Below are 72,089 nucleotides of genomic sequence, written 5' to 3'. Positions count from 1 at the left end.
TCCGTTCCTCCACCATCAATTGCAATACAAACAGGTGCAGCTGATCTCTGGGATTTATTTTTAATCTCAACTGGCTCAAACAGATGGGCTCTCTGTGGAACACAGTGAGTGTTTGGAGAGGCATCCCTCACTTCTCCCCAACTCTGATTAATTGAAAAGGTTTAACTTCAGCTACAGGAGCTTCTCCCACCCCCGTCAAAGCTTTGAGACTTAGGAGGCTCTTTAGTTCTACTTCTTCTTTGCTTGACAGAACCTCCAAGCTACTAGTACTTAAATGTTTTGTAAATTAGATCCTAAGAGTCTCATGTTTCATGGAGGTGGGGGAATTGATTCTTAATTATTGTGCCAAACATGAAAGAACACTTCGCTTTAAGCAATCAGACACTCACCCGTGTTGATTAGCTACCCAAGTGTTTGCTTTGATTATGCATCCAGCAGTGGGGGGAGGGGGAGGGTTCCAGCTTTAATGAAAATAAAATGTCTTCCTACAAATAAAGAGGACCACTTTGAATATGAGGACAGTGCCAGCTAGAAATGTGGCTCCCCCAAGGCAAGGGAAAGGCAATAAACAATGCCTCCACACCAGTCGCAGTGGTAGAAAGCCCTCCATTTTGTCCAGTGCCTAAAGAAAATGAAGCATCCCTGCTGTGAATTGGGGCATAAATATGCTAAGTCAAGGCATTAAGACATCATCAGGGAGGATTTGCTTGTGCTGTTTCTTTCCCCTTGCTCTGGGGACTTCTGCAAAGATGCTACTCGTTTCTTTGGCTAACAAATTAGATACGCAAGTATTTTCAATCCTTTTCCAGTGACAGCTGAGAGTCAGTCAACATGTTATCTTGACTATTGTTATTACGTTGCATTTACATCCTGCTTTTTCTTCTTGCATGGAATGACTGATAGCAAATAGCAATGACTATCAGTCATTGATAGTCATCCTACAAGTCCATTGCATGGCACAAACGATGTGTACAGTGTATGCCAGTAAACAGTCTGTTTAAGGAAGTCAGAGGAATTTTCAGTGAGTTCAAATGAATTTGGATTTCTGTGAATGCAACGGGCAGATTCTGCAGCAAATTGGCCTTCTTCGAGTCAGTGGGATTCTGTGAACTTTTCACCCTTTTTGGACAGTGGAAAGAGCCAGGTTGGATTTGCAGTAATGTGCATTCACACTCACATGCACTAATGCTAATAAGTATTTGCACTAATGTATATAAATGCACTTAGAATGAAATTCTGGTTACAGCATAGAGACAAATGATTCTAGCAGTAAGCGGAGGATTTAAAGTAAGATGCCTGACAATCTGTGAAAGATGATCAGATTGGTGTTAACGAAAGCATACATCTCTAGTCTGCATAGAGCAGCACCAATAAATATCTTTTCTGCCTAAACAGGGCAAGACCTTATTAGAGACAGGAGAAAATGGACTTCCTGCTTGAATTAGCACTGAAGAGGCATTGATCCATTCATTTGTCTGCTGTGTACAGTGGCACCTAGAATTGGTTCATTATTTCCAGCCCATTCATGTGAATCCACTTCATATATTTGTTAGAGGAGATTATTGTCTGAAAACACTTTGCTTTAAAGTGCCACAGCTTCCTTCTTTTGTCCCTGCTTTTCTTTTATGTCCTTCCTGGAAATCAAGGGGTAGGATGAGGAAGTGGCTTCCTGGCAGAGTGAGTACTTGGCATTCAGAAAGTTCTGAGTCCACCCCTGCCATTTCCAGAGCTGGTGGAGTTCTTTCTGCACAGATTGTGATGGCAGAAAGAGGGTACTTTTTGCTCAGAGTTCCAGTTCTGACATAACAGCAGATTTGGGTTCTGAGACTGTGACTAACCTATGACTATCTAGACCTTGTCTAGAGTACATAGAATTATGGTGACTTTTATACATTTTACAAAATAATTTTAAAATGTCCTGATGTGTCACCCAGCTTCTAACTTCTTCTGACTTGGAAAGAAGGTAAGGCAGTTTTCTGCAGCTGTCAGCATTCTTTTGCCAATGACGTTGACATTTTGCCATTTGATTGTAGGCAAATATTGGACTACAATCCCATGAGTGCTTACCTTGAATTCAGTAGGATTTGTTTCTGAGTAGACTTGCATAGGCTTGTGGAGTTAGCTATTTTTAGCTTCAACAGGATATGGTTTGGTTGTCTGCCCCTTAGTATCACCACTTCTAATCCTACTCACCTGAATGCATAGTGATAATAATAGCCATGTTTCTAGTCCATAAAGCTGTGGAGATTCATAGATTTTTAAAGTATGTAATGATCCTGTTATCTGGTTAAACTTCAGCATATGAATAGAAGTTGAGGGAAAGCGTCCCATGACTCCCATCATTCTTTCGTTCCTTCCTTCCTATGCCTAGCAAGCATAGAATGGATGCCAGTGCAGCAAATGTTAGACTCAGCTTTTTATCAGCAGGTGTCATTCAGGAGTAGTTATTTCTGTAGTAGCAGACCTTGCTACTGAGGCTGTCAGTGTGTCTGCAAAGAAGGAATATAATTCAGTTGTCCTGAGCTTATCAGAATCACTAACCATGTTGTTACATAATTTATCAATGGAAGTCATCAAAGAATCTGCTGGGATTCCTGAGTCAGTTCACAATACTAGAGCAGTTGTTGTCAAAGCTCTCCTCAGATTCCTGCAGATGCAGAATTAAATTTGCACTGCAGTTCAATACCTGCTTCCCTCACTGAATTGCATGGGACTTGCTTCTGAGTAGATAAATTTAAGTTTGTGCTATTGCACTTGATTTGAAACAAAGCCTGCTCGTTTGGAAATGAGCTCATTTGTGGCAGCATAAACTTTAATCCAAGGCTCCGTGCAAGGGTTGATGTTTCTAAGCTGCCAAATGCAGAGAGCAGTGCAGAGTGACAGGTACAATTACTTTGCCTGGCCCTTCTACTCTGCAGTTCAGTCATCTAGCTTCAGTGTTTCCAAGGAAGAAGCACAAAAGCTGGAGTTCTGCATCTTGGAAGCCCCAGACTCAGCAGCCCTGGTCCTTGCATGCTGACTGTGGGTACTGGGGTGAGGAATCAGAAGGCAGATTGCAAGCTCTCATGCCAGAGATCTGTTTCCAACCTTGAATCTGGGACCCTAAATGGCTTAGGGCCTGGTTACCTGACGGAGCATCTCCTTCCATACGTGTCTGTCTGCCCCTTAAGATCTGGGGCAGACGCCCTTCTCTGGGTGCCTTCCCTGAAGGAGATTAGGAGGGTGGCTACCCAGAGAAGGACCTTCTCTGTGGCAGCATTCCAATTGTGGGATTTACTCTCCAGAGATGTTCACCTGGCGCCATCATTTTATTCTTTTCAGTGCCAAGCTAAAAGCTCTTTATTTTCCCAAAGGTTTAAGAACTGATTCTTTTAATTGGGGTTTTATTGTCATCTGAATTTAGGATGCTGTGTTTTACTTTACATTTTGTATTATTAAATAGTCCCAAGACTTTACTAAGGGATGGTCTAGAACAGTGTTAAATGAATAAATAAATAAATCCTAAAGAATCCTATGGGCCCCTAGATATGGTGGAGGAATCCATAAGTTTGCTCCCTTAGTGACTAACCATTTTTTATGGAAGAAATTTTTGTGGACACTGTCCACATTGGGTGCAATTCATTCTAGTTATATAGAAGCATAGAAACAGAGCGAGTCAGAAGAGGCCTCCTGGGCCATCTAGTCTGACCCCCAGCTGGCTCCATGCCTATAAACAGCAAGTGTGCAGGGCATATATATTTTCTTCTCTGTATTTACTTTATAATAGTAATAATATTAATAATAATGGAAAACTGCAGAATATCTTGGGAGGAGATATCAAGTTGCATGCATGCATATTGGGCTGTGTTTATGCTGAACTACATGAATTAATTTTACAATTATGATTTTTCTTCACCGTCTTAGGCAGTTCAAGACATAAAAATCATAAGACATCATGGCCTTACAGATTCTGGCAAGGTAGGGACACGATGACAGCTGGTGGATTTTGCTGGTGGTTTTATATTTGTTCTTGCAATGTATAATTGGCCAGAGGGCAGATTTGGAACTAGTCACACTTGACTGATTGAAATGATCCCAAGTGCAGGACATGGATAACGAGCTCAAGTAAGGAAGCCAGTTTACGGCTAGATATCAGGAAAAGATTTCCTGACTGTTAGAGCAGTATGCCAATTACCTATGGAGGTTGTGGACTTTCCCACACTAGAGGCATTCAAGATCCAACTGGGCAGCCATTTGAGAGGATGCATTAACTTGGAGTCCTGCAGATTGGAGAAGCGGATTGGACCTAGTGGCCCTCTGCCCCCTTCCAGCTCTACTATTCTATGATTCTATGAAATCCTATCCGTTTCAGTGGTTTTCCAGTAAACATGTCCAATTCTAGACAGAAACCTAGCATTAGGATTTGCCGCTAATGTCATGAGTGGGGTTAAATTATTCTAAATACCTGTAGATTGGACTGTGTGATTTCTACGCAATGGGCCATCCAGGTGATTTTCAATCCTGTGCTGTTAGAGCAACAATACAACTGTTGCCAGTACATATGCATGCATGCATGTGCAAACGCACACGCACACACACCGTGACAGGCATGTGCACTTTTTCATTTTCATTTTGATTCCGTTTCATGTGCCATTATGATAACTGGAAGAAATGGAGTCGACTTCTGCTGGCCTTTGGGCCATCATCTAGGGAGGAGGGTCACGGTCCTAGCTGCACCACCATTTCCGCAACAACTCACTTTTGCACATTTCACAAGACAAGCACAATAATGGATGAACACACCACCACCAAGTTTAGTAGTCCCATATCCTAAACCAGTTGCAGAAAGCATCTGTGAACAATCCACTTGTATCGCAGTTTCAGATGAAGCAACATCAAAGGAAAGCTTCAGGTTTTTTCTTTTCTTTTGCTTAGGCAGAGGGAGCCCAAGCTGAAATAATGGATGGCTACTGACTTTCAAAAATGACAGTTTGCTTACAGTTTTGTATCAGCAAGGAGGCAGCCAATACTTTCTGACAGACCATTCTATTTGTCCATCACTTCCTGTCACTTTATTTGAAAACACTTTGAGCAAAGCACATCAGCATCAAAAACCTATTGTTTTTTTAATGCAATAAAACTAAATGCTCTTGCTTTAATCATCTTCATTATATTTATTACTTTTCAGCTTCCTATTGGCCACATTAAACTACTTGGCTTCTGACTGGAATCATTTGATAGAATTATATTTATCACTTATATCACAAATGGGCTGGCTGTTGAGATGGCTGTCAGATAAATATGTCATTAGCCTTAGAATCAGTTGTGCTGTGCAGCAAATTTATCTCTTTGTGATGGAATGATGCCAAATTTGTTGGAATGCCTTCTGTCCTTACTAAGCACTTGAATGTCTGTGCTACAGGTCTTTGGTTGATTATTACTAATGAAGGAAATTTGGTGCCTTTTAAATGATTGGTTGGTTCTTTTGGACCTAACTTTAGAGCCAAAGTTAGATGTCTATTCTGCAATAAAAAGTTTTATTGCAGAATAGAACCCTCCCGCCCCTTGAGATTGGCAACAGTTGCCCTTCTCCAGGAACCCTGGAGAATGAGATTAGGAGGGTGAGTACCTGAAGGAGGGCTTTCTCTGCGGTGGTGCCCCACCTATGGAATGCGCTCCCCAGAGAGGTCCGCCTGGTGCCGTCGTTATTTGTTTTTTTTGGTGCCAGGCTAAGACTTTTTTATTTAAAACTTATTTTAATTGCTAATTTATTATGTATTTATAGGATTTTAAATTTTTTGCCGAGATGTTACCGGGTTTTTTAATCTTTATTGTATTTAGAGTTATTTATATGTTTTTAATTATGTTGTGAGCCACCCCGAGGCATGACTGGATGTAACATCAAGGGGAAACCTTTACCTTTACTTTATGTATATCCATAGGGGCATAGGAAGCTGCTTAATACTGAGTTAGATCATTGGTTCATCCAGCCCAATATTGTCAACTCTGGTTGGAAGTATCTTGCCAGGGTTTCAGGCAGGACTGTTTCTAGCTGTCCCTGAAGATGCCAAGGATGTAATCTGGGACTTTCCATATAGAAAGCAGGTTCTCTTCCACTGAGGAGTTACTATATTAGCATGCTGCTATTTGGGCCTATTTGTGGTGCTTATTTAATATCCTGTACTCCCCCATCATAAAGTATAGAGCTGTGTAATAACTTCCAGGCAATGTATTTTAGTTTCTAATATCCTTTTGCCACTTCTCTTGCCCCATTTCCCCATGAGATGTATTGTTCAGGCAAGGCTGGGCACCACTGCATAAGAAAGATGCAGACAAGGCAGAAAAGGTTCAGAGGATGGCGACAAGGAGGATCCAAGGACTGGAAACCAAACCCTATGAGGAGAGATTGAAAGAGCTGGTCATGTTTAGCCTTCAGAGGAGAAGAATGAGAGGACATATGATAGCACTTGAATGGCTGTCACAAAGAGGAAGGTCAGGACCTTTTCTTGATCATCCCAGACCATAGGACACAGAATAATGGACTCCAGTTAAGGAAGCCAGGTTCTGGCTGAACATCAGGAAAAACTTCCAAACTGTTAGAGCAGTATGAGAATGGAACTAATTACCTAGGGGGGTTTTGGGCTCTCCCACACTAGAGGCATTCAAAACACAACTGGCCAGCCATCTGAGAGGGATGATTTAATTTGAAGTCCTGTGCTGAGCAGGGGGTTGGACCTGATGGCCTCCTTGGCCCCCTAATTCTACTATTCTACGGTTCTATGACGTGTTGTCAAAAGGAATTAAAAGTTCAATTTATCATTTGTATCTTCAGATAATGACATAGCTGAAAAAGATACTGAGGGAATGTAACCTTGGCAGAAATTTAAAAAAAACACAAAATAACAAAATCAACTTTTAATAAGTCATTGAGATTCAGCAGCGGTACTGAAGTCATTATATGCATGATAAACAAAATGATTATTTCTCATTGCAATATTTTAAAATAATTTTATAGTAATTATGTGAAGGTTATAAGGAAATACATTGTGATGTAGTGATGTAGAACTTCTTTCAGCGTGTGGGCAATTTCTACACTGAGAAGATCTTGGATTCCCCACCCCCCAAAAAAGGAAAGGAAAGTGCTCAAGAGAACCAGAGAACCCAGAACACTAACTGAGGCACCATTTCTTCTGTCCTTAATTCAGAAATCCAAAATCACACTACTTTACTACTATGTTTGCCCCTTTGATTTGGACTAAATTATTGTAAACACAGTTAGTTTCGGTTTAACTGATTCACAGGTGTGCTCATAATACAAACCTATAGTACTTGGGGATAGAAATACAATTTTCCTATGCATTTTAGATTTTTGTTAATGAAATTTCATTTTCCAAGGCCCTCCACATTTTTATACTATTATTTAAAACCATCTTGTTAGTAACCTGTCTTATTGCAAGAAGGCTTTTCTACATAATGCACACAATCTGGTGCTTTATTGAGTCTTCTGTGGTTTTCTTTGCAGGGGAATGAATGAATCCTTCAAGCAAAATTCCCTCCCTTGGGGCTTTCATCTCTGCCATTGTATATGTTCTTATATGCTCCATTACATAACACAAGGTAGCCCTGAGCTATAGAAAAGACTTGGAAAATTGCAAAAGACGGCATGCTTCTATAATGATAATTCCACACTTCCTTCAAACAGCCAGAACTAATAGCTGGGAAACTAGGAAGGGGCCCAAGGGATGGGGACATAATGAAAGGCCTCCATGAGTGAGGGATTACAAATGCACAATAAATGTCTCATGTAGAGCAGCTCTCAATCAGTGTTTAGGTTATACAGGACAGTATATAAATAAATATCAGAGGTGGCATATTAATCCATCAATCATAAATAATCTCATATGTGAACAATTCACAGAGTGCAAATCAGTATAACTGAAACCAATAGGACTTTCACTACTGACTTCTCTCAGGTGTGGATTATGCCACAGATTACTTAAATGAAATCAAGTATCAATTATTTCAATGGCTCTGCTTTTAAATATGATCAGGCATGGATAATACCCACCATCTTCTGCCTGAATGAAATGGTACCTCATTGCAGCTCATGCTAATGGAAAAAGAAGTCATTCTTGTCACATTAAACTTAATTGTTTTTAATGAAAATCTGCATCCTTGAAGGCTAAAGCTTTCATTAAAGTTTATTATAGAGCAACCATGCTCATCAGGCTGATGACTAATTCAGACACATTCTAGAATATGAAGGCACTAATGTTTCATAGAATTTCTAACAAACACATAAACATAGATAACTGGCAACAAATGTTTTCTTGTGCAAAAATGGATGCATAAATTGACAACAGTAAAACACTAAGGGTGATCACTGCCATTTGGGGGCCGAGCGGGGGCTGGGCTGGCCAGGGGCTCTGGCCATGGCTTAGTTGGGTTTTAGATTGTTTTTAATTGGTTTTTAATTGGTGCATTCTCGTGCTTATTAGGATGTTGCCTGGGGAGTGCGGGGCCGCCGCCATTGGGGTGGTGATGGGCAATGGGAGTTATGGCGTTGGGGGTCTAACGGGTCTGCATAGAAGAAGGAGGGACAGATGGTTAACACCTGTCCCTCTTTCTGGTTATTCCCCCAGCTGGAGGGTTCAAGGTAGACTTGTCAACTGCCCCCTGGGCCTGTTGGTGCTGTTGCTTAATGCCAGGTCAGTCCAAAATAAGGTAACACTCATCCATGACTTGATCATGGATGAGAGGGCCGACCTGGCTTGCAAAACAGAGACTTGGGCAGGTGAGGAGGGGATGTCTCCCTCTCACAATTGTGCCCTCCCGGGTACCTGGTCCAGCGCCGACCACGCCTGGAGGGGAGGGGAGGGGGGTCACTCTGGTCTAGCAAGCTTCTATTTCCCTTGTGGGGCTTCCTGTCTTCTTGAGACCGGAGCTGGAGTGCCTCCACTTGGTGTTGGGCGACCGAGACAGATTGGGGATTCTGTTGGTGTACCGTGCACCCTTCTGCTCAACAGACTCCCTATCTGAGCTGACAGAGATCGTCTCGGACCTGGTGCTGAAGACTCCCAGGATGTTGGTCCTGGGGGACTTCAATTTCCATGCCGAGACGGTTCTAACCGGGGCGGCTCAGGACTTCATGGCATCCATGATGGCCATGGGGCTGTCTCAACACATCACGGGCCCGACCCATGAACGTGGACACACTCTGGACCTGGTTTTCTCGACGGGGCAGAAAAGGGTGATCTGAGGGTGAGGAATTTAAGTATGATGCCCTTGTTATGGTCAGAACACTTCCTCATAAGGTTTGAGCTCGAGAGCAGCCTTTCCCTCTGTAAGGGTGTGGACTCGATTGTATTGGTCCGCCCCCGGAGCCAGATGGATCCTGATGGATTCCTGGAAGCTCTGGGGGATTTTCCGGTTGACAAGGCTGGTGATCCTGTTGATGCCCTGGTTGAACTGTGGAATGAGAAGATGACCAGGGCTATAGACATGATCGCTCCCAAGCGTCCACTCCCACCTGGCAGAGCCCGTTCCTCTCCTTGGTATACGCCTGAATTACGGGCGATGAAGCAGGTTGGGAGATGTCTAGAACGTAGGTGGAGGAGATCACGGGGTGATTCTGATTGAACACACTTGAGAACCCATTATTGGGCCTATGCTGTGGCGGTGAGGATGGCGAAGAAGAAATTCTTCTCCATTTCCACTGCCTCCTCACAATGCCGTCTGGCGGAGCTCTTTCGGGTGGTGCAGGGGCTGTTACATCCGGGCCCGAAGAGAGATCTGGTGCCACCCTTGAAGGTCCGCTGTGACGACTTTGCCAAGCATTTTAGGGAGAAAATCACTCAGATTCGCCATGAGCTTGACTCTGCTATTGAATCAGATTTCACTGGGGAGTTGCCATCGACACCGTCGAGTCCACAATTAATGGATGAATTTCAGCTGTTGTGGCCTGATGATGTGGACAAGGTGCTTGGACAAGTACGTCCTACCACTTGCTTACTAGGTCCATGCCCATCTTGGCTAATTAAGAAAACCAAGGACGGGATTGGGACCTGGATCCTGGAGGTGGTCAACGCCTCTTTAAGAGACGGCCAGGTACCTCCCCCTTTAAAGGAGGCAGTAGTCCAGCCAGCCCTAAAGAAGGCATCCCTGGATCCAGAGGTGGCCGCCAATTATAGACCAGTGGCCGACATCCCATTCTTGGGCAAGGTACTAGAGCGGGAGGTGGTGGGACAACTCCAAGCACTCTTGGATGAAACTGATTATCTGGACCCATTTCAGTCCGGCTTCAGACCCGGGTATGGCACTGAATCTGCCTTGGTCGCCCTGTATGATGACCTGTGCAGGGAGAGAGACAGGGGGAGTGTGTCTCTGTTACTTCTCCTGGACCTCTCAGCAGCTTTCGATACCATCGACCATGGTATCCTTCTGAATAGGCTAGCGGGATTGGGAGTTGGAGGCACCGCGTGGCGGTGGTTCCACTCCTACCTCAATGGCCGATTCCAGAATGTGGTGCTGGGGGACTATGGCTCTGTGCCATGGCAGTTATGCCATGGAGTTCCGCAGCAGTCCATTTTGTCCCCTTTGCTTTTTAACATCTACATGAAACCGCTGGGAGAGGTCATCAGGAGGTGTGGGCTGCGGAATCATCAGTACGCTGATGATACCCAGCTCTACCTCTCATTTTCTACCAATCCAGGTGAGGCAGTGGCTGTGCTGAACTGGTGCCTGGCCGAGGTAATGGGCTGGATGAGGGCCAATAAACTGAAGCTCAATCCAGACAAGACGGAGGTCCTGTTGGTGGGTGGCTCGGACCTTGGGATGGGGGACTTGGGCCTTGTCCTAAATGGGGTTGCACTCCTTCTGAGGGACAGGGTTCACAGCTTAGGAGTGCTCCTCGACCTGGAGCTGTCTCTGGAAGCCCAGGTGACGGCGGTGGCAAGGAGTGCCTTCCTTCAGCTTCGGCTGATCCATCAGCTGCGTCCCTTCCTAGAGAATGACTGCCTGGCGACAGTGACACATGCACTGGTAACTTCCCAATTAGATTTTTGTAACATGCTCTACGTGGGGCTACCCTTGAAGACGGTCCAGATACTTCAATTGGTGCAGAATAGAGCTGACAGGCTGCTGACAGGGACTGGGCATTGTTCTCATATAACCCCAGTTCTCCGTCAGCTCCCGATTGAAGTCCGGGCCCAATTCACGGTGTTGGTTATGACCTATAAAGCCCTAAATGGCTTGGGACCTGGATGCTTCAAGGAACGCTTGCTCCCATATATGCCCTCCCGCCCCTTGAGGTCAGCAGCAGATGCCCTTCTCCGGGAACCATCTGTGAATGACATCAGGAGGGTGAGTACCCGGAGGAGGGCTTTCTCTGCGGTGGCACCCCATTTATGGAATGCGCTCCCCAGAGAGGTCCACCTGGCATCATCGTTGTTTTTCGGCGCCAGGCTAAGACCTTTTAATTTAAAACTTATTTTAATTAAAACTTACTTTAATTGTTTATTTATTTAACTAGGTTTTTTTTTAAATTTTTTAGCCGAGAATGCACTGAGGTTTTATTGAGGTTTTATGGCACTGGGGTTTTATTGTATTGGGGTTTTATTATATGGTTTATTTATTGATGTTGTGAGCCGCCCCGAGGCTTATTGTGATGGGGTGGCATAGAAATGTTTTAAATAAATAAAGAGATACATGTGTTTTCTTGAAATGTTTTCTTTCCACATTATGTACTATTTATCTATATATATCTCAGAATCTTTATGACTGTCTCTTGTTAATGTCATCTATGTAGGAAGTAGGACTTTAAAAATAACCTATCTGAGGCTTTCTTATCAAGCAGATGTGGGAATAATCATGAAAAAACAATGCCGTGATAGCTTTCCCCCTTGTAGTCAGAATTTAGAAGGAAAAAGAAAAGTGGCTTGTACTGAATCTATATAATTAATATATATCCAATATATCCAGCATTAACTAAACAGTTCTCTATTATAGGAGATGATGCCATCATAGATGATAAGACTAACAGTAATTCCTGATAGTTTGGATGGCTATGTATTACCAGAGCTTCTCCAAAGTGGAATTTAGTCCATGGACTGAAAATGCTTTTCCACCAATGGTGTACATTCTGTGGTGTAGAAGAAACCATGCTAGATCATCGGCAACCTCTTATGTTCATATGAATATGCATACTACTGCAGCCTTAGGGAAGGCTGGAATATGCTGTCTCTTGCAATTCTGACCAAGTAGTGCATAACTTTAACTGACTCCACATTACCGTTCTAATAATTTTCATTCTGCAGCTAAGATGAATGGATGGAAGTGCTACATTTCATAGAATCATCTCAAGGAATTTTTTAAAAGATTGATTCATTTGATTGCTTCTTAATAAAAGCAGTGATGATATTCTTGTTTCAAAGGATAACGTTTTGACACCAATGAGCATCTGTGTGTCTTGCCTCCGGAGCAAGAATATTGTTGGGTAATGCAACTCCTGCTTAAGGTGCAGAGGAAGAATTCAGGATTGTATCTCTTCTTCTGACAACTTTGTTATGACACACGTGCGGCAACAGAATAAGATGAGAGCAAAGAAGCACAATATTCCATTACCGTCCTTTCAAATTTCAGATTTTAAAATTAATGGTCAGCCGCAAATTCAGATTTGAGAGAGCTGTAGGCTGGCTGATGGGAGTGGCGACAACCATGCTTAAAGTTCAAAGGCAGACATGAGGTCTGAGCCAGAATGAACGAAACACTACATTTTGGGACCACTGGTTGCCTGTTTTTCAACTGCTATGGCCATTTACTGGTTCACAGACATTGTCCTTTCTTGCTCCCCAGTGAATCATCAATGGTTCCATTATGGGTCCCAATCTAACTACTGTGCCGTGCTGTGAGCTGCATGCATCTGCTATATGATCTTCTTCAACTTGTCCAAAGGAGCTCTTTGGTTGGGGTAAATAACATTATCAGGTAATAGTTATATATTTGTAGCCAAATCAGGTTGGCTATTTAATGTGCTGACATTCTCTCAGTATGTGGTCCCCATTTTTCCTGCATTAATTCATCCAGACATTCTCTCCACCTACTTATCTGGGAGTAGGACCCACTGAACTCAGTGGGAATCGCTTCCAAGTAGATAGGTATAGAATTGCACTGTTATTATTTACATACCTTGTAGTTCTAAATAGAGGATATATAGTCCTTGGAAGTAAATATGTGTCTGATTACTTTTTGATTCAGCACTGTTAGAGGTTTAGATTCTCTTCTCTCTCTCTCTCTCTCTCTCTCTCTCTCTCTCTCTCTCTCTCTCTCTCATTCTTCTGACATGAATCAGGGCATCTTCAGATGGCTTTCAACATCAGAAAATTTATTTTTGTATAAACTTTTGTATTCTCACTTCTATGAACAATACATTCACATCACACCACTATAGCATGCTAGTAAGCAGATCATGACACTCTTTCTTGAGCTGTTTTCATACTGGGTATAGTATGGACTCCCAAGGATGTTGAACCTCTTTCAACCCAAAGGCTGAAGTTATGAGGGGGACACATTTCAAAGCTGGGTGGAGCCACAGTCACAATGGAGCAGGGCCAAAAGCAAAGGAGGTGGAGCCAAAATATCAAAGTTGCAAGTATATTATACCTTAGAGCTCTTAATGCCAATGAATAAGCCTTAGATTGAGGCACTTCCATCTTCTAGAATGGGGGGAACCACCAAGCAGTCTGAGATTAGGAAAAAGGCCAGGGCCAGGGCATGGGGAATGGAGAAGGGGGAAGAAGGAATCACTAGTTGATGACCCCTCAAGGTAGGCCAGCTTTGGCCTTGGGCTTAAAGTTCTGCAGCCCTGGTCTATAAGCACTCAGTTACCATTCCAAAGTATTTTCCATAGTACAGATATCAGAAGCACCCCATAAATCCTTTTCCAGATAACATGGTTTTACACCACTCCACCATGCATCATTACAGATATAGATAGAAAAATGTGAACAATAACATGAGTTCGTTCCGGGTGTATTAAAAATCTGTACACCTTAAAAAGCATGAACAGAAACACAAACACAAGAATCAGCATATCTTGAACAAGCTGAGAATTCTTTCTAACCTGTAAATATCACAGTGCTGCATCTATGAAAATGGCAGTCATAAATTAGGAACACTTTTTATATCGCATCACATCAGCCTGTGCAAAACCAAAGAGTCATGCATTCTGTCTGCTTGGGAACTACTTTTGCACATGCAGTGTGTTGTCTTGCTTACATAATGTAATTTTCTTCCCACTTATATTCAAAGCACACTCGAACAAAATCTTCACTGTGGAAAACATAGAAACGTCAACACATAGCAAATCTGTACCAGATGTAACATTTTTAAAATAACATGGTAGTTCATTCTGTTGGACTTGTTGATTATATTTATATACTAGTCGGTGCACATGCATGTTCTCAGAATGATATAGTGATTTAACTGCTAAAACCATTAAGGACCATTAGAATGTTTGGAACTGAACACAGAATGAATTAGTATTCTTATTTGAAGCCATTTGAAACCTGCTGTACCCAATCATTTTTTACAACAGCAACCTGATGGCGGGGGTCATTAGTCGCATGCACACATTCCCGGGTTCAATCCCCAGCATCGTCAGCTAGAAAAATCTCTGCCTGAAACCCTGGAGTGCCTCTGCCAGTCAGTGTTGACAGAACTGAACTAGACAGACCAAGGCAGCGTCTTCTGTTCCTACGGTTTGTTCCTAAAAGCAGAATGCTGGAAAACGGGAGATGGTGGTTGAAGGCTTGGCAGAAAGAAAAGGCAGGGAACTATATGGTCTGTTCTACAGAGGCATAGCCTCTATTTGGAGGGTGGCCAGAGACCGTCCTCTGTACTGAAGGCTTGCTCTGATTGAAGACTGTCTGGTCTGGTCCAAACCTCATTTAAAGAGAAAGAACCATCAACAGGAAGAGTTGAAACTAGAAGCCACCCTCAACAATACCCAGACAATAGACTGAGTGAGGGGCACTGGTCACATCATCATCTTCTACCCTGTGGTGAGATGCACTTTACTCATAAAATAATAATTAATTATGCATAGTAAAGTTATAGCATCATACTTTATAACAATACAATAATTGTTATGAATTATAATAATTCCAAGTGTTGCATCTCTCTATAAATTACCATATGTCAATTTTATACAAATCAGCATTCTCATTTGTTCTCTTTTCAAACTGCCCAGAGAGCTTCAGCAATGGGGTGGTATAGAAACGAAATTAATAATTTTGGTCAACCATAAACAACCACCTTAGGGCTTAAATTGCTGGTGGTAGGATTAGATTTTGGCTCAACATCAAATGAAATTTCTTGAGGCTTGAGAATGAACCAGTTACCCAGAGGTCTGATGGACTTTCCATCTCTGGGGGGTCTTCTAGTCAAAGCTATCCAATCATCAGTTGGGAATGCCTGGATTTCCTGAACAGGAGTTTGGATGAGATGGCCTATAAAGTCTCCTCCAACTTTATCATCCAAAGATGTCTTTCCATCACTTCCACATTATGAAATTTCAAAAACATATCTGTGTTTTCATATACTGTTAGTGTGATAAATAATCTGTTGGCTATGTACACAGCCAAATACCATAGCAGAGTACATGATGCCATTTCATTGTGAAGAAGTGTCTGCTGTCAAAGTGTAACATGCACCAGCCATGGATATTAATCCAGAAAAGTTGCAGATAGAGTTATTCTTTAACTTTGCTTTCCCTTGACAATTGTCATGGAATGCAAAGCTGGGAATGTTTTTTGCTCCAACAAAGGAGTAACCAGTTTATCACTCCCTTCACAGTGAGACCTTCTAAATTTCGTTTTGACTGGATCCGACTCTTCTTGGTGCCTTGTACTTTTTCCTTCTCTTCTTGAGACAGTAAGTGCTAAAAAGGTGGAAAAGTGTCAGCCACCCCCTTTATAGGAAATCTGAACATGGCAGCTGTCAAAACTCAAGCTTTCCGTTAAAACCGAGGTTTTGACAGGATGTGTATGTAGGTATGTGTGTTTGTCTGGACATGCTGACATGCATATACATGTATATTTGTACCTGTGCAAAACAAAATAAATGGCTCAAACAACAACGAATGCCAACAAAAGGAACTCTGTGCTTCTGTAAAAGAGGTAGCTGATAGTTTTCTACCTTTCTCAGCACTTACTATAGACAGACAAATGTACATACTTAATTGGACATTAAGTTAATAACAGACATACATCTTTAATCATATGCTTGTTTCTTGCTAATTATACCCAAGGTGATAGGAGATCCAGGATGCCTTGTACCATTCAATTTTAAAAGTTGCTCAGGGACACTCTGTGAAAATAGCTTAGGCCTATTGGGTTGAAACTCTTTCCCCACTCCAGCTGATTTACTTACTCTGATGAAATATCCACATTTTCTCACAATCGGATTTGGGGTTTATGTATTTTGTACCCAAAGCAAGAGTAGAGAAAAAGGTGGCAAAGCTGACAGGCTGGACCTATGGATCATGTGGGGAATGAGAGATCTTAGAGGCATGTGTAGCCTTGAGACTAGAAGACTGAGGGGAGAGATGATAGCACTCTTCAAATAGATGAAAAGCTGTAACTAAGAGGAAGGTCAGAATCTCTTCTCCATCACCCCAGAGTGCAGGACATGGAATAACAGGCTCAAATTACAGGAAGCCAGATTCCTGTAGAACATCAGGAAGAAACTCCTGGCTATTAGAGCAGTAAGACAGTGGGACCAATTAGCTAGGATAGTTGTAGTCTCTCCCACATGGGAAGCATTCAAGATGCAGCTGGACAGCCAACTACTATTCTATGCTTCTATGACCATACAACAACCCATAGGGGTTTTTTCCTTTTTGGAGAAAGACAAGTGAAAGACCTGTGTTCAGATGCATCACGAAATGACCCAGAAATGGAACATCCCTGGGTCCTTTCGTCTCTCCTGCTTGCAATATAAGTGATCCAGCAGGAGAGGAATGTAGGAAACTTATACTGAGCTAAATCATGTTGCTATCTAGTCCAGTGCAGCCAACTCTGATAGGCAGCTGGTCTCCAGGATTTAAGGCTGGAATGTTCCCAGACATACCTGGAGATCTTCAGGGACTGATCCTGGGACCTTCTGCAGGTAAAGTAGGTGCTCTACCACTGAACCTTGGCCCAGGTCAGGATCAGACAACAACAACAACACCCGGAGTGAGCAGTAGATATAAAGGCATTCTCCTGTTCACATGTTTCTGGGCTAGCTGGTGCCCACTTATGAACCTCCCTTGGACAACCTCCCAGAGAAAGGAAAACATGGTGGTTCAGGACTTGAATGGATCTACCCTGCAGTAGCCTGTCCTGCACTGCTGCCAAAGTGGCTCAGAACAGATAATTTATGAACAAGAATGATGCGGGAGTCTACCTGTTTCCCTGTGATGACATTTGTCCGCCTGCTTTCCTTTGATGGCATGGAGCCACTGGCATGTGACCACTCCAAGGTCACTGTCAGCCATATGGAATGAAGGCAAACGGGTGGGCTGGGTCTGCAGTCGCACAGAACTGCTGTCTGCTGTGGTGAGGTGCCTGTGATACAGAAGCAGCTAAGCTGCCAGCCTTGCCAATCTGATTCATGCCGTTCAAATGTGGGGGAAGGCATGCTGCAGTGCCACCAGGCAATTGCAGGGACCCAAGGTACAAATGCCTGGGGGACTTGCAGGAGGATATGCAACATGTGTGTCTGGCTTACAGCTCCCATGATCCTTCACAATTGGCTAGGCTGGCTATGAAGGATGGGAGTTATAGGACAAAGCATTTGGAGCACCACAAGCAGCCCAATCTTGGTGTAAACCATAAAATGGAGCCAGACAAGTAATTCTCATCTTTGATCTCCACTACTCTTTAATGGATTTATGGGAATACCACCCCAAAATGTACTATTTGGGCTACAGACCTAAAACTACTCAACACAAAATAATCCAGTAAAACTGAGCAGCTCTCTCTGTATAGTCCATGGTTTAGAAATTGTTAGAACACACAAATGAGAAAGTGTGTACTTTAGCCTTTTGCCTCTTTGTTTCCATAAAGCAAGCATGATTTAACAATATGAAGTATAGCCGTTTGAACAAATCCAGCCTTTGAAATACTGAGCTATAGCACATCATATATTATTTGAAGATAACCAGAGTGGTTCAGAACTGGGTAACTCTGCAACATGGAATGAAGTAAGAGAAGCAGAACAGAATAGGAGATGCATTTTCCTCCAGCTTCACATCACCTGAAATGAGAAATTGGAATATGAATCACTTTTACATGTCTGAGATGTATGAGCATGAAAAAGCAAGCTAAGGTACATCTATCCTGTCAATTCCTACTTCCAGACATAGTTTTAAAACAGAATTATTGAACTGATGCATTGCATTAACAAAGCTGCAGTTTCTGTTGCCACTGGATAAATTGCTGTTATAAGACAGCTATCATGTACTGTTATGCAGTGAATCCTTATAGACCATTCTTTTGAAATAATGGAGGCCAACAGGTCTGGAGAGGCTGCTGACATCCTGTTCTGACACTGTGATGTTGAACCCATGGGGCAGCCATGGGACTGCACATGACGATATCCCCCTGACCTGGAATGAGCAGGAATGTCTGTAAGGAGATTGAGAGCATATTGCAGTCCTTCCTACCATTGGAAACTACAATCACATGATGGGGACTACATAAAATGGAATTTTTCTCTTTCCTCTACCTAGAGAAAATATTTTTCCTTGGTTAGGAAAAAATCAATCATATTTATACCTCTAGGGTCATCTCTTTCCATCCATTGTTTACTCTCCTCTGACCTAGGAGGCCAAGGGATGGTCTGAAGGTTTATGATATAGCAACTTCCCTGAAGAGAAGCAGGCCTGAGTCAATTTCAGTATTTGGATGAGAGACAGCTTGGAGTTCTGTCATGACGAAACGTGGATTACAAATGTAATAAATACTTCTACAGATTAAGCTGCTGTCGAAGGTATGAAAGTACACTAGGCTATTTTTTTCCTGGTTGCCTTATCTACTTCTGTCCAGAAACTTTCATGGTTACATCCCTTTCAATGGTGCCATCAGGGTAGGCCTTTGGAGGAGAGGACTAAAGAATCACTCCACAAAAGGAACAGAATGCGCCTATGGAACTGAGCAACCCAACCACCATAAGACCCAGAAAGTAAAATTACCTAATGTTACCACTGATCTAAGGAACTTAAGATGAAATACACATATAGATTGTTTTTGTTCTGATTCTTACCTCAGAGGACACGCAGGCATCATCAAAAGATACCTTTGTGGATGACAGATAAGCTTCAGTGACAGTAGTGTCCTCTAGTTCAGTGTTGAAATGATCCATCTCCTTGATGACACTGTAGTTGAGGGTCATGCTGTAGTTGGTGGGTTTCTCTGACTGTTTCTGCTGGCATTTGCAGAGTTTTCTGAAGGCTGCTCTGAATTTCTGAGACATGAGGTTGTAAATGACAGGGTTGATGGCACTATTTAGGTAGATGCAAAGCCTGCAGAACAGCAGGAACCAATTTTCTTGGAAAGGGTGAGACAGAAAAGAATTGATGACCACCAGGGTCCTGTAAGGCATCCACAAAAATGCAAACAGGACCACCACCACAGCCAGCATCTTGGTAACCTACAGGAAACAAAAGTTACATTCTATGAACAACAGCAGAGGTGAGTGGGGTGAAGGACTGCAAAAATGTCCATCTTCAAAGGTCAAATGAAGGAATAGGAAAGTTGTGGCCCTCCAGATGTTTTAGACTACAGCTTTCATGCTTCCTGAGTATTGGCCATGCTGGCTGGAACTGGTGCAAACTAGAGTCTAACAACCTCTGAAGGGCCAAAAGTTATCCAGCCTGGATCTCATGCAAGGCATGTTGCCAGAAGGACTCAGCAAAGCATTCCTGTTATTCTTTACCCCTCCCTCCCTCCCTCCCTCCCTCCCTTTCTTTTTACCTTCCTGATTACACAGAGCATCATAACATTTTGCGAGATGACCTGGGAATTTTGCCTGAAGGGTGACATATATAAATCCTTAAAATAAAGTTGTATGCAGTTTTATAGAGAACAGTCCTCTATTTGAAAGGCTATCAAAAGCCCATCTAGCTTGGAGGCATCCTATACTTGAAGGGCTATCCTGTCCCATTCCAGTTAAAAGATGCAAAACCATAAACATTGACTCCCATCAATGATGGGCATCTGGGCAGCACATGGGTCACCTGGGCCCAGTCTTCTACCCCAGAGTGAGATGTCCTGTGTTTCTATTTGACTTATTATAAGCATTTCTAAATTTGCACCTATACATATAAATGAGCATATGCAAATATTATTCAACTCTGCCATCCCTTCTGGTAATATACGTATTTCTTGTTTTTTTGGTGATTCATGAGAGGCCACCCCAAGTGAAACTTCAGGAAAAATGGTTTATTATGGGGAATCAGATCAGCATTCAGAATCCTGCTTCCCACATTCATGAGTTTGATCAAAGGAAGTGACTTCTTATTCTCTCTCTCACACACACACAGAGACATATCAGTTTCTTACTCTATCATGTGTGTGATGAAATCTTGAAGATGAAAGCTTACCAGCCATGATAAACAGATAACCAAGCAAGGTTCTCCCCAGCTCCAGATTTCATAAGTGGACACAATGCTTTGGTGGCGGGGGAGGGATAAGTTTATATTAAAATAGGTGGAGAATGTCAACTCTCAGATAATTGGTGTTTGGTCAGCTGTTGAAGCTTCAACCCCCAACAGCTCAATCATGTGCACCATAATCAGAATGCAGAACAAATTACAAATCAGCCCTTAGATTACAGTATGTGTACCATCATCAGTTAGATTTTGTGTTCCAAAGTCAGAAGGCAGAGGAAATTACTTGTCCCGGGTGGAAAGTAAGACAACAAATATAGATTCCATTGATTTTTTCCCATTTCATATTGAACTTGTGGGGGCAGGTCACAAGAAACTATGAATCCTGGGCTCCCTAGCAGGAAATTACTAGTATTTACATATTTGCTACAGGTTATAGGAGAACAAAGTTTTTTTCTGGTTTACTGAGGCCTCCTCTGTGCCAGGTACCCTCTTTCATCTTTTAAGGATAAGGAGTCATTTTGCTTGGAAAACAGGCAGGAGCAACTGTCAAGGAAGGAGGGTGTGGAACATTCTCAAAAATCCTTAATTTATTTTTCAAGATTTCTTTGGGAAAACTAAAAACAAGCACTTGTTTTAAAATAATCTGAGATGCAGAAGGTTAAAGAATATGTTGATGATCCCTTTAAAAAGATTTCTGAAACATTCAAAAGGATGGCTGAATACATTTTCATCACATTCCTAAATCACATAGTGTGAAGAGGAATAGCAACAATCCATGCTTTCATAGCAACATGTTTAACATAATTCACCCCAAGGCTTTTGGCTAAAGCTATTTAGTTCAAAGTAAAGTACAAAAGCATTTGAACATAGAAACATAGAAACAGAGTGAGTCAGACGGGGTCTCCCGGGCCATCTAGTCTGACCCCCCGGCTCCAGCCGGCTCCCTCACGACATGCCCACCATGTGCATGTCCAGCCTATCCTTGAACACCCTCACCTGAACATTAAAGGTGCAATCCTATGCATAGCTAGATAATTTTTAAAAGTCCTACAAAATAGGATTGTGCCTGAAGCAATACAAGATTGGAATAGATGCATGGCTCTCCCAGCCCTATGAATATACTCCCCACCCAGCTGTGAATGTGGATGTTCCGAGATCAAGTCAATTCCAGTACTTTGGCAAATCAATGTCATTGCTGCTGCTACCATATCTATAATACTTAAGGTTAAAATAAAAGTGCCCCACAGTTTTTGAAGCATTCAAGTTGTTTTATTATCACTGTAATCCAGGCTGATGTCAGCTAGTGAACATGTTGCCATGACTGACACCTTCAAGGAAAAGGCAACTGCCTGTGTAAGAACTTCATGGGCACTAAAGGATCTTAGAGTTTTGCGTAGTCACAGGATGCTGGCCAGTCTGAAATTTAAAAGCACATATAACATAAAAAAACTCCACCCCTGTAACTGTTCCCTTAATTGTCTTTGTAATTTTAATACATCTTCCATAGAAGAACAGCCCAGAGGTTAAGTGAAATCATTTTAATCTGATGCAGCTGGAAGCCTGAACTCGATGTTCCTTCTGCACTAAATTAAGAGTGTACATTTTATCAGGAGCAGACAGCTGCCACTAACGCCAAAGCAAATGAGATTTGGGGATGAAACTATTACACGGTATAAAAACATGGGGGTGGGGGTGGGGGGGAATTGAGTACAGACCTGCTCTGTAGTCTACTGTGATCAAGGCAATGGCTTCTTCCCCCAAACACTTGCTACAGTAGACACCACAGCACAAAGGAAGCCAAGTAAAGTTAATGACATTCTGAAGCTAATGGCTGGCGAAGCATGTTTTCGATGGATTCCCAGAGGGGCTGAATGTATAAAAGCCATTCCCACTAAGGTGGGCATGTGTCCTCTTGCACGGATGACAGTGCTCTGTTTGAAGCACTGCCCAATCCAAGTTAATGACATTCTGAGGCTAAAGGCTACAGAAGCTGGGCATAAATATTCTGGAGACCGCAAGATGTGCAAAGTCACCATCCTCCACCCTGTGCTATCTATCAAATTACAGTGATTATCTTAAAATTTGAATTTATAGATATAAACTAGCAGATCCAAATTTCATGAAGACAGCTGTCCTTTTTTGTTTGTGATGCATGCCCTCCTCTTTGGACATTCAGAAGCTGCCACCCTGTTCCTCTCATGCTTTCTGAGTGTCTTGAAATAAAAATGGCAGGGTCTGGGTAGGATCCTCATCATGCTCATATTCAGTTTTCATCATCTTAAAAATTATTGCATGGTTCCCCACCCCCCACCCTGCATACAGCAAACAACACTGAAACACACAATAATCCAATGCAGTAATAAAAAGAGAGCCATTGTAGCATGGTCCTAAGAGTGACCTAGGAGTGATGGACTGGGATTTGGGGGAACTGTTTCTAGCCTCCACTTGGCCGTGAAGCTCACTGGGTAACTTTGGTCCGGCCCCTGAATCTCAACCAAACTTTCCCCACAAAAGCTGTTGTGAGGATAAAATGGGGAGGGGGGAGAAGAACATAGAAGTCACCTTGGAGGGGGAAAAGTGGGATATAAATGTAAGAATAAATCAGTGAATACTAAAAACACAAGAAGATAGCAACAGAACCATTCTAAAACCAGAAGATGCCAATGTAACATTCAACTGAGAGCAGACACTGGTGGCGACCTGGAACTATATATATTTAGAGCTCTCCTTGTCAGTGCTGGCTCCAGGTTTTCGGGAGCCCTTGGGAAGATGGCTGAAGAGAAATAACTTTCCATGTGTGTTTTCAAGAACGAAAGCTGAAAAATGTCAGCCCTGAAATAAACTCTTAAGGCTTGTAAAGTGACCACCGCTATTAACATCAAATTCAGGGTATGATCTAAAACTCTCTGGCTATGATACTGTGCCAGCACAACTATTAGCTCCTGTGCTTCCAAACTGAAAAGCTGGTGGCACCAAAGAGAGTGATCCCATACAGCTGCCCCAAATGCAGATGAAAAAGAGCTGGCCATACAGAAACTGATTAAGATGCATCTGTTACATTTGTAATCTTCCAATAATGTAGCACTGTCTTATTCTTCTACTGCCACCCTGGATTTCCAACTGGTTGTAAACTGACTCTCATGTTGCATGAAACAGCATAACGGCTTGGGACCTGGTTATCTAAAGGAACATCTGCGTCCATATATGGCCGCCCACCCCCTACGATCGGCAGTGGATGCCCTTCTCCAGGAACCCTCCGTGAAGGATATTAGGAGGGTGAGTACCTGGAGGAGGGCCTTTTATGCGGTGGTGCCCCACCGATGGAATGCACTCCCCAGAGAGGTCCACCTGGCACCGTCATTATTTGCTTTTCTGCCCCAGGTGAAGACCTTTTTATTTAAAAGTTATTTTAACTGTTAATTTATTATTATTGTATTTATAGATTTTAATACATAGCCAAGATGGTACCAGTTTTTAAATTATTGATTGTGGTATATTGTATTTTTATGGATGTTGTGAGCTGCCCCGAGGATTTGTTGCGATGGGGGCAGCATAGAAATGTTTTAAATAAATAAATAACCATTGAAATTCCTTCTCTATGGCGTACCGGTATTGCATATAAGTGTTTGTGTTTGCTTTTAGCGGCTACCACATTTATTTATTACTTCCCAATTCTGTCCTTCCTACAAGGATCTTGTCCTGTGTACATGGTCTCTCAAAACCATCTGATGAAGTAGATGGAATTTACACCTAATCAATACACCAGCTATTGGTTGCCTTCTGTGAAAATTACCTCTGAGTAAAATGCATAGAAATGCGCTGCACTTCCATTACTATCTTTAAATAAATTGAGAAATGAGGTGTTTGTGTTGGCATAGTAATGAGTGAGGGTTGCACCAAATAAAGGTGAAAGTTCTGACTTAATTAGTTCTTGGGAGTTTTAAAAGCAGCGATGAGGTGCAATGACAGTAGTTATTCAAGATGCATGGCTAATTGGCAGCTCTGGAGGCATCAAAAAGCACTGGCTGCAAACAAGGCTCGAAAGAGGTAGTGGTGGAATGTTGCCTAGCAGCCAGATGGAACTAACCCCCCCCCCCCGCCTTAAAAACCTGGCTTTGTTGTATTTAAAATCAGTAGCAAGTCCAATATGTTTTGTAGTAGCATTGGTTTGAAGCTCTTAGAAACCTGGCCTGATTTCCTTGGTTGCATTATGCTTCTGCCACCATAGGAAGTGCCAAGTCTATTCTCTTTCTGAATTCCGTCTGCTGCTTCTGGCTGCTTTTTCTATCAATGGCTATCAGTATGTCACGAGTCCCCATGCGTACTGGAAGGAGCTTAACAAATGGAGCACTGATGTTCCTCTGTGTTAGATTATATAGAGCATGGGACTGGGACTCAGGCGATCTGAGTTCTAGTCCCCGCTCAGCCATGGAGCCAACTGGGTGACTTTGGGCCAGTCACAGACTCTCACCCCAACCTACCTTACAGGGTTGTTGTTGTGGGGATCAGATGGAGGAGGAGAATGATGTAAGCTGCCATGAGCCCTTTGTAGGAAAAAGGCAGGCTGTAAATCCATAAATAAATAAATGGATGGATGGATGGATGGATGGATGCCTCCATGTGTCTAGGGAGTATTCCTAAGTTCTCTAAAGCTACAGAACAGACCTGCACAGCTTATGATCTGCCCCTATTCCACTCGTCGACTTTTCATAGCTGGCTCATTCACCACTGCAGGAAAAAGGATGCTGGATTAGGTAGGCCTTTTGGTTTGGTCCAACAGAGATTTTCTCCCTGTTTTATGTTAACCAAATAGCTAAATCTAGGACTCAAAAACTCTCTTTTCATTTCCTGACTTGAACTGAATGAAGCAAGAACTTGTCACGCGCCTGACAGCCCATAATAGAAGGCTAGCAAGGGGTGCATTTGATTTGCTGAGTGAATGACCTCTGTTTCCTTTGGATTTACATGGTATTAGAGCTATTTAATTAATTACTCACATGGGTCTCAATGCAGATAATTGTGTCCCTTCCCTTTGCTCCTCAAATGTGTGCGTGTGCATTTCTGATTTTACCACCCTTTATTTCCACGCTTGCAGGAATGGCAAAGTGATTCTATCTGAACAAGTCCCTGCACTCATTGAAAGCTCTCCAACATTCAATCATTTGGAGATTTTTTGTCTGGAAAACATTTTGCAAGTCCCTCATAAGAAGCCTCTTGATGTTTTAATTTAAGGCTGGCATTCTGAAGAGAATGGGAGGTTTTCCGTCCCCCCACCCCACCCTGACCCTCATTGTAGTATAAGTGCAGTTTTTCAAAATGTGAAAATAAGCACAATATTCCCAATGAATTGGGAGCTAAAACCGCAACTCCTCCCGCATTATGGCAGCTAAGAAAAGGTTTGCGCCTCGCTTGCTAATCAAACCGCTCTGCTTCAGACAAACGTTCCACTGTTTTCAGGATGCTGCTCTTGTCTGACATAGCAGTGCTAAAGACTTCACATTTGCCTGTCCATCACCAAGGAAAAGCTTTGCTAAAAGCCTTTTGAGAGGAGCACCCAGCACTCATAGCATATCACCAGAAGCTTCGAAGCATGTGCTATACTCAAAGGTGCTGAGGGAGGTCAAGCCTAATTGAAACCATGAGTGGAAAAACCTTTGCCTCCAAGGGTTGCGCACAGTAGTAGTTGGGCGGGAAGCACCTGCTGGTCGGTGTGGCTGGACTAAATGGCGGATAGGCCCAGGCCAGTGTCCACTTTAGCTCCCTCACATGGGGTCCTGCAACCTGCTGTCCCTTCATTGCCCCCCTCCTCTCTCTCTCATGCACACACAATCTGTCTTGCACACATCATCCTCACTCAAATTTGTGGCATGAAGGAGGGCGGGCTAGCCTGTTATTTGGGCAAGGAGGTGGAAGTGTAATCTCTACAGGGAGAATTGTGTGTGTGAGTGTGGGAATTGGGTGGTGCAGGCAAGTTGGGCCACACTGAAATTCTCTGCGGGCTGCACGTAACCTACAGGCCATGGGCCGCCCACATGTTCTTACATCCCTGATGTGAGTCAACCTATGATAGTGGCCATGCTATTGTTTGTTCTTGCTCCTGTTTGCTCTTTTCCACTTGTGAAATGCGTCCTTCTAGATGGATAAGTAGTTCATGAGCCTAACAGTGCACTCTAGATTATGGCCAAGGATCTATCTAAACAACGAGAAGATGCTCTCTCTACCATTTTTTGCCTCTGTGTTTTTTCTCCCTCTACCCTTTCAGTCTATTCCAGTCCATTCTTCCTCGCACTTAACTGCCAGTTTTCCCTCCCACAGTTGCTTAAAATTCTGTGCCACTGAGTTCCCATTACACTTATGGGATCTGGCCCACTTTTACGTTTTCTCCTCCCACAGATAGTTGGTATTGCACTTTTCCCCAAGGCTGCCTAGATCTCCCTCTTGAGCACGGGTACCGCAATTTCATCTACTTAACAATATCCACTCTTCTTCTAAAGTTCGCAAAATGAAATATATAAGATGATCGCTCCACTGCAAATCAGTCCAATCCATTTTGTTTAAATCTTTGAACAGTGGTGCCAAAATTAACGGCGGGTGGGCAGGGGTGGTAGGTGTGCCTTAAGGTAAAATTGGGCTAGCATGACAAAAAACCTGTTGTGGAATTCCTCCATGACATGCTTGGAAGAATTCCAATTTCCAAAAGTACAAATATTTCAGAAAGGAAAACCCTAATAGGGGAAACCTTCCAGTCCCATAAAAACAGCTCAGTGAGGAGAAAACATCCTTGGTGCCCATAGAATGCTGAGTGTCTATTTTGGGATACAGGGGGGAACAAACGACTGAAGCAGAGGAGAATGGAATATCCCGAAGGAGGTACAGGCAACTCCATGGAAATTTCAACAAGAGCACTCCATACTGTATGTTACATTGTTGGTCTTGCTTGTTTATTAATAACATGGAAGTTGGGGAGTGGAATATAGAGCAACGTACTTTTAGTACCAAAAAGAAATGACTATAGCCATTTCAGGTGAGCTTAAGGGCACCTGTGTTCTCTCCAGGCTGCATGGCCAATATGAGGCAAATTGCACGAATACATGATACGTGAGATGCAGCTAGGATGGCAGGTGCTGATGCTGAAGGATAGGATTCTGGTGGCTGGGTACTCTGGTCTTAAATGCCCTTTGGCATTTCATTCTTTTCCAACCTGAATTAATTTGCTAACTGTTAGCAAATGACAGTTTTGTTTCCTCTGTCCTTGAATGTTTGTATTTCATTATCTGTTTCTCCTAGAGCAGAAAATAAAGGTCGCATTTGTCACATCAAATAGCTGACTGGTGCTTGAAGGCCTTAATAAAAGCTTCAGCCACAACCTGGAGAAGTGCTGTAGAGGATTCCTGCATGTGGCAAAGCCTTTCTCTTTTTCCTGAAATAACAGCAGGCCCAAATTCATGCAGACCACATCGCAAGTGACAGTCCCTGCATTCACACCCACAAGTGGGGGAGGTGTCCAAAAATTCAGTTGTTGTGTTGATCTGTATCAACAAAACAGCTCAAGTGGTTTTCATCTTCATCAGGAGCAGGTTTTTGTAAAGCTATTTATGTATTTATTGAACCTATTTATATATTTGAAACAAATCTTGGAGTGGTTTACCATGAAGCTGGTGCAAGGATATCTCATGGCTGGAGACAACTGAAAGCCACCCAAAGCATTTTCAATATGCATGCAAAACCCATTGTCCTTGAGGCCTGGCATATGTCATGGGGGCAATCGTTCCATAGGGTGGAACCTCAGCAGAGCACCAAATGGAAGTCTGTAGGCCATGGCACAGACAACAGGACTTCCCTTGAAGATCGTAATGGCCTGGGAGGGTGGCACAGGGAGAGATGCTGCTTGACAGAACCTTGTCCTGAGTCATATAGGGCTTTATACCAACAGCTTAAACCTGTCTCAGAAGCAGACTGGTGGCCAATGTAGGTCCTTTAGAGTAGGAGTCATGTATGTATAGTAGGCATCCAAGACCCAATAATGGGTCTTCACCTCCTACTCAAGGCCAAATCACCTGAGAATACTGATCTTTACCGTAGGTGTCATCATGTTCTTCAAGATACAGTGAAGACTGTACCTAAGCTCAGAGGAGCAGGGACATCTGAGGGGCATGTATGGCAGATGAAATTGGCTGGCGCTGTGCCCTGGAAGCCCTGTTCCATTGAACTGAAAGGACTAACTTTGACTTCTTCCTTTTTCCTTTAAAGCATGCCTGCACATTTTAAAGCAGCTTGCAATACTCTTCTGAGGATGAAAAATGCCTCATTACATGGATTCTGTTTCTTGTGTGCATGGGGAGTTTGTTAGCATCTGAGCTTCTTCTTTCTGCTCCAGCAGTGAGGAAGCTTCTCTCAGCACAGAGGAAAGGGCTTATTTCTGACCTGGTGCAAATTGGAGATGAGTCCTTCCCCTGCTGAGTGCTTGCAGCATTCCCTCCCAGCACTAGGAAGGGAAATGCCTGCTTCCACTGGTCTGTAGGGATCAGCTGAAGAGGCGAGGCTGAGTCAGATGTTTGTGTCCATGAGTACCTATGTATGTGAACCAAGTTTGTATGGCATTTCCATGTATAAGTGTCTCTGTGTGTATAAGAAAAAAGTGGTTTTGGGGTGTGCACATGCCAAGAGTGCCTCCAACCTCTGAGTGGTTCCACCTATTGCTAGAATAGAGTCCTTGATATCCTGGCCCAGGTCAATTTGGCTCTCAAGATGAAAATGGTTCCCCACACCCACATTAGGCTATGACTATTATGTGCTATGTTTTATTTCCTAAAACCAGCTTTAAGAAAAACAATTTCAGTTGCAATTCTGGTAGAGGTTCCTTGCATGTGGAGCTTTGTTCTTCCAAGATTCTACACTGAGAGAGAGCTCTGTGCTGAAGGAAGAGGCCCCCATTGCAGAAGATTACTGAGAACACAAAGAGGATGGACACCAGTGTGGGAAGAAGACAAGGCATGTCCATCCTTGCTCTCCCTCTTACAAGTCATCCCTTCTTAGGGCTTTCATGGAAAACTGATTCTTGTGGCAGTGACTTTCCAGGATCTGACCAGGGCAGCACCCTGCACTATCACCCTCAGAAGAATCTGATGTCTTATCTTCAAAAGAGACTCTGGAATTGGTAGAAGACTCACCCACAGATAGGCATCATTGAAATTCTTTCTCTTCAGTCCCAGAGCATAGCGGAGCCCAGGATCTGAGGAGTTAGACCAAGAAGACACTTGCCTGCCATGACAACTCCCTTATCATTGAAGTCTGGGACTGATAAAATTTAAGGGTGAAAGTTTCAGTAAACCTTTACTGAGGTTTACTGAGGATATGGAGCTAGCCACTCTAAAGACAGATAACTTCCCATTTAAGCCTCATCCTTGCTCTGACCTTGTTGGAACAATGGGCAGACAATCCTGTTTGGCTTTTAGTTTCAGCACCATTGGGAGCTTCCTAGGGAACCTGACCCAGCCTAACTGTTCTGCATGATCTGATTCATTCAAGAACATGGACCATCACCAGAACCTAGGCTATGTGTGTCAAGCAGAGGCCTTTTCCTCCACTTGGAAGAGAATATGAAAGGTTGGACCTAGGACCTTTTTGCATGCTATTCATGTGCTCCTCTCCAACTTATGGTTCCTTTAGCTTCTAGGAATAGTGTCTGACTGATGGTGGCAATATCCTTGAGTATTAACAATCTTCACAGGAGCCTTGGTCGACTTTTCATCTTTCACAAAACTGCCTGGTGTAGCAATACATAAGAAAGCCTTGAGAAGCTCAGTGACAGCATTAAACCACCCCCTGCAACAATTCCTCTTATTTCTTCAGCCTTGGCCTGAATGATCACAGTACTGTGAAATCTGCTTGGACATAGAACTTGCATTGAACTTGGCTCCATGGGTTTCTGAACAAAGCACATGGGACTTTGATCTGCCAAGTTTCAAGAGACTACTAACCAGGACCCTGACCTTATCATCTGATGGATTTTCATCCTGGCTAGTGTGGCAATTTCAACTGTTAAATACCTTAAGTGCAACACGACTGAATAGGCCTAATCTGATAAAATAATGAGTATTGATTGCTGAAGTCAGAAGCACGCAATTAGGGAGGGGATGGAGAATCTCCTGTCACTGATACGCAGCTGGCACACGTGCACTTAGCAAAATGCACAAGAGGGCTCTACTCGCATCACCTGTCTCCGCTTCGGCAAGCTCAGAATCCCTCGCTGAAATCTTGCTGTGATCTCATCACTTTTCTTCTCAGAACGCCAGCTTCCTGTCATTTCCCCATGTCTAGTTAAAGCTCTTTGCCCATCCGTTGAAGATTCCCAGTTTGTCAGTTCACGTAGGAGGGTTCCTCATTGGGTCTCAGCAGTGCGTGAGCAGCTGACCACAGCCGGAGAAGCTGGGCTGGAGCAAGAGGTCCTCATTTCAGAGACATACAGGTGCTCTGATCACTTGCCAGCATGCTTTCTATTTTCACTGACATTACCCTGCCACCTTGATTCAAGAGTCCCTCTCAAATTGGAAGAAGTGGCCAAGCTGAAGCTGCGAAAGTTTTGTTGTTGTGGTTACATGCTGCCCAATTGTCTCCAAGTTAGGGCAACCCTATGAATGAAAGCTTTCCAAAACGCCCTATCCGTGACAGCCTGGTTCAGCTCTTGAAAATTCAGGGTGGTGGCTTCCTTTATGGAGTCCATCCATCCTCTTTTGCCTCTGCATCAATGCCCTGGAAGGCTGCAGAAGGGCCATTCCAATTATATATGTTTCCTTCATGGAGTCGATTCAAGGAGGCCATTTCCATGCAATCATGACAAATGTGGTCACTGTCCAGGCACCTAATCCAAAAGGATCCTGGTGAACTGGTCAGTGCAGAGCCTTGGCAAGAAAGATGCCTCGTGTGCTGAACAGATCAGTTGGTTTAGATACAGATGCTTTGAACTTCAGCTCCCGGTATTCTCAGCTATTAGCTCTGTTGGCAATGACTTCAGGGAGCTGAAGTTCAAAACATCTACCACCTGCCCACCCCTGACGTTGGCCACAGGGTAGTGGTGGAAGCAAAAGAGTAATAAAAAGAAATCCTAAAAATCTTTCAAACTTGATAGATTTATAGTAAATACTTAAGAAGAAAACAACCCAACATTTCAACTTTTTTTTAAAGTGGACTGAGTTAAAGCTGTGCATACCTCAGTAAGTAAGGAATTCTATAATCTGGGGCAACTACTGAAAAGGTCTTGTTCTATGGTAAGTCCAGCAGACTTAAAGCCTGTGCTTTGAAAATGCCTTCTAGGCAGCACTATGGTTCTCCTTAAACTTTCCAGTTGACCCTCTTGTCAATGGAAGACTACATAGTTCTAGTCCCGCCTTTCTCAACCTTGTGTTTTCACAAAGTTTGGACTTCATTTTCCAAGATACTTGAACCTTGGACTGTGCTGGCTGGGGCTTATGGGAGTAGAAGTCCAAAACTTCTGCAGGGCACCAGGCTGGGAAAGGCTACTTCAGAGCTTGTTCTTCTGGCTGAACAATCTGTGTCCTACATGAGGTGACTAAGCATCCTTTCCCTTTTTGGACATGAACCCTCATCAAGGTGGTTGAATGGGCAGTTGTATGTATAAAGAGACCAAATACTATTTAAGTAAAGCACCAATCTATTGCAAAATGCTGGTGCAAGGAGTGGAGGAAGGGGAAGAAAGAAGAAAGCATGGTCTTGCAAAAATGTTTTCCTCCAGATTGGTAATTGCTAACCCAGGGGAAATCCTGTTAAGGTGAGATAACAGAATTTAGTGCTAAAATCCCAGAACAGAGAACAATTTGGAGAAGAGGGAATGTGTGATTAAGTATTGGATGGACAAACTACTAGCAGCATAAACTGAAACAAAACTGTACACACTTGACTAATTTGTGAATATTCCAAGGCCAAACTAGACATGACATTAATTGTGTGATTGCGTTGGGCAGTTTGACATTGACTTCCTTAAGCACAGGGCAGAGTAGCCCAGAGGGAAGCTCAGCAAAAATGATTGAGGGAAAAAAACTCTACTGCTAGGATGTGAATAAATTGTTTTCATAGCTCATAGTTCTGCCAGGACTGCATGATGAAGCAAATGAATTAAAACAAATACAGATTCATCTCTGCTTCTGTAGTGCAAACTTAGGGCCAAACCAGACGTTACTTTAAATGTGTGTCTAGCAGCTAAGCCTCTTCCTTCTTTTAATTACACTATATTAGGCACTGGGGTCGGGACACAGGGATCAAGGCCTTAGCAGAGGGCAGGGGAATGTAAAAAAGCTGGATCATCCCCCACTCCCTTCATCTACTCTGGTCACCATTGTTAGGCATTTGATGGCATATGATGGGCTTTATAATTCATTATTTTGATCATCATTGAAATTTTATGACCTGCTGGTATTTTAGTTTTTAGCTGTTTTAAATGTTGCATTTAATTTTGTTGTAAGACACTTGAGTCTTTATGAAGGGAAACATCTGAGAGAGAAGAGGAGGAGATACTCTTGATTAAAAATTAAAAGAATATATAACTGTTTGACAAGCATTTAAAATTATATTTGTTTTGGACTTAGAATAAGGATATAAGCTTGCCATGCTGAAAGAACATAAGTGTTAGGCTTTAAAAGAACCTGGAAAAGTTTTCCTTCCACTTTTATGAAGACAACTGTTTTGTCTTTCTGTTTAAGCAAGAACAGGCATTATTAATAAAACAAGGAAAATTTGCATATTTTAATCAGGTTAAGAGTCATACATATGACTGGAAGTGTATGCTTGGCATTCTGAAGTGCCCATATAAATATAGAAAAGGTGAGTAATGAATCCAACCATCATCTCATCTGACCTAGTTTTTTCTGTTCCAACAGCAGCTCCTTTCAGATTGGGTTTTATTCCTCAGGCACTGGGACAGGATGGTGTGGTTTCAACTTGGGGCTTTCTACATATGGGGCTCTTCCTTTTAGGGAACATAATAAAGAGCATGTGGTAGGATTTATTTTTCATTTTGCTAGTCCTGCGGAAGGGTGAAAGAGCTCTGCAGGCCACTGGAAATCTCACCCATCCTGCTCACTGCTTCTGAGACTCAGGAGGCATTTTAAGTCCATCTTGGTAGCCATACAGTACACAAGCTCTTCCCCCTCCACCCCAAAATGCCCAGCTCCATACTTTCTTAATAGCACAGGTCAAGCCCATGGCTGCATTCATATGATTCACTAGATGGGACCACTCTGGAGGGGATCACTGCACCGTGGCTCACCACCTTTCCAAATTCCTTTGAGAGAACTGCAACAAGGTTCTATACATCTGTCACACTGATGTAATGCAGATAATTCCTAAGCTCAAAGAGCGAGTGCTTCCCGTAACCTGATTTTGAGCAGGCTCATGAATTTGCCAATGTGTCACCACCACTGCTGTATGGCTCAGATTTCCAGTTTACTTGGGATGCTGGGGAGCTATCCTATAGGGTGATCAAGGTGTTTAAGATTAAACAAGATGTGAGCGGGATCCATTGGAGGGCAGATATCCATCAGATTCCCTAGGTTCAGCTCCCCAGACTCTTGTCCACCGACACTGCCATAAGACCAAGTTTTTGGCAAGTGCACCAAGTGTTCACATGGTGTTCAGCAGCAGCCGGCAGCATCCCTCTCCTGTGCCATGTGCTGCAGCCCTTGTACAAGTGTTGCGGAAGAAGTTGTCAGTTGCACAACCTTTATTCCACAAACATATGTGGACTTCTTCTTGGATCAGCTGACTTCCCAAGAGATTCATAAGAGGAAGTCTACGAATGTCAGAATGGTCGATTCCATGGAAATTTGACACACATCCTATTCAAGATAGCAGGGAGCTGTCCTGCAAAGGCATTGCTGAAAGCCAGAAAGGTAAGGTGCAAGCGCTGGGCATGAACTGGGTGGCTTTGTAGCTGGTTCTGCAGCCCCACATGCTTTTCAGCATGGTCCCTGAAAGGAAGAGCTCCTTATAAAGAGGAAGGGCCCCATCTTAACCATCCCGATGAAGATGGTGATCAATCTACACCATCCCTGTCCCACAGTGCTGAGAAGAACAGCAGATTCATGAGGCTCTTATCTGAGCTGGTTTACTACAAGAATGATGGTGGCACCATGTCCTCTACTGATGGCAAGAGGCTATCTTAGGGAGCACAGACATGCTGCATAACATTCACAGCTTTTCCACTTCTGGACCTCATGGACCTTCCTGAGGAAGCCATATGCCCAACAGCAGGCCAGCCCTGAAGAAAGAAACCCCAGTGATACTGCATCTCTTGCTGATTAAAGGAAAGATGCAACTCCAGTCTTGTGAAAGGCAACAGGAACAATATAACTACTACATTAATTTGCAACTAGCATGTGCATTTCTTCATCTGCATTTGCAATTTTTTTATTTATACACTGTGCAAGTGACATTCAACAAATCCTCATTTTTCTGAGCAATGCACCATTGTTGTAGTCTTCTTACTTGCTATCTCTTCATATCTGTATCTCTTTGTGTTTCCACAAAGCTTAGAGCCCAGGAATCTGGGGTTGTTAGGCCCTAATCTTTGACAAAGTAGGGCCAGACACCAACACTCATCTATACAGATTCCAAGAAGAAAAGGATTCAATTTATCTTCATTGTATGTTAAATTTTAAAAATGTCTTGGGCTTTGAGTCACGAATATGAGGCTCCAGTTAAGAACCCTCTCTGACAAAACAGAGCTATACATTAGGAAGACATAATTGATTTCAAAGGCATTAATGAAATGATGTACCCTGTTAGCACCTCTTCTTCTGTCAGCCCAGACAACATGCTGTATAATAGAAGAATGCACTATAAAACACATTCATATGGGAGGTATGCAGTAATCATGTTTAAAGCAGAAAACCTGGTCCTGCAAGTGCAGCCTAAGGCTGTTTCAAACCTCAGAGCACTGTAGCAGCTGCAGCAGACTATTTTGTAAATTCTGTCCAGGTTCACATACGACAGCAGTCCAAGAGTATGGATTGACAATGGGTTGCCATTGAATCATGGGTTGTTTTATAACTGCAGGTTGTTGCTACATGCAAACTCTGTAGGATGGTTTAACTCAGAGTTGTTAACCACTAACAATCCATAATTGAACCTCTGTGCAGGGTTTACACACGACAGCAATCCATGATTCAACAGTAGTTCATGGTTCAATAGCAACCCATACTCAACCCATACTTTTGGTTGTCGTTTAAGTAATTTTGATCATCTTTTATAAGCAAAGGAGTTCAGCAGAAAGATAGAACCACATTTCTATCACTTGGCTGTAGAATCCTGGGGGTGGATTGCCCCCCACCAGACCTACCATGGGCCAGAGGACGCTGGTGTGCATAGCCACACTCACTGATGCCAGCAGGACACTCCCCGGCCATTCCATGTTATCTCCATATAGAGAGAGGCTTGTGATGTCTCAGTACAAAGAAAGGGATTCCGCCATTATTGAGAGAAGCAGCTGCTCCTCCTGCTGCTTTTGCACAATGCCACATATCCCTGTGGGGCTGACATACACCACAGGATGAAGCTTGGCTGTGGCTGGTATGACTGGTTGGTCTTCCCAGTGCTGATTGAGTGCCTGTTGTCCACACCTGTGCGTTATCCCCAATCTAAGACCAGAGACAGACTCTCCAGGCATCTCCATATCTGGAGATAACAGGACCAGCAGGGCCTGAAGGCAGCATAGTAGTTATGGCGTTGGACTGGGACTTGGGAGATCTGGCTGTAGTCGCCACTTGGCTGTGAAGCACACTGAGTGAACTAGTCTTGCCACTGATTCTCAGCTTAATCTACCTCACAGGGTCATTGTGGGGATGAAATACAAAAGAGGAGCAGACTTATGCATGCCAATTTTCAGAGGAAAGGCAGGATATAAATGTAACTGAGAAATAATAAAATAAAGTTAGTCCTCTCTGATACGTACCAGCCTGTGAGGTTGTCCATATGGCCCTCATGGAAATACTGGTGTCCTCCATGAATTTCATAAACCACTCTGAAATCCACCCAAGTCAATGGGCATCTCTGCATCTGATGGCAAGTGGTTTCCACAAACAAATAATAGGACGAATTTCATCAAATGAATCATGTATCAGATTTCACTGAATGACCGTGAGTTCTACTAATAGGAGAGGAATAACATGGTCCTCTGTTACTCTAATCAGTTGTGCAGTGGAATGTCAGATGTCTGACATAGCTGCACTTACTCAGTTACTTAAGGTATTGCTCATGATACATGCTCAAGATGGCAATGACAGCCAGAAAGCATGACAAGAAATACTTTGAATTTTTTCTTATTAATTTTACACCAGGCGAAGGTAAGACTTTGTAATACAAGTCACAGAATATCCAGCTGACATCAAACACCAACTGATGCTTTCATATATTTACCCAAGGTTTTTTGCTGTTGTTTTGCTTTGATAAGGCTATATCATTTACCTTCTAGTTTTTCCACTTCCTTAAATATTGTATCATAATTACTTTGCAACAAAAATGTTAAGGGCATATTGTAAAGTTTGTAAAATTGCCTAGTTTGAAATGGGTACTTCGCAGAAGTGTTAAATCATGATGACACTGTGATCTTCAAACAAGACCACGTTGATCGAATTCCAGAAATCCCAGCAAATGCTGACTAGCAGCAGAATCTCCTTGTTAAGAGAACGACAAAAGCACTGCTCGATCGGATTGATAGTCTCTCTAGCTGCTCATGGAGAACCCATAAGCAGGACATGAGTGCAACAAGAGCCCCCTACCCATGTTCCCCAGCAGCCTGGGCATGCTGCCTCTGATACTGGAGGTAACATATAGCCGCCAAAGGTACAAGCCATGGATAGTCTTCTCCTCTGTCAGCTCCCATGTTCTGAAGCAAGAAACCAGATTGCCACATCGTAAGAGAAAACTGAGTTGATCCCTTAGGCATTTCACTGAACAATCAAAATTTGCCCAATAAGTAGAGTCATTTCTTTCCTGGAGAGTTTATTTCTCTGCTTGCTTTATTGCCAACATTTGCTTGGCTTCCTAAGGGTTGTTTCACACATTATGGGGCAACAACACAGGTTTGTCACTCGGATACTCTGTAAGGAGCTGCCTGCAGCCCATCCAAGAGGTGCTTGAGACTAGCTGGGTCTATATCTGGGGGCAAACTGGCCATCCAGAACAGCAGTGCCATTAGGGGAGGACTTTGGGGCAGATGTCCAGGGTCCCATGCAGCAGAATGAGCAATCAGGACCCCAAACACCACAGCATGAAGTAAGGGAAACAATGCACAGTGACATCTAAAGAGTGCCTCCCCCTCCTTAGATCTGAAGTCCAAATTCTGAAATTACCTGACCGCATTAAAGCACAGACCTATGCAATTTGGATTTTTAAAAAGTCTTACAACTTCCAGCACTCACACCTGGGCAGAACCTATTCAAGAAGGCTTTAATCCTAGCCTTTGCACAAGCCCCCTGGTCTATGCTTTCTTGACAGACGGCAAGAAGAGATATCACAGGGAGGACCTTCTGATCTGATGAATACCTGAGGATTTTGCCCTCGTTCATACAATGCCTCTTTCCGTATTCCCTGTCCATCAGTATACTGATCTATTTGGGTGTGTGATGGGAGTATAAATGTGGGTTATACTCATAATTCTTTCCATACCTTCTGGATAAATAGCCATACATGAAGTCCAGACACTTACATCCCGTTCGAGTCAAGGGTGATTAAGCTGCTAAACTGTGAGGAATTGCAGCACAAATCATTCTTGAATGCTTTGCCTTGATTTTTAAGTAAGGTGCTCTCTTTTCCACTTGCCTTAGCAAAAATGCCAATACATCTTAGTTCCATACATACTTGGAACAAGACAAGAATGTTGTACAAGAAATGATGCTGAGTGTATTATTCACAGGTTGTTGCTTCAGCTTTCCTGCACCAGTTAGACCAACTTTCTGCAACCTGGCATTTTCAGATAGGTTGAACTATAGCTCCTAGCAGCCACGGCTAACTGGGGAATGCTGGGAGTTCTAGGCCAACCCATCTGAAGAGACCCAGGCTGGAGATTCTGTTTGAACAGGAATAATATGGCAATCCAATCCATACGCAACTCCTGGCTGCCACATGCCATAAGGGGGCATGGCTGAAAAGGTCCAGGTTGCATGCAAAAGGTACCTGACATACCCAGGTAGGATTAGGAAAGTTCCTGCTTAGAGAAAAGGCGGGCTACTTGTAGATCTCCAGATGTTTTAGCCTACAGCTCCCATCAGCTCCAGCAAGCATAGCTAATAGAGAGGGATTATGGGAAGTGTAAGCCAAACATCGTGATGGCTGACTTGCCCACCCTTGTCCTAGATATCCACTGCCAGCCAGTGTTGACAATACTGATCTCAATGGAGGAATATACTGATTTAGAATAAGACAATTTACTAGGTTGTCACCATATCCAACCTTGACTGCAGTTGCAGAAAAACCTGTGGGTGAGCACATGCATACGCAGATGATGGAATCGTTCGCAGGAAAATAAAAACTACTTTCATGGATTAGAACGGTGTCCATCTAGCCCAGAATTTCAACAATGGCGAAATGTCTCTGGAAAGTTCCCAAACAGGGCATGAGATCCGCAACACCCCTCGTTTGTCCCCAGCACTAGTACACAGAGGTAGAGTGCCCCTGACCTTGGAGGTCCCATTTCTTTCAAACCAGCAGGAAACTCCTAGTGCAGACACGACCTTAGTCTCCAAAAAAATAAAAATAAAATTGAGAGGCAGTTTTCCTACCTGCCTTCTAGAAGCCACGGCACCATTGATACTCTTGTTGGTTACTTTGGCCTTGTTTAAGGGAGCCGAATCATTCTTCCATGTAGCTGAGCTTTCTTTTGAGTCTGATGAGATGGGATTCAGGAAGAGTATCCTGGCAATCAGCCCGTACAGAACAGTAGCCAATATCATGGGCATGACATAAAATATCCCAAAGTCCATCATATAGATTGGCGAATAGTAGCTCCTGGGCACTTTATATCCACAGGTCACTACTGTGGTGTCCTTGTAGGTGACTCTGTTGAGATCTAATAAGAAAAACCAGAGCATGCAGTAGATGGAGGTGAATGCCCAGACAAAAATAATGATCTTCTTGGCTCTGGAGAAAGTGCATAAGAACTGGGCCTTAATGGGATGGCAAATGGCTATGTACCTCTCGATGGTGAATGCAGTAATAGAGCAAGAAGACGCATTGATGCCAAGATATTGGAGATAAGTAATGCAGAGGCATCCGATGTAGCCGTAGACCCAGGATCCATAGATGCTCTCTGTGATGTTGGGAAGGCCAGCAGCCACAAGGACCATGAGGTCAGCTACTGCAAGGCTCACCAGATAACAATTGGTGGGGGTCCTCATGTGCTTCGTCCTGAGCACCACCAGCACCACCATGATGTTGCCCACAATACCTAAACCGCAGATGAGGAGAACCAAGAAGATGGTGACCACTTGGTATTCTATGGCAACCACCTCCCGGTCTGGCAGGAATTCTGTTCTGTTCTGCCCGTCGCTTGTACTGTTCTCCATCTTCACCTGGCTGCTTCTGCCCGCCAGCTCCTGGTCAGCACATGCTTTCCTTGTTTCCCTAGGAAAAGTTCATCATGGTGAAGCAAGCATAAAATGGAGTGTCTTTGTGTGATTTTTATATCCCACAGACAGCTGTCCCTTTTTGTCCAGGAATTTGCTGGCCAGACACACAAAGAGACCTTCAAAGATATACACACACAGACCCACACAGCTACCACACAGGTAAGTCCGTCTCTGAATCTGTTTCATTGGCTCGATGTTGTTTTCAAAGCGCTTGTGCCAGGTGACAATACAGACACTGACAGCCGGGAAAGAAATCTGCCCCCCTCCCCGCCCAGCTGAGGAGCTTGCACCAGAAGGAGAGCAAAATGGGAAAAATCAGGGTTTTTCATCACACCAACAATTCTACAGTTGGCATGAGCACAGAAGAAAACTAAAGATTTTTTCCTAATGTTGTATCTTCTTGAGAAAACACCACATTAAGACCATAATAAAAATATGTGTGGTTCTGTCCTACCACCTCCAACTCTTTTAAACAATTTCCAGAGGAATGGCCAAGTTAACCTGTTCCAGCAAAAGCAGCCAAGAGTTACACGGCATCCTAATTCTGGTATAAAGAGGACTATAGCCCCCAAAATGCATCAGATGCTTCAGATGAAGTGCCCAAAAGCTTATACCAAAATAAATTTGATGGACTTGAATTTTCCACTTTGCTCTTTGTCATTTTATTACTCGTTAGAAGTCCGATCTGGGTATAGCTGAACGAAGGACTGTGTTGGGGAAGTGAAGTTGCACTGACTCAGTGCTTAGTGCAGCTTAAGTCATCTTTTGCAAGAGGCAACCCCTAAGGGTCAAACTGAGCAAGTGTGAAAGGGGTACAAAGAAAGGGGTGCATATCAAGGTAATTAGGGCTGCAATGCTTGCTCACTACTTATATTATCCCACCGGTAACCACTTCCACTGCCACAAACTGATCTACATTGGTCTAATTTCCCCCTCCTGTCCTCAAATAAAGATGACATATATTGCTTACCTTTGGTTTTATAGAGTTTTCACAGCTGCACATATTCAATCTGAATTGATGACAAAAGCAGTGTCCCAACTTTGCATGGCCAGGGAAAAGCAAGAGCAAAACCTGAGCATCGCAACTCACTCCACAGACATGCAGCAGATCACAGCAGCCGCTTGCCCAAAGCGTTGCGGTCACAGCATCCTCGAAGCCCTCCGAGGGATAAGACGGATCAGCTCAAAGCTACCATGCTGTCAAATCACCAACTGCCTAGTAATGAGAGTAAACGTGAAGTGTTCATTGATTCACGGCACTGGATCTTCCCGTGCAGGAAAAGAGATCGTCGTCGTTGGGAAACCCAGTTTAACTCAGGATGCCTATTTAAGTTGCAACAACTGCAAACCCGCACGAAGATGGACAAGGCAAGTAGCCCATGTCAGTCCTTTCAGGGGCAGAAATAGGGAATCTCAGCAATGATGTGTTATGGATTGAGCATCTCTCCCCAACATGTGCACATGTTAACAGTCTCTTTCTTTGCTCTGTAGCCTGCTGTGAATGTCCACACTTCAGCGAAAATGAGAAAGAGGGGCAAGGGCTAGCCCACACCTCCTCCCCTTCTGTCTGCCTCTCTCTCTCTCTCTTTCTTGTTTCTGTTAAAGAGCCACAGACACTTTTGTACATTATTGAGATATTACATTATTTTGGCTGCTTTTGATTTTGTCCATATGGGTACTCAAAAATAGCAGATGGAATTATTTTAGCAATCCAATTTTCTTTTTCATGACTAGGACATCTCCTTCGCTTCAGTAGCGGCAGTTCTGGAAACAAGAAGCTGTGTGAATAGAGGAAGGGGATTTTTGAACACAGTTTGAGCTGAAGACACTGTTGTTAAAAACAACGATGACAACAACAACATGTTAAACAGGGAATTGGGGGTGGGGAGAGGATAATAAGAAATTGTATAGCTTTTAAAAGAGCGCCCCAGCTACTGTATGGTGTAAAAATGAGTTAAATAAGTAAATAAATGAAACAAGAACATAAGTGAAGTACATGGAAAACATAAAGTGCTAATTTTCAGAACTATGTAGGCCTGCAACCAATAGGCATTAATACCCAAAGTCTGTTGAGTGCTCATGTGCAGCAAATCACCCAGACCCCTATCCAGGTACAGAGTTGAATCCAAACTAAACCAGCTGAATGTGGGCTCCGAACTAGTTGCACATGACATTCTGTTGATTTCAGAGTAGACAAACTTAGTCTGGAGTGAGCCTTTGCTCATGTGCTAAAAATGTGCATGGAGCAATATGGATGGAAATGCATGGCCCCACCCACACCATGGTGCCAAGAGGGATGACCTAAAACCAAGTGATCTAGTGCAGCTATGACTTTAAAGCAGTCAGCCACAACCTGGTGCCTTCCAGATAGTTCAGATATCATCTCCCATCATTACTGTCAATTTGTCTATACTGACTACGGTGGATGAGGTCTTAGTGCAGAACATCTGTGGAGTACCAGGTTAATGGAGACTGTGCTAAAAGATATTTAATGTATGTATGATTGTAAGTCCAGGAGGCAGTGCAAGAGAAGGCTGCTTAGATCTTCCCCTTCTGCTTTTTCCAGACTAAATTACTCCCTAGTGAACTAGTGACAACATGAGGTAGAAGACATCAACAATGATACAAGCTCTCCTCTCTCCACTTTCTGCTATAAGTCTAATATCAGCAAAGCTAGTAGCAGATGCCATGAGCTTGGGGGATATGTAACTTAGCAGAACTCAACTTGCCACAGTTCTCCAAATTCCACCTCAAAGCTCATTCCAATTTTGACTTGCATCAGAGTATAAGCTTCACATTTTTAATCTTTTCTTTTGCTGGAAAATCCAGATGTATTTTCGTGCATACTTTTTAAGTGTATACACAATACTGTGCATCTTTGAAATGCATGTATTTTCCCTTCGATTAAGATGTATTTTTGTGCAGTTTTCAAAGTATGCCTTTTTTTCATGCATGCTTTTCCACTGTACCCTTGCTATCGAACACATTCTTGTCAGTCCAGGAATCACCCTGCTTATGTTCAAATGCTCATGAACAGGATCAAGGAGAGTGAAACCCACATTCGTCATGATCCTTCAGTTGACACCTTCCCCTGCCCCAAGGCTTGGCCATGTACCTTGGTGCACAAGAAAGAGGCAGCTGGCATTAGACACTCCTTGGGTTCCTGCATGGAATGGGGGTTTCCAGTCTCATATGCCCTAGCAAGAAATTTAAGGTTCACAAGTGTTCAGTCTGAGTGCCCAGAAAGGCATTCCTTTACAGGGCAAATTCCTAACGGAGGAATAATTTCCACTGGGAAAAGGGCATAGGAGGAGTGGATTCCTGACCCTCTCCTGTCAATCACCACTTCAGTCAAAATACAAGACTCTTTGCATTAAGGTGGTTTGGAAATCAGCAGATCTGATCATGACTCTCCCACATTACATCCAGCTGTTAAATGCACTGTAGATCGGTGTCTCTGTAATGCATCAGGTTGAACATGCAGATCCTACCCAGGCAAATGATTTTGCAAATGTATGTAGGGATGAATGAAGAAGCTGCTCCTCTACTGAGCTGAAGATTTAGTGGCCACTCCTCCTGCACTGCCTACTTATGTTTGGACTCGGAATTTGTGCAGAAGCATTTATGTGTATTTGTGGAAATTTGTGTGTGTTGCTGCTGCTGCCTTGACTGAGGCCATGGCTGGACTCAAGGAAATACCCCCTGAACTAATGGCTAGGGATATTAGAGAACTCAGCAATGGACTATGAGTGCTGAATCTGACCTGCAGATTCCTCCGTGGAGTTGTTTTTCCCAAGTTGCGCAGATTCTGCAGACTTACAGAGCAGTGTCTGTCTGTCCATTCATTTGTTCATTCGCTTGTTATTTGGGTTGTCCTTTCTTCCTGTTTTGCATTCTCCAGAACTTTATTAACATTTTGTCATAGAAAATATAGAAACATAGAAAAAGAGCGAGTCAGAAGGGGCCTCCTGGGCCATCCCATCCGACCCCAGCTCCAGCCACCTCTGCTCATGACATGCCTACCATGTGCATGTCCAGCTTATGAAATATTAAAAAATAACCTGACTGAAAAGATAGATTTTCCTCCATAAACTAAAACATGAAAACATGCAATGTGGGGGATATACATATTTTCAGAACTGCAAATATGCACAACTGCACACAAACTCAAACTCAGGAAACAGAAAACAAAAAGCCTCCAATTCTCCCAGAGAGATTATGGTGGTCTACTCCCCAAAGAATTTTGGACACAAAAGATATTTTGATGGCCCTTGGGAATTTTCCTGCCACTCAAGCTGTTAGTCCTCTTGATCTCCTCAAGCAGGAAATGACCTAGGCAGCAGAATATTCCTGAATAATCTTTCCCTGCCCTTCAGGCTCAGCTAGTCCCTTGGTGATTGGAGAAATTGGCAGCAATGACAAAAAGCAACACAACAGTGGAGAGAGGCCCTGAATGAATCTGTTCAGGTGCAGGCTACCCCAGCCTGCTGCTTTCCTGATGTCTTGGTCATGCAAGGGTGAAGGATGGTGTAAACATAAACCAGCCCTTGCCAAATGCAGCCAGTGCTTGCCAAGACCATGCGGGAAAATGCCCTGGCAAACTTAAGTGATGCTGCACAAGTACTGACACTAGCACAGTGTCATTGCCAGTGGTGTGCAGGTTCCCCTGAATGTCCAGGGGTGTTCAGCTTCCTCACTGAAACAAAACGTCTTCTTATTTGTTTCCAGACCTGTGAAACAAGGTGAAGATCTTTTATGGCATTTTTGGGTTGCAACTGGGATAACAAGGACTGTTCTTTGTATGAACCTGCCTAGTTATTGAGAGTCTTAGTGGCAGTCTCAGAATGATGCTTCATTGGGACAAGGTCTTTTCAGTGGTAGCTCCCAAGAAGGTGAGGCTTGTTCTTTCACACTGCTTAATGCCTTTCCCCCCTTTATTTGGAAAGCTCTGAGGCCAAAAACAGTTGTTTTTCCAATCAATGGGTCTTTACTATTAGACACTGCATCATCAAACTCTGGGAGTTTTTTACAGTATGCATATTTTCATTCAGCTGTTTTAGAGTTTTACAGTTCTTTTTAGTAGATTATTGTTAACTGCTATGTTTTTGCTTCAACTTATATTTGCTTGCTGCCCTGAATACATTTAAAGAATGAATATAAATAGTTTAATTAACACATAAAAATAATTATACTCTGCCTCAAAGGATAAATGTTTATTTTCCTGAGAGCTGCTGAACTGCAGCAGTGAAGATAATAAGCAATGAGCTGGATAGAGTGTCTTCTCCTTTTCCCCCTTTCTTCCCCCCTTTCCCTCCCCATTCCCCTTTCTTTCCTTCTTTCTTGCTTGCTTTCTTTCTTATTTTTGCACCCACAGTGAAGCAAACAATGGCTGCATTTGAACACTCTTTCATGTCTGGGTCACTTGAAGAAACATTTCATTCTACAGAAATGAGCACATGCATTCTGATTTAAGGGAGTCCTTGCCATCAGTGACCTCTTGCAGCATCATTATGACATCAGCTATATATGTTATCTACCAGGAGAACATCTTACAGCCCAGATGGATTCCAGCCATTGTCTTCCCTCAGCTGAAAGTTTTCTTTATCTCCACCAGACTAATTATCTATCAGACTGAAAATGTGGGATATTAAAACAGCAACAATGCTTTCTTTTTCCATGTGGCCTTGTCCTTCAGGCAGTGCAATCCTATGGCTGCTCATTAGAGCCTAGATGGCCACAAGGGTTTTTGAAAAACCAGCCATGAGGTCAGAAAACTGTTCTGACCTTCTAGCAGAAGAAGGCACTCAGATCTCACTCCCTGACCCTTTGTGGCCAGTACAGGAAGCGCTGCAATGGCTGTATCTCCAGGGTTACTCTCAGGAAAGGAGATGGGGTTCAGAAGGTGTGGAGGGTGCAGGGAGGGGAGGAATACGGACTATCCTGGGAGCACCTCAACTGGCTTTCCTTGTTCTCCACACTGTGATACTTTGATGGCCAAGCCACTCATCTAAAAGCCTTGCGGGGTGTGAGGAGTGGAGAGCTGACCTTCACTTCTGTGCTTTTCCCACCCTGCACAGGGTGCTCAGAACCCTCTGAGCTTGGAAGACCACGAACATCTAGGCTGGGCTGCACCTGTAAGTCACAATGAGTGAATTTCTGACCTTGATATGTACATGCTGCCCAATTGATGAACAGGATAACATGAATGGTGATCCAAAGACCTGGATTCATATTATGGTTCAAGTGCGCTTTTCATTTCTTAATGAGAGCCTATTGACTTCCACAGTGCTATTCTGAGGTTTCTGAAGCAATACGGCGATTACAGTGTTAAAAGATCCCTTGTGCCAAAAGCAATTGACCCCCTCAGCACCGAATGGCTATAATGGCTTTAGCAGTAGCAGTAATAATTCGTCAGAGAGCACAAACCGCACTTTATCACTTTTAAAAAATAGACACAGTTAAAAGACAATCTTTTCAAGCTGCCTCTCTATGGCACCAAACTGGGCAACACTTCAGCTCTTCTCTCCAATCAGTGAGAGGGGGTAAGTATTTACAATTTCATTTAATTGATTCCTTCTTAATTTCTCTCTCTCTCATTCCATGGAAATGTTGCTCAGGTCAGCTAACAATGTAATACTGATTAGACATAAAATTCTCATTAAAACACAGCCCCAGAAGGTATATTAAAATACACCAATTAAAGAAATAGAATCCACTCAGCCAGTTAAAAGTCCCTTCTGCAACACACCAGCTTATATGCCAAAGGTCTGAAAAGAAAGCCTTTACATGCCAGAGGAAGAACACAAGGCCAACTTAGCTTCTTGTAATAGGGCATTCCAGAGCCTGGGAGCAGCCACCAAGAAGGCCCTGTCTCACATCCTCACTGAATGGACCTCTCACCCAAAGTTCTTAAAACCAAGGCAGGTTCAAATGGAGCTTTTCAGGTGACCTGATTCAAGCTTATAGGACTTTATCATTCATAATGAGCACACATAATAATAAGAGAATTTTATACCCTGAAGGGTTTACAAATGGGATGGCATGCCTATATGTGGTATGAAAAATGTAAGACACATGGTTACTTTTTAAGTCATTATGTTAGAAATTCACTGATGTCAGTCTGGGAAAAGCTGAAGACAAAGCTTTACACTCAGTTGCCGAAATGGCTTTCTCCGGTGGAAGCTCTTACATACCCAAATGCTTTGAATTTTAATAGGATTGTGAGATACAATGATATATTAGATAATGATAGAAAATTGAAGCCGAATCAAGAACTACAGGAACATGGCATTGATCTCTCTTGGTGGCATAAGATTCAAATACAATCGAGATATACTAAAGACTATAGAATGTATGGTTTTTATAAGGAATTAATAGCATTTGATCAAATGATTTTAAAATCAGATGAAAAAATGATTCAAAGGTTGTATAATTTTCTTTTCAATATGAAAATGGTAGATGAACAAGTTAAAGAAACTATGGTAACATGGGCACAAAACTTTGGATATAATATTGAGTTATAGAAATGGCAAAAGTTGTGGGAAAGAAATATTAAGATAATCTTAGCATCTTCATATAAAGAAAACCTTTATAGAATGTTTTACAGATAGTATCTATCACCAAATAGATTAGCAAAAATGTTTCCAAATATGTCAAACAGATGTTGGAAATGTAAACACAAACCTGGTAATTTTTATCATTTGTGGTGGACCTGTGTTAAGGCAAAAAAAAAAATATATTGGGTTAAAATGCACAAATGGGTTGAGGAAATGCTGCATAAACCATTAACATTTAAACCTGAAGTCTTTCTATTAGGTATTGTTCCTGATAATTTCGATAAACAAGCTATATATTTGACTTGATATATAACTACTGTGGCAAGGATTGCATTTGCCCAACATTAGAGAAGCAAATAGCCACCTACTGAAGAACTGATTTTTAAAAAGATTTTGCATTGCATGGAGATGGACAGATTGACTTTGTCTTTGAAGGAGAAGGAAAATATATACTTCTATCAAACTTGGAATATTTTCTGTCATTGGTTAGAGAAACGGGACTATGCGTAGAATTGAATATGGTTGTTGAATGTGAAAAAAAAAGCACGGTGTCAACTCAGTATATCTGATGTCCTGAATAATTGTTGTTTTTAGTTTTGGATTTATAGAGAAAATGATAAAACTTGTTTTAAAAAAATCATTCATAATGAGCACTTTGGGCCAAAGCAAAATTAATTTAAACTGGTATCTCTTAGTTTCATCTTATTCCATTTTTGTTCTTAGCTATATTTTATTCCATTTTTGTTCTGGAGTAGGCACAGGGATCCATCTGGATTGGAATAATAGACCAGTATACAAGTGAGGGTTAAGCACTTTTAGGTTCCAGCCTTTCACTGACCCTAGATCAAAAATGAAATAAACATAAACATTGATACAGGATTAAAGATATGTCTGTTTGACTCAATTGTGCCTGGAAACAGACCAGGGGCCAGTAAATCTGTAGGTGGTCCCTGGAACCAGCCTTCATCAATGGTCTGGCTAAATGCATAACTTTCTGGACTTATAACACGTTTCCCCATCTCAGTCCTACAATATGGCAGCCTTAATTAGTGATCAGAGAGAAGAGCTGGATAAAACTTTAGAGGAGCAGGACTTGGGAAAAATGGACAATGCTTCAGAGAAAGGCTGACAGACTGGGTTTGAAACCCACACAAGTTGAATCTGGTAAATGGGCCAGAGGTTTTCCATACTTGGGTTTGAGGATAGACTCCAAAATGGATCTATAAACTCCCAGATCTGACTCATGCATTCACACCTAACACTTTATAGGCCACAGCGAGCCATTTGTGGCACTTTTAACTGGCTACCATATGTATGATGCATTTCAGTGCATGATGGAAATTTGTCTTTCCTGACAAGCATGAGTATTTCATTCTATATTCTGCCCATGCCACTTTGATGCTGATTTGCAACTTCCTGCTAGATTGCAGCTTGAAAGCAAGGGGACATAAATCACACACATCATATGCAAGCTAACTGTGTGTTGTCTGGGGGCCCCCTGGGCTTCTAGAACTCATCAGCTCCTTGATCTGAATGCTAGGATTCTGGTCTGCCCTTTCAGGCATTTTGATTAATCCCGAATGCAGATAAACGAAACCATTTCCATTTCATATCATTGTCTGTAAAAAGGAGAACAGCCAAGCATGGATTTATATAGAAAAGCCTCTTTCTAGGCTAGAATGGTAACTTTATGAACAGAATTACATTGTGATTCTTTTCTGCTGCATCCATCATGTTTCTGAGTGTGGGTATCATTATAAAAGAAAGAATTTAAGGATACAATAATGTAATCGTAGAATTAATAATACCAGGAATGTATCAACGTGATCCTTCTTCCATCTTTTAGAAAGTCTGAACCACCACAAGCAACTTGCAGCTAAGGGTGCAATCTTTTGCAAAAAAAAATCCTGCAGCTCTTGGTATCCTCCATTCCCACCTGGGAGATTCTAGGAGTTGGTTCTGGCTATATATGCATAGGAATGTGAACTTCCCTTGCACACAGGAGACCCCCAGCTCAACCTCCAGCATCTGCAATATACCTGAATGAGAACCTTATCTGAATCACGCACATTGTGCAAGCAGTGCCGGTCTGCTGTGGCCGCCACTGCTTCCCGAATACGATCTACAGTTCTCGTTATCAAACCCTGAAACAGACGCTGCAGAATTGGAAAAGGAACGAAAAGGGGGATGGGCAGACTCCCATAAGCTTGTAATAGCCGGACTTTTCAGCTTAGAAAAGAGGAAGTAAGGGGAGACCTAACGGAGGTGTAAAAATATGCATGATGTGAAGAAAAGAGACCCTGTTCTCCTTTTCTCATTTTAGAATCTGGGGGCATCCTATGAAACTGATTGAAGGGAAAGTCAGGACAGATGAAAGACAGAACTTCTTCACTGAGTGAATATTGAAACTATGAAACTCATTTCTGCAAGATGTAGTAATGGCCACCAATTTAAAAGGGGGCATTTAAAAGGGGCTTGGACAAACTCGCGGAGAATAAAGCTATCAATGGTTACTAGTCCTGATTGCAGCATATTTCTTCCATTTTCTGAAGCCATGCACCATGTTCATTCATTCCCGAGATGATGAGCAGTTGCCCTCATACTGGCCTGGATGTGCCCTTGGTTGGATCCAGCATGACTCTTCTTATGCTCATATATCTATGAGTTATACACTCCAAATATAGCCCAGGAATTGTACATAGATTGCAGCTGAGTTATCTCTGGATTGCGTAAACCATAAACTACTCACAGTTTCTAGGTTCACATACCATAAGCCAACCCAGGAATGAGGCATTCCTGTAGTTAATTAAAAGAAGAAACAACAAGCACATGGTTCACATATGTCATTAATCCCTGCAATTCCTGGATTAAAGTGCCCCAGGATTGCCAGTGTGATACATCAGCTCTGAGCTCTTCACCAAAACTGAGGGAAGATGTTTCTGGCCTCCATTTTGCAGACAATTAATTAATACAATTAATTGGATGAACATCCACTGTTGTGTATGAATACTCAGAAGTAAATGCCATTATTTCAGTGGGACTTAATCCCAAGTAAGTGTGAATAGCATTGCTGAATTAATTGTCATTTAAGACTTTCTAGGCTGGTCACAGAAAACCTTGCAAAACTAGGGGGCAGCAGAAAGAACAACATTCACTGTTTGTAGAGCTTCATTCTATTCATGAAGCAAACACGTTCAACTGAAGATAAATATGCAGTGGGTGAAAAGTCAGGATCTCAAACCTTTATTCTAGTTCTAACTACGCTGGCTTGGATAGCATCGCCTTTCAATACAGAATTCTCCTTTTCTAAGATCAACATTAATATCATTCATAGCAGATGAGGCCGTCAAATTTGTCCCATTTAGAAGCAGAAACAAAGAACCAATCAAATTATTTCGTCTTTTCCTTTCAATAAAACCAAAATTAATTGTATATGATATTGCATCTACCCCTGCATTTCATTTAAAAGAAAAAAAAAAAGAAAAATCTGCTTAGAAAATAAATAAAAGGAAAATTCTGCTTAGGAAAATAATATTTTCTGATGGAAGGAATTTTATATTCAGAACCAACAATTGTTCAAGCTAGCGAAAACTACAATAATTTGGGATGTAGACTTACTTTAAGTGCCATTGAATTCAATTTTTCATAGTTCTTCTAAATAAACAAACACTGGAGTAGAGAGTTCCTCGAATCCATCAAAATTCTATTTGTTCCCTTCAGTGAAAAAAAAATTGACTAAGCTAGAATTAGAATTCACCAGAATTAATATCCAGATATAATTAATTAATATCTAGAATTAATGTCCAGATTTAAAAGTCCAGAAAAGTCCAATATTTTCTTACTAAACCAAAAAGAGATGTTATGTTTGCAGACCTGCTTTGTCCTCTGTTCAATTTACAAATTGCTTTATTTTTAGCATGAAGTGGGTAGTTTTGCTACTTTATAATTTCAACAATCCAGGAACACATACATCCTGCCTTCCAAAAGCTAAATTTTGAAGTGTCATTATAGCCTAGATTTTTAAGTACACCGGGATTTTTAAGACCTGGATATATTGAGCCAAATACTGTTTAGCCTTATGGCTGCCTGTGAGATCAAAGTTATTTCATTAGTATTATGGGGATCTGATTCAATATGCAAACAGACAAGTCTACATTCTAATTCTCTCAAGTAAATACTTCACAATTACCCCATGATCAATGACTGCCAAAAAAAAAAAAGTCTGATTCACACATGTATCTCTTCATTTCATTGGACTTATATGTATAAATAGATTCTTGTAAACAGCATTTAAAGAATTTTGAACTGTCACAGGCCATTCGTACAAGGTACATTGGGATGTTAGCACTTAACAAGCAATAAATATGCGTGGGTGGGCAAGCCACCGCGACTGTTAACTGAAGGCATAAACTGGACTCACATGAAACGCATCAGGTTCGTGAAGTATTGCTTAGTGGAACTGCAGTGGTGCTGAACAAAGGAGAGAAGATAGCAATTTTGGCAATACTTGCTTTCCCCCAGCTGCACTCTGTACCACCTGAAAAATCGGTTTTGGAAGGTCTCCCTCCAGAATATCATGGGAAGCCATGGGGGGCACTGCAGAGGAAAGGAGAAACGTACTGAATTCGACACCTGCCTTTTCTTCTCATGGGGATCCCCAGTGGTTCCCATCTCTCTCTATGCAGAAGCATGTCTTTGGTCAGCTTTTCTATATGAGGCATCCATTGAGTGCTTGTTATTCCATGCCTGTGGTTGCATGCGGGTTCTGACTCTCCAGTTTTGCTTCTATCTTTAGAGAACACTTTCTCAGTTTTCTTTTAGAGGTATCTTTTCTGAAAGTGAAAGAAAATGTATTTTCCCACTTGATTGTGATATTACACCAGACTAGGTAGCAAAAAAGCAGGAAAGGAATGCCCTTTGTGTAGAGCCAGAGTCTCAGTTCAGCAACGAAGCTGTAGTGGAAAGAGTAATTTACAGACTTGGCCTATAAACTCATTTTCTTCTGTACTGAAGGTGGGAGAAGTGAAAACAGGAGCTGTTTTTCAAGATATGTCTGTGAATTTTAATTGCAGGAACATTTCGAAAAATATCCAGGGCTGGTTTTTGAGGTACATCATTTAACACAGCTAAATAGCATACCTTGTTTTTGGGGAAAGAAGTTTTCAATGATGATTTTGGCTATCCACAGCCAAAATTTTAATATTTTAATAGGACAATTCATTAACTCTTTCATGAGCAGAAGAAAACACATGCTTTTTAGCACCCAATTATCAAATGGGGGGTTGGCTAATTATAAGCTATTTTGCTTTTGTTTTTAAATATTATAGGATGCTTCCAAACCAGCAAATTATCTCTAAGAAAGACTATGACTGGCCATTTGTGTAAATATATTATCTTACAAAAGTGCCCATGCTTAGAAGCCCCTAGCATGATCACCACCACCAAAATGTGTTATTTAAAATCATTTGGAGCCAGTCCTACCCCTGCAGAGCCGGAAGAAGTCCGATAACTCCCAGTATCCCCCAGCTAGAAGCCCACTTACTTGTACTCTATCAATCTAACAGGAAAAACCCTAGAACAATCTAATGTTGTACTTTTGTTCCACTGGGTAAATCAAAATTCAGCTCTCTTTTAAAATGTGTGCTTTTCTGGAATTTGTAGTGAGGTTTGCAAGTTGGAAAAATGCATCCACTTTATAAATAATATAGAGTTCTTTTTTAATTTTAAAATGTAAGGACTTCCCCAAATCTCTGAAAAAATTACATCTTTAACATGTATAAACTGGATGAGCTACTGGTGGTCATTTGTTTTTGCTGTGCTTTATTACTTTTGCATTTTACAGCCTCTGGAATAGCATGAGGTGCCCGTTTCCCTCTCAGCCCCAAGCAGCACAATATTGCTCTGCTGCATTCACCTGTCATGCACGGTGATTTTCGCCGAGGCATTTGTTGTGCATGTGCCATTCCCTCTTCACAGTTGTTTATGGCTCGTTAGATGATGATATGACCGTCTGGTTCTGTAAGCCCTTTTTAAAGCAGAGAAAATGAGGAATTAGTCCAGAGACTAGACAAAAGGGCAACTTCCTCTTGTGTGTTTGCATTATTCCACTAAACCATAGTGCCACCTAGAGGTTATGTTATAGAAAAAACAGGATGCATTTTGTAGTGCTCAGATCTCTCTTATGCAATAAAACTTAAAGTAGATGCAGCAGTTTAACAGACTCATGTAGAAAAGACCATTGTTAAACAGAGCTTATACCTACATTGCTTTCCCTTAGAATTAAATCCACAGAATTCAGTGGAATACATGCCCTCTTAGGCACAGCCTAAGGGATTTCACTATAATACAAAAGTATAAATCATGAGGGAAGAAAATTGTTTTATGGTAATCCTTAGTGAACCTCATATGATGTACAGTCTTCTTATCCTACTACCATTTTTATCACTGAGGTCTTAAACTGCGGATATTTAAGCTTTACTTGGAACTCCAGCTGGGGAAACTACTAAACTCATTATACACCTTGCATCTGGGAAACACAGATGACTCCATCCGTATTTTATCATGCTCCGAGTGCCCCAGAAAGCTCTGATCTTTTTAAAAAAGGGAAACTGAAAAGAACTCTACATCACTCAAACCCTCTTCCCTATTCTTTCTACCCTCCTACCCTGTTTAATTCGCTTTTCTACACAAGGCATTTGTGGTGTGCTAGTCATTCCTTACTTGTAGGGTTCTTTAGATAACATTGTGACCCTGCAATTTTGCTTCTGTTTGTAAAGAGTCCTTTCCATGAGTGTTTTGATTTTTTTTAAGGAGGAGGAAATGAAGTATTATTACTTACAGTGAAAGAAAAGTTTGATTTCCACTTGTATATTTCTGCTGTTCTGTTATGCCACAGTGCCACCTAGAGCTTATGTAATAGAAAAGCAGGAAAAGAAATGTTTCTCGTGCAGTGTTCAGATCTTAATTCCACAACAAAACTGAAAGTAGATGGCAGCAGATTAAGAACATTGTGTGGAAAAGCCCAAATAGATTGAGACAACTTTTACAGGGAGTAAGTAATTTATGCAGGGAAACAGAATGGGCTGATCTGCCCGTACTTGCAGTCAGGCAAAACCTATATTATTCCTTAACTTCTAAATGACTCCATCCTCTAAATTATGGTAATAAGTGGGAAGGATTGCATGTTTATTATGGTTTGGAATAATTTGTTTGCTTTTATAGGCTTTTCTGACCACCAAAACCATATTGGCAGTGTCTGCCTTATTTTACAGAAGTCTGTCCATTTTCAATTTTGAAAATGTCCTTTATTTGAAAGACTTTCTAGTCCAAATCCAATTTGAAGATGCATCAGAAGAACAGCTGGGCCTAGAAGGTTCCCATCCACAGCATCTGGACAGCAAATAAACAGGCAGGGATTCGTGATGTGTACCAGATACACAGATTGTACCCAACAGAACATGGAGTACATATATTGCATTTGATTTAACTGTCGTGTTGCCCCCTCCCCATTTTAAAGACTTTCAGTACATTTCCACATTTTGTCTGACCCTATTTCCAACTGCAATCTCCAAATTAACCTTGAATCTCCAAACTAACCTTGATCAAAAACTAGATTCCACCCAAACATTACAACCCACACTATTTTTATTCTGTTCCCTCTTTCTTTGCAGAAAAGGTTTCTCTGAGAGAAATTACTTTCACCTGATAATTTTATTTCTAAATTTGCTTCCAATAAAATTAGGGGAGAAAAGATGCGATAATGTTTACAACAAGCCAAGTACAGCTGTGCAAAACATTAACTTTGTCAATATCTATGTTAGCTGATGAAACAGAAAAAGTGGATCTATGCAGAATAAATGAAGGAATGCTATGGACTGTAAGATAATCCAATATAACTTTTGTGTTTTCCGTTTTAGAGGCATAAACTTTTATCTCTGTTCCTTCTGATCTCAAAAAATAGATGGGCTTTTTAAAAGGTTTGGGATTTGGGATTTTGTTGGTGTTAGGGATTATCCCACCCCCAACTTGAAGCAGTACTGTGGGAGGACAAGAGGGCCAGGAGAACTTCTGCCTCAGGTGTCTCAGTCTTACCCTAACATGCAGTCATCTTGCACAATGAAGAATAGTTCTTGACCAGACAGTATGAATACAGCGGTCTTCCTCTCTCATAGGATAAGAGTGTCTGTATGTCCTACTGTCCAGAGAATAATTCCCTGTCCTGTTTTCCTGCTTACCATCACTATACAACAGGCATATTAAAGGATCCCCAAATGCATATTTCTCTATGTTGTATTGTTTTATTGCCCAAAATGAGATGGATTGACTTCATGAAGGGACTGCAGTCCTGAACTTACAAGGACTGAGCAAGGGTGTCAGACAGGACTCTTTGGAAGCTCTCATTCTTGGGATTACCAAAAGTTGGAGATGACCTGATGGCACATAACAACAGTTTTCCAGTGTAGAGAATCACTCACCTTATTTAGACCAGGGGATAGCTAACATAAGAAGATAATTTCATTTTGTTCCATATACCATTTTAAGCAATGATCAGATAAATGCCATAAGGAAGCCACAAACTATGGACTTCTCATGTTGTTAGTCCCCAGCATCTGACATTGAAAACCATTTTGTTTATGAACCTTTTCCTAATAGCTATTGATGCAGTTAAACTCCATAGATTTTCCACCTCCTTTTTAGTAGGAATACAAGAGCCATGATATATTGGGCCATAGGAACACCTTCATTTTTGTTCAAAGACTCATCTGTTGTTTGCTATGACCACCATTCCTTCATTTTCTTCCCCCTCGCAAGTACATTTTCAAGTCACTTTAGAAAGGATTTGTCTCCTCTTGCAAAACGCAACACATAAGACAGTTTTTCTTTGTGTTTACAGACCCATTACAAAGTGGATATTATCCATTTCATTTTGTGAGGGCACTATCGTGTGTCCTTGCTGAGTTTCAAAGTGTCTGTGGCAGAACAAGTTCTCTGAAGATGGCACTGGTAACAATAATGAGGGTACAACAACAGAAAGGGGCTGGAAGGAGAAGGGTTAGCTGTTTTGTAGGACTAAAGTGATATTTTGTTTGCCAGTGTGAACACTCAACTTTCAGGGCAGGATAATAAGGGGTTATAATGAACATGGGGCAAGTTTTTCAATTCTGCGCAAGTCAAAGAGCATCAAAACACCTCTGAAGGTGCAGGGACATGCTCACTTATTTGAGAGTGAGCCCTGTTGAACTTGTTTGGATCCAACTCCTGAAGAGATACGCATGTAAGCCCATTTGATTTCAGTGGAAAAGATAGACTGTGAATTCCTGCACATGTCTGCTCAGTTGTAAGCTGCATCGTGCAAAGACTGGAAAAATATAACTCTTCCCCTTGGTATACACCTGAATTGCGGGCGATGAAGCGAGTTGGGAGACGGCTAGAGCGTAGGTGGAGGAAGTCACGGAACGAATCTGACCGAACACACTTGAGAGCCCACTATCGGGCCTATGCTGTGGCGGTGAAGGCGGCGAAAAAGAAGTTTTTTTCCGCTTCCATTGCCTCCTCACAATGCCGTCCGGGGGAGCTTTTTCGAGTGGTGCAAGGCCTGGTTCGCCCGGGTCCTAAGGAAGATCCGATGCCACCCTCAAAGGCCCGCTGTGACGACTTTGCCAGGCATTTCAGGGAGAAAATCGCTCAGATTCGTCACGAGCTGGACTCCACTAATGAATCAGAGGTCTCTGAGGAGTCACCAATGCTACCGTCTGGTCCAAAATTATTGGAAGAATTTCAATTATTGCGGCTCGATGATGTGGACAAGGTGCTTGGACGAGTACGTCCCACCACTTGCCTATTGGATCCTTGCCTGTCTTGGTTAATAAATAACTCCAAGCACGGGATTGGGACCTGGATCTTGGAAGTGGTTAACGCTTCTCTGAGGGAGGGTCGAGTGCCTGCCCCTTTAAAGGAGGCGGTAATACGACCGGTCCTGAAGAAAGCATCACTGGATCCAGAGAGGGCCACTAACTATAGACCTGTGGCCAACATCCCATTTCTGGGCAAGATGTTGGAGCGAGTGGTGGCAGGACAACTCCAAGCACTCTTGGATGAAACTGATTATCTGGATCCTTTTCAGTCCGGCTTCAGACCCGGGTACAGTACTGAATCTGCCTTGGTCGGCCTGTACGATGACCTGTGCAGGGAGAAGGACAGGGGGAGTACATCCCTGTTGGTTCTTCTGGACCTCTCGGCGGCTTTCGATACCATCGACCATGGTATCCTTCTGGATAGACTTGCGGGATTGGGGGTTGGAGGTACTGCTCTGCAGTGGTTCCGCTCCTATCTCAACGGTCGATTCCAGAAGGTAGTGCTGGGGGACCATGTCTCTACGTCATGGCAGCTATGCCATGGAGTACCACAGGGCTCCATTCTATCCCCTCTGCTATTTAACATCTATATGAAACCGCTGGGAGAGGTCATCAGGAGGTGTGGGCTGCGGAATCATCAATACGCTGATGATACCCAGCTTTACCTCTCGTTTTCCACTAATCCAGGTGAGGCAGTGGCTGTGCTGAACCGGTGCTTGGCCGAGGTAAGGGAATGGATGAGGGCAAATAAACTGAAACTCAACCCAGACAAGACGGAGGTCCTGTTGGTTGGCGGATCGGGTTTCGGAGAGGGTGGATTTGACCTGGTCCTGAATGGTGCAACACTCCCTCTTAGGGATAAGGTCCGCAGCCTAGGAGTACTCCTTGACCCAGAGCTTTCTTTGGAAGCTCAGGTGACAGAGGTGGCGAGGAACGCCTTCCTTCAGCTTCGGCTGATTAATCAGCTGCGCCCCTACCTGGAGTACGACTGCCTGGTGACGGTGACACACGCGCTGGTGACTTCCCGCCTAGACTTCTGTAACGCGCTTTACGTGGGGCTTCCCCTGAAGACAGTCCGAACACTTCAATTGGTGCAAAATAGAGCTGCCAGGTTGCTGATGGGGACGGGGCGTTATGCTCACATGACTCCAGTCCTCCGTCAGCTTCACTGGCTTCCCATTGAAGCCCGGGCCCAATTCAAGGTGTTGATTATGACCTATAAAGCCCTAAACGGCTTGGGTCCTGGCTACCTGAACGAGCGCTTACGTCCGTATATGCCCGACCGCCCTTTGAGATCTGCGGGAGAGTCCCTTCTCCAGGAACCCTCCATGAAAGAAATTAGGAGAGTAAGTACCCAGAGGAGGGCTTTCTCTGTGGTGGCGCCCAACCTATGGAATTCACTCCCCAAAGAGGTCCGCCTGGCACCGTCGTTACTGGTTTTTCGGCGCCAGGTAAAGACCTTTTTATTTAAACATCATTTGAATTGTTAAAACATATGATCTGGCCAGGGCAACTTCTTCTTCCTTCTCTTTCTCCTCCTATATTTTTATTTACTTAAGTTATACTGATAATTTTAATCTTATATTTGTAAACCAATGTATTTTTTGTATTTTGTATTTAATGGTAATTTATTATGTGCTATTGTATTTCATTGTATTTTATCGTGTTGTAAGCCGCCCTGAGGTTTCGGCAAGGGGCGGCATAGAAATGTTATAATAATAATAATAATAATAATAATAATTTAAATAACTTTCTGCAATAATTTGCTGCCATCCTATGCTGCTCATTTTCTCAGGACATCATAAAAGGAGGATAAAGAAGAGTTTCCTTATTTCCCCTTTTCTGTACAGACTGCTAGTCAAACGGGCAAAATCCTTTCACAGTCATCCAGTAATGATGAACTTACAGCTGGACGTCATTCATTCCATGCAGCTCTGTGGATGCTGTGAGGCAACTGCTGTTGCCCAGTTAGGAAACCTTTTTGAGAAACACTTCCTTTTCTGCAACATGTTTTGTGTGAAAGACACAAGATTCTGCAGTTGCAGACACAATTAAAGGATGGGGGAGGAGGAGGAGAGAGGGAAATGACGTGGTGCAGAAACAGGGAGATGCAGCATCAGCCCAGTTTGTTTGTTTGTTTTTATGCATGTATTTACAGGCTACCTATAACTTCTGAGGCTTTCCTAGTTAGAGCACCAGTCCTACCTGCCACTCAGCCCTCTGCAGAAAAAAGCAATATTCCTGGCCTCTGATCTGCAGCAGAATGTGGAAGATTTGCAAGGCAAAAGTATTGTGCATGGCTTCTGGTTGCAGGTGTGCGCATTGCAGGGTGTGTGTTTCTGTGTATGCGTGCCATGTTTGTTTAATCCTCACTCCACAGGGTGAGGAAGCATGACTCTCCAGGTGCTTTGGCCTATGTTTCCTCTGTATGCACAACTGACTTTCTCCTGCCCTAAATAAACAAAACACCCCCCTTGATATCAATGGAAAAGTATAATAAGCAGGACCAGAAGCAAATGTGCCAGTTTTCTACTCATGGGGAGTTTTGACATAGAAGAACTTAAAAACTACCCACTGAATTTCCTCCTGCTTGTCTGAAGTACTACACAGTCCATTCATTGTACCACAACATTTGGATTTAACTTCTGAGTAAATGGTTCCTATTTTGGACTGCATTAATAGACATATCACTTCCAAATCAGATGAATTACTAGTTCTTCTCTACTCAGCACTGGTTAGGCCTCATCTGAAGTACTGTGTCCAATTCTGGGCACCACAGTTTAAGAAAGATGCAAAAGCTGGAAAGCATTCAGAGGAGGGCAACAGGGATGATCAGGTAACTGGAAACAAAGACCTGTGAGGAGTTACTGAAAGAATTGTGCAGATAAGACTGAGGGGAGATATGATAGCACTCTTCAAGTACTTGAAAGAATATGATTACAAAGAGAAGATCCAGGATTTCTTCTTAATATTCCTGGAGTGCAGGAAGCCAAATTCCAGATGAACATCAGAAAAGACTCCCTAGCTGTTAAGTAGTAGGTCAATGGAACCAATTACCTAGGGAAGTCATGGGCTCTCCTACACTGGGAACATTCTAATAATAGGTCCAGCTGGACAGCCATCTGAAAGAAATCTTTAACATGGAGTACTACACTGAGTATGTGGTTGGACCTAATGGACTTGTTGGCCCATTCCAACTAAACTATTCTTTGATTCTAAACATGTATAAGATCAAGAAGCAATGCTCTTGATTTTCAATGTGAGCAATTCACAGTGAAATCCTGTACATGCCTGTTCAAAAATTCATTGCATGGTTGGCCAGGCCGTAATTCAGGATTGTGCACCTTTGGCCCTGCAGGTGTTTTAACCTGTAGTTTTCAGCATCCTTCATCATCGGACAAGGGCTGATGAGAATTATAGGCCAAAACATTGGAAAAACCATCAGTTGTCCATCCAGGCCATTATTCAAACAGAAAAGAGCAAGTGCATGAGCAAAGTTTCTTCTACTTGTTCCTTTGAGTACCTGGCTGATAGTAAATATCGTGACTCTGCAGTGCCTCAGACTTAAACTAGGTAAGTTTTGAGTCAGATGAGCATGTGGAATTAAGATGCAAGCACTCTTCAATCTTCTCTGGGGCTCTTGTGCATATTTCTTCACAGAACTTATCAGACACATAATAGGCGGCTAATTCAGTGAAGACTTAGCATGTGTCCTTGGTGCTTATCCCTCTCTTCAGAAAGGCAGAAAGATATTCTCAGTCTCCTTTCTTCAACAGCTCTGTGTCTTTGGTACTCCCAGTACTACTTGCTCTCATATTCTTACTTCCTAAGGGTGGCTAGGGAGAAGCCGCAAACTTTCCAGGCTCTGATCAATCCCTTAACTGACTTTATCATTTACTCTTGAGCAGAGGAAGGTGGCGATTCCCCTGTCAGTGAGGCTGCTTATCCATTACAGAGTATTCTTTTGTGCTTTTGAGCTTCCATTTGTGTTGTTTTCCATTGGAGTAAATCTATTTAGGAGAAATTCAGCACCATGGATAGCTTCTATGATATCCAGCTGCGATGAATGAGGAGCTCCATTGACACAGGAGGCACCAGCCTCCCTAGCAATCGAGAATAGGTTGCAGCTCCACTGAAGAAGCACACCAAGCTCCTTGACAGTGACCTATCTTGGGTTTCTCAAAATAGTAGCGCATTACCAGCCTCCATCACTTCTGCCCCTTATACCACTTCCCCCAATACAGCTTTATACCTAAGTTGCCAACACTTTTATCTAATGTAAAATTACTGGCTGCTTTCAAGGAATTTGTTTCTGTAAAATATCCCAGGATTTTAGAGAAGTAAAAATGTTCTGTAAACATTTATTTTGGGAGAATTGTATGCATTCCTCAGCATAAAGGCTTTTGGTGTAATTTACTAGATTATCTGGTGATGGCCATGAGTCTTCTGGAACAGAAAGGTTTGTTGTTGCCATGTGGAAATGAACTGCAGAACTTATGGGTGGATAACCAGGCAGCAGAAATGGGAAATGATTAGCATTGGTATTTATTGATTCTATTTGAATGATTGGAAATTTTAGACACTTTCTTCCCAGTATAAGAAGGGTAAGAAAATGTTTATCTGTTGCAGGGCTGGATGACCTCCCATTGTGCCCTTATGGGATGAATGACATCAAGGGCTGGGATTACCTGACCGAGTTTGGTCCCTGTTGGCTGAAGCTCCTCTAGAGAGCACTTTTGTTATCAGGGAGGGAGGATATAGGACAGACAGAACCAGCAGGGAAAATAATCTCCTTTGCTCCTCTCCCCACCAGCCTTCAGGGAAGAGTCCCTCTCAAAATCCTACAAAGTCCCAGAGACCAGACCAGTTGGACCAGACTGATAGGCCAAATTTGGGTGCAGACTGGAGATTCCCTATCCGCACACAGCAATCCAGATTGGAAGATCATCAAATGAAATCGACAGAGAGTAACACAATCATTTGAAGGACAATAACATCCAGTTCATGATGCTGTTCAGGCAGTGAGTGCAAAGGGAGTGGAAGTTAATAATTCACCTCATTGCTGAAATCACTGGGGATGGTGAGTGAATTAGTGATGGTGACGGCAAAGAAAAGCATCTGCAGTGGACTCCCGGCTGCTATGCAGGCCCACACACATGCATAGTTTCCTTGACGATAGAAGAGCAACTTACAAAAAAAATGTCAGACTAACCCTGCTTGGAATTTAGCACATCCTTCTAGCACTTCTAAAATTAAATCAGTGTGGAAGATCCATGCTATGAAGAATATCCAGTGTCTGGCATGCATTTTACAAAGGGCATTGTTTATTTTCCTTATACGCACTACTTCTCTGAAGCTGCTGCAAGACGGTTCTCTGGGACAAAGCTAGGAGAAGTCAGTGGACCAGCCAGATCTAAGCCAAATTACTGAAGTCATTGCCTCAGAGGTTCATCTGTGGGGAAACCGGGGTTGAAAAGTAACATTCTTTTTCAATCTTACACAGATTTCTCTGGTGTTTCACTGCACAAGGAAGCTCTTAAATGAAACACAAACCAAGAAAGAATTATAGGAAAATGTTACTTCATGGTGCCATTTCCTTATTTTTTTAGAAAAACAACAAAACAAAACCAATTTGACTTTGGAGTGGTATAGCTGCAACTCTCTTTTTTTCATTAAAAAGAAAAGAAAAGAAAAGAAAAGAAAAGAAAAGAAAAGAAAAGAAAAAAGAAAAAGAAACACCTAGGATAAGGATCTAAAGCTACAGGAACACAATGACTAAGACCACATATTGTGAGCCAGTTTCTCTTACTTGTAGTGTAGCCATAAACATTTTAGATGTTTTTTTTTTATCCTCAGTTTCTCTCTATGGTAAGGTGACATGCATCTGGGTCCAACCAACAGTGTTTTTGCAGTAATTACAAAGCTGAGGTATGTCAGGATGGGCAGAGTGATTTTTAGTAGATTGGCAAAGGTTTATAACACCTGAGACCAAACCGCTCATGAAGCAGGGCAAGGTGGACACCTCAGGCAGCTGATCTGAGTTTTATTAAAATGCAACAGTTTGTTGGCTGATTATATTACATTAATCATTGTTCTTGTTGCTCTTTTACTGTCAGGGAGGAGTAGAGGCACTGGTGGGATTTCTTAGGTCAGGTACCCCAGTAACTTGGCTGGCTTTGGATACGGGATGCCTGGACTTGTGGAAGTCACCTTTGCTGTTCCACCTCCGGCAGCAAAATATCTTAGAATCATAGAATACTAGAGTAGGGCTAAGAAAGCCATTGGGTTGAACCCTGTAGTTGATTCAGGATTCCTTCTTAGATGGCTGTCCGGCTGTATCTTGAATGCTTCTAGAATGGGGCTGCCTACAACCTCCCTAGGCAAACTTGGTCTAACCCTGGTTTAGCTGTTTAGCAACTGCTAAAAAGCTCCCCACTTCACCCCTTCCCCAAATCAGGTTGTTGAAAAGGAAAATTAGGAGCACTGTGAGTTTGTGGGGAGGATATGTCAGCCTTGTACTTTCTTCTGTTGTGATCACATCAGAAGACTTTCACAAAAGGAGGAGGAAGAAGAGGGAAATTCCAAATAAGCCTCTATCTCCCTAAATTAGGGATAGGGAACTTTATGGGGTGCAAGGACCATTTCCCCACCCCTGAACATGCCATCCAGGGGCCAACAGTGTAGGGAGCACCACAATTAAAAAGACCTGTTGCTTGCCACTGAAACTTGGTTGCAAGCCACAGGAGAATGCAACCTGTTTTAACTCCTTTAATTCTCCTCAGCAGCAACAGAGTGCTGCAATGGTCAAATTTACCTTACGAACAAACTAAATGCAACCCTCTTTATTCTCTATAAAGCTAAAACCTACCCCCCAGATGCTTTTCTTCACTGTTGCCAAATTTGGGTGGGGGGTGTATATGTGAGCAGGAGATGCAGCAATTGGTGGCAGGGACCAAAATGACTGAACTGCAGTGCAGCAACATAGACTGGACTCCTCTGAGAAGGGAGCTGCATTTTCCAAAGCAACAGGGTAGACGCGGTTAGCTAGTCTAACCAGGAAAGAGATACCAAATGAGGCTTTAACCCTGATGTGTGGTGTTCTGTGCTCTATCTCACAGCTAGTTTGCACCTCCTATTTGAAAGACCCAGGTTAGGAAGATTGGAAAAGACCTCATCACCATCACAACGTCCTTGAACACCAAAGAGGTTTGTGGCCAAGCAATGCAGAAAACATACTGATCTGCAATTTAGCATGAATGTGACTGATCCTGAGTCCCAGAATAACTTGCATGGTATGTCCCAATTGCAATGTATTCAGGGGTGTTAACTTCAGTTAATGACCCTTGATCTATTCATAGGAAAACATGGAATATTTAGTCAAGCCCATTAGGGAATTTATCAGCAAAATTTTATTTCATGTAAAAGAGAGGTGGGAGTGGGAGTGGGAGAACTATAAATGACATGGAACACTTAGGTTCCTGAAACACTGTTAAGAGAAATCTCTGTTGTCATAGTGATCATCATCACTTCTGGGGACCCAGTAAGTGGAGGTTATATTTATCAGATTTGGATTTACTGATAAACTGCAAAGAACTGTGAAAAACAAAGCCACAGACTAAGAAACTAATAGTAATAGCCACCCTTCTGGTCAGGAATTATATGATAAGATGCAGGTCATCCTTCCCTACCCTGGTAGCATTCACATGTTGTGGGCTTCTACTCCCAACAGCTTTCATCAACATGGTCAATAGTCAGAAGACCTGTGAACTGCAATCCAAAAGAAATCTGGAGGCCACCAGGTTGGAGAAGGCAGATGGACTTACTTAAAACGTGCAGTGAGGTTGGTAACATCGGGGAAATGCAGCTGGGTTACAGGTAAATCAAATACTTCAGATAGGTATTATAGAAAGTGTAAAAGTGATGACTTCACTCAAATCTTAGCAGCTTGCAACATTTATTATTACATTTATATTCAGCATTTTTTCCTCCTGCGAGATTCTCAAAGCAGCTTACATGATTCTCTCCTCTCCATTTCATCCTCAGAATAACCCTGTGAGGTAGGCTAGACTGAGAGTCAGTGGCTGACCCAAAATTAGCCAGCTTCATGGTCGAGTGGGGACTAGAGTCCAGATTTCCCAAGCCCCAGTCCAGCATTTTAACCATTACACCACACTAACTCTCAATATAATTACTAGGCAGGGGAGGGCTCATTTCCTTCACAAATGAGAGATGCAAATTGCTTTTCTAGGGACTTGTCTTCTGAAACTACAAAAGAGGTTGCTATCAGACACCATAAGGTATGGGTGCAGAGCTTCAGTCCTGTCCCACTTGAGGCTGCCTGGATGTCCATATCCCCTTCCTTTAGCTCCACTATGTTTCCTGTACTAATCAAGAGTTTGGTGGTTTCTCAGCTTTTGCGCAGTGTTTCTCTCCTTCGAAGAAGTTGAAATGTCTCTTCCATCACTTGGAATAAAATTCGATGTGCTAATCTCGGCCCCTGATTTCAGCTGTTCCCAGCTGGGGAAAGCATGTGCCATAACTTTTGGAATTTCTTCTGGGGAAAAGCAAAAGAAGAAGAAGAACAACAAGGCAACCTTTCTAAAAGAAAATGCAGTAGCAGATATTATCTGCTCCTCTAACTGTTCTCCATACCATGCCAGCCCCGTGGACAAGCCATCCCTTGTAAAACATTGACCATCAAGCAAAAATGTCCCATCTTGCTTAGATAGCATTTGCTAGGTAATCATTTCCATGGGATATTTCCTTTGGGAAGTGCAACCAATTATTAGGGAAAGCTGTAAGGAAGAAGAACTATTCCATATCTTGCTGTTCTTCAGTTAGCTGTTGGTATTGAATACAGAGCAGCTACATCCATCAATTTGTCAACTTTTGTTCCCTCTTTCTCAATCTCATAACAAATGTTTTAAAAGCAAATCACTGAAAGATCCATGTTTCAGTTTTGAACGATTGTAGTGAAAAAGGTGGCTTAGATCTGAACGAATCTAGTGCGAGTGGAAAAGAATTTCTGCCAGTGCAAGGCAACCCTTCCTAATTTTGTCACCCCTCCCTTCCACTGCAGTTCCCCAAGTACCACCTAGTGCCATATCATCAGTTTCCTCAACCCATAGAGTGGCATGCCTGTGTTTGGGGTGCATAGCACATGCGCAAGAAAATCCAGGATGCAGTGCATGTCCACTGAGCTGGCTGAAGGTGTCCTGTTACCTACAGAAACAATCTAACTCCACAAAGGTTCTAACTTAGGGACAGGGACCTTTTCAGCTGCTAGCAGAGAGGTGTCCCACCCATCTCGCAATGCCACCAAAGATGTGTCCTCTTTTGTCTTCGTCTCTTTCATGTTGGGGATCATGATAGGAGAAGGCCATTAAGGTCTTCCCATAACAATTTAGTTGGTCGCTGCAGTAAACAAGATGCTGGACTAGATACACTTTTGGCTTGGACCAACAGGACTCTTCTTACATGCTTAGGACAATGTTTGGTGGGAGCAGCATGGGAGTGTCTCACATAGCTCTAAGAGGGCAAGAGGCACTTTGTTATGCTTCGTGGCTCTTTCCTGGGTCTGTGGCAGTGTTCAAATAGCCTGTTCGCAAACAGGCTCCGAACCAAGAAATAACACTTTGTCGGAAGGATAAATATGGACTCTGTGGAGAACAATCCATACAGCTGGCACTTTATGTGAAAAAATTATTGAAGAGCACCCCCCCACACACACACACACACGCACACACAATATTCCTGACAACAGTGACTGGGTTCAGGGCTGATTACTGGCTGAGTGTGGGCTCTTGTTCAACCATGAGTTGCTGTTAGCATATGGGTCATTGTTTTGTCTGAACCCAGCTGTGCTAGCAAGTCATGGCTTGGTAACCATGAACAAGCCATGAAGGGAATCCAACTGTGGGTTGTTCACTATGGCTTGTAAAGTTGACTGGGTTTAGACAGCACAATAGCCCATGTTTCAATGTCAATCCATGGTTCAACAACAATTTACATTCAACCCTTGAATTTAAGTTATGTTGTCTGGACCCTTGAGTTTAAGTTATGTTGTCTGGACCCTTGGGTTTAGGTTATGTGTCATTATTACCTGAAATTCATCATACATGGAAAAACTTAGAAATAAGAAAACATAAGAAAGCGTAAAATCCTAGAAAAAGAAAACATGCACTTCAAAGAATACCTTTTAAAGAAAACATTTCATGCAGAAGTCTTCTTCCACCAGCTTCAAGAACATTAATTCTTTTCATCTTCTTCAATTTACTACTATCAGGATTAAATTTCCCCTTACTTATTAGTGATGTGCATGACATCTCCAGGAGTACTGCCTACCGCTTCCTTCATCCAACACTAATTTAATGATTTTAGCTAGCTTAATGTGGAAAAGCAGCACTGAGTTTGCTTTGCTTTGAGAATCATCAAAACAGAAAAAAATCTGGCCAGAACTGCTATTTCACCTCCTGATTCAGAAAGCCAGAGGTCTGAATTGCGCAGTAATACTCAGCAGTGCCTTTCAGCTCTTCTTCAGCAATCAGATACAGCAGCGCATGGGATAGCCGTCCCACAGCAATAAGAGACAGGAATCTTGGCACAAATGACCCAATGAGTGACAAGAAGTATAGGATTCCTTTGCGCTGTTTCTTCCTCACAGCTAGAAGCAGCATAAACTAACTTGCCATGGATGTAAGGTGCTTTGCAAATCTATCCGGGCCAGAACTTAACTGATTTGTATTCCACAGATTTTTCCTTCTTTTCTCAACCAGGTAACTGAAGGACTGGCTGCTTCTCTTCTTCCATGCTCAAACCCTTTGGACATCAGCTGAGCCTCTCCTTCCATTCCTTCTTTATCAAAGGTGAGGTGAGGGGCAGCCAAAGAGAGGGCCTTTCTTGTCGTGATGCCATTTGTGAAGCACCGTCAACAGAAGCTCACTAGGTGCCACCATAGTTTTCCTTCTGAAGGCTTCTAACATTCGAGTCATTTAAACTGTTTACTGATGGTTCTTTTGCTTTCCAGTTCTTTCATCTCATGTTTTTACTCTTCTGATATTTTGGTTGTGTGAACTGCTTGGAAGCATATTTTGGTGAAGGGTGAATTTATCTTCACTGCTGGCAAGTAGGTAGTACCCTCCATCCCAAATGAAGGCAACAGGCCAGCTTGTCCCTTGCTGCCCAGTGCACAGACAGAGAATCACCCAGCAGAGCCTCAAACACAATCTTTTCGTGGATTCTATTCACACATTCACCCATTATGCTTCAGTCATCCCTTCTAGTGCTGAGGTTCATCATGAAAGAAGGAGCATGGGATCCTATTTGCCAACTTGGTCAATTTAGAGCCTATTTAGTCTAGTGCATGTTCCACAGAATGAGTTTGCCGGGCGTGATGGGACATTTGGAGGGCCTCAAGCTCCAGAAGGCTGATAGCTTCATTCAAAACTTTAATGTGGCAGCCTGTTTATTTCCTTTTGATACCTAAGCAGCTGGCTGCAGTGCATGTGCTTTGACTCTAAACCAACACCTTTGGGTTAAAGTAATCATTCATTTTACTGACAAACAAAGGAGACTATTGGAGGTTGTTTCACTTAGGAAAAAAGCAAGCCGGGGAGACAGGACAGCATAGCATAAAAATGATGCATTATATGGAGAAGGAAGATAGAGAGAGATTTTTCTTTCATAATACTAGAACACAAACAGTCTTCCCAAGAAGCTGATAGGTGGACTATTCAGAACAGAGCAAAGGAGGTAGTTTTACACATCTGGTTACACTGTGAAATTCAGTTCTACGCAATAGGATGATGGCCAACTTTGACGACTTTAAAAGGGACAGGGTAAATTTCCGGCAGCAGAGGCAATCACTGGCTACTAGTCCCGATGACTATGTGCTCTCTCCAGCATTTGAGGCACACAAGTTGCTGGGGAACATGGACCAGAGGATGCTGTTGCACTTATGCTTTGCTTGTGTGCTTGTGTGCAGATGGTTGGCTACTGTGCTGTTTCCATGGATCTTGTGTTCTTATGGTCTTACCATTTGCCGAGTATGGAGGACCCCTTAGGCCATTAATTAATCCATCAGACATATGTTTGACTTTAGTAAAATTCCTTCACACTAAAACTCAGCTTTATTTTGAAAATGATAGTGCTTTGATTTTGTTAAGCATTTGAAATACTTTTATACCATTTAACTGCAAGAAATTCTCTCTCTCTCTCTCTTTACCACAAGAACAAAATACCAGAACTATTCTAATCAGAGGAATGTGATAGAGGCGGTTATTTCAGCAGTCAAGCCATTAAGCCATTTATTAACAGAACGATCTGGGCAGAGTTTAACTTAAACCTGAGTTCTGTTTTGAGTGGCAGCTTAGAATTTGGCAATGGTAAGAATGTCTTCATAGTATGTGCAACTTCCTTGCCCTCAGCACTAGGTACTCATTTTTGTATATTTCTTCTTTCTTCCTCAATGCTTCCTGTATTGTGTCTTGTGCTGTTATAAAATGCCTATGAAGCGCTGGCTATTGCGTTGTACAGAAGTAAAATTAATGATAATGATTTTAGACTGTACAAGGCTCTCCTAAAAAGAAAAAGATGTCTGTAAGCTGCTTACAAGAATGTTCAGCTTAAAGGCATGATAAAAATGCTTTAAACAAGCAGCCACTGATTTGCACACAGATGAAAGTATCCCAACCAATAGCAGTAATAATGGCTGAGTGGTTAGCAAATGGACCAGTTCCATGTTTTACCCGCTTTTGATACTCTCTCCTCTTATTTTGTCCGTGATGAGAAAATGTGAGGTGCAACTAGTGGTGTAGTTGAGCCAGGATCAAAGCACCAGGACTTTTGGACCACCAGGACAATCGCATCACCTACAAGTGAGCAATGCCTCTTTCTCTGCCCGGACGCAATAAATGACTTTGCCACAAGAACGGAATGCAGCTCCTGACATCTTGTGGCCCTTTTGCAAAACTGCAAGATTTTAACTAGTTCAAAATGTTTTCGCTATCCTATGCAGTTTAGAGCTTCCCAGTGGGCTGCTTTTGGACCCACAGTACGGACAAACGTTCCTCATCCTGAAGCGCTGAATTGCAGCTCCCATCATCCCCAGCCATCATGGTAGTTTGGAGGCCATTTTATGTTCCTAAAGTGCAGATCTGAAGTACTGGATATTTTATGGAAAACATGCATGGGAGAATTGGAGAACAGCTGCACGTATGACGGGAGCCCTCAGGCAAGCTGATGTTGCCACTGCTGAAGCACTCTCTTCTCCCCTGGCTGTGGGCCCACTTCAGAGGTGGTCAGCATGGGCAGGTCTCAGGGCCACGTTCCCCTGCCCCCTCCCACCTGTAGACCCAGTGCCCCCATTGCCCCCCACTGCATGGAGAAAAACTAATTAAAAAAATGATGCCCGGTTTTATAGTGATGTCCCTTTAAAAAGGATGTCTATTTAAGTAATGTTCTCCATGGCTTAAAGGTAGTGGGTGGCTTCAACACGACCCTAGGAATGACATTTAGTCCAAAAATTCATTTATTTTAGGATTATAAATTTATAATTATAAATTATAATGTATAATGATATCTCTAGCCCACTTCTTTCCTTGAAGGAACTCAGGGTGGCTTATGGAAGGCTCCTCTCCCTCTTCATTTTGCCTTCCCAACAGCCCTGTGAGGCAGATTGGGCTGCAACTCAGTGAATGAGCCAAAGTTGCCCAGTAAACTGCATGGCAGAGCAGGGGAAAGAACCCGGATACCACTGCACCAAGCTCTCCCTCTCTCTCTCTCTCTCTCTCTCTCTCTCTCTCCCCCACACACACACACACACACACACACACACACCCATTTCTCTGCACACATACACTGATACTGAGACACCCACAACTTGGGAGCAAATGTCAGAGACCACAGCAGCGAGCTGCCTGCCTCAGAAGCTGCCCACTCTGCTCGATTTCCCACAATGTCTGACAGAGAAACATGTCATGGGCTGGTTTAGTGCACGGTGGCTTTCCATGCCTTGCTGCTGCCTCCGCATTAGCCAATGGGGAAGGGGAAGGTCAGGCTGGAGGACTGGGCTGCATTGGCGCCAAGGTCAATGGGCCCTACTTGGACACTTCAGTTCTGGTCGTAGGAAAATTGAAGCATCTTCACAAAGCCAGGTTTGTGATGCCTGTTGCAACAGAGGTAGCTTTCAGGCATGAGTGTATTAACACAAACCAATGGTTGCAGATGGAACATTCTTTACACCAAAGCAGGTATAGCTTTAAATTTGTATCTAGCAGCTACATCCTTCTCTCTTTCTGTCTCCTTCCCTCCCTCCCTATTCTAAAATAGTGCAGTCCTTCCAATATAGAACTTAAAAGCTTCCCTTTTAAGGAGGAGATCCTTGGCCCTCCTCTACAATGATTTTTTATTA

General features: G+C 42.6%; 1 protein-coding gene across 1 annotated transcript; it reads right to left on the bottom strand.

The window, feature by feature from the left end:
* Nucleotides 1-18,267: 18,267 nt before the first annotated feature.
* On the bottom strand, nt 18,268-40,206 carry TRHR (thyrotropin releasing hormone receptor). Its single transcript, XM_044421463.1, has 3 exons — nt 39,424-40,206; nt 19,285-19,671; nt 18,268-18,276 (listed from the first exon to the last, which is right to left on the bottom strand). The coding sequence occupies exons 1-3, from the start codon at nt 40,204-40,206 to the stop codon at nt 18,268-18,270; spliced, it is 1,179 nt and encodes a 392-aa protein (XP_044277398.1).
* Nucleotides 40,207-72,089: the final 31,883 nt, after the last annotated feature.

This window comes from Varanus komodoensis, unplaced genomic scaffold (assembly GCF_004798865.1).
Source record: "Varanus komodoensis strain SLA01 unplaced genomic scaffold, ASM479886v1 scaffold12, whole genome shotgun sequence".
Lineage (NCBI taxonomy): Eukaryota > Metazoa > Chordata > Lepidosauria > Squamata > Varanidae > Varanus > Varanus komodoensis.
This window is presented reverse-complemented; position numbering and strand designations above follow the sequence as displayed.

Coding starts and splice junctions, on each gene's coding strand:
- TRHR (XM_044421463.1), bottom strand. CDS start 40,206: ATGGAGAACAGTACAAGCGACGGGCAGAACAGAACAGAATTCCTGCCA. Junction 19,672..39,423: donor CCGTGGCTTCTAGAAGGCAG/GTAGGAAAACTG, acceptor TGTTTCCTGTAG/GTTACCAAGATGCTGGCTGT.